The sequence below is a fragment of the Zea mays genome, chromosome 4 (assembly GCF_902167145.1).
Source record: "Zea mays cultivar B73 chromosome 4, Zm-B73-REFERENCE-NAM-5.0, whole genome shotgun sequence".
NCBI classification, from domain to species: Eukaryota; Viridiplantae; Streptophyta; class Magnoliopsida; order Poales; family Poaceae; genus Zea; species Zea mays.
Window position 1 is genome coordinate 76001429 of NC_050099.1, and position 71852 is coordinate 76073280.

A 71852-nucleotide genomic window follows, 5' to 3' on the forward strand; every position below is an offset into this window, starting at 1 on the left:
TCCAGCTCTGCGGAGGAGGCGTCCTCCAGCCATGCGAGGGAAGGCGAACTGCTGCTGCCTGGCTAGGGTGCAGCATTCCGTCCTTCGTCCGGGCGACGGTGGCCGGCTGCACCGGGGGGTCGCACAACACGTCGTACGCCGCGAGCGCGGTACTCGTGTTCTGGGATGGTCCCATTCTCGTTATGGCGGCGAGGATGGGAGTGAGGACCTGCCGGTGCACTTTGGGGCGGTCGCCGCTCGCGGGCGCGTGGTTGGTAGGCAGGTGGCTGTCGTCGTCGGTGCTGAGGTGGTGGTAGCCGGAGAAGGTTTCTCCGCCAACGACACCGTCAGCGTCACCTGCGCTCCGGGCCTCCGGCTCTTTGGCTTTAATGGTTGGTTCTCGTCCCCCACGAGGGGACACGAATGAGAGCCTTCCAGTGGTAGCGTTCACCCTGAGGCCATCGCTGTTGCTGTCTTGCCGTCCGAGACGGAGGTCGTTGTCGCTGCTGCTGCAGAGGTCGTCGGCGAGCCACCCGGAGTTTGTCGTCCCGTAGGCCCTCCGATGTGGAGGTTGTTCGTACCTGCGGGAGTGGAACCGGAGTTCTGTTTGTAATGGCACCTTGAGTGCTGGTGTATGTTCATTGTGGCTGTCGGGGCCCGAACATCTGTGTATTTGGGCGTGAAGCTGTGTTTCCCCCTCATTTCGAGCATTGGGACTCGCCTGTCGACTAGTTGAACCGCTTAACCGAGTGTGAGATGCTTTGCGCGGAAGGTGACGAGTGAGGTATCCGTATCCAGGAGGTGTAGGAGTCCCTCGGCTCGGTCGGCCTTGCCACTCAAGGCTTCTCTTGCTCAGTTACGGAACCCTCGGCTGCTCTGCGATGAGCCGGAGCCGGGGGCAGCGGTGTCAGCATGGACAGAGGCGGAGTCGGCTTGAAAAGGGGCTTCGTCGGCCCAGGAGTAGGTGGCTTCCCAGGCCGAGGAGGTGCAGCAGCGGCGGCCGGAGCCTGGTCGGGTCATTCGTGAGCGGGACCATCTTCGGAGTCACGCTGCCGAGGTCGTGAGCCGGGCTGATGTCCTCGGGGGACAGCTGGCTAAGGCTACGGAGCGGCCAGCCAAGGCGTCTGCTCGGGACGGGACCCTGGAGGAGACCCTGGCTGCGATGGCCCAAGCGCGGTGCTAACATCTTCCCTCGAGGTGGAGATCCTTCCGCCCGTGTCGCCGTCCGAGGCCGGGCCAAATCCCGCCGAAGGTGGAAACAACGCTGAGGGTGCTGCTGTTCGCTCTGTTGATGTCTGAACCTGTAGGAACAGTTTGTCTGTAGTATGCTTATGTTTTTTGCGGCTGCCGAGGCCAAAACATATTATCGTCGTGTTATAAAGCTGTGTTTCTTTTCCTCTTGTTTCGAGTATCAAGACTTGTTCGTCGGTAGCAGAATCACTTATCCGAGCGAGAGTTACTTATCGTGGAAGGTGATGAGTGAGGTATCCGTATCCCGGAGGCGTAGAAGTCCCTCGGCTCGGTTGGCCTTGCTGCTTACGTGTACTCTTACTCGTCCGCAGGATTCTGTTATCGATATAGTCGAGAAGGCATGAAAAATCGTTCTGCCAGAAAAGTTTTTGAGCGTTAAGACTTGTTCGGCAGCAGAATCGCTTATCCGAGCGAGAGTTACTTATCACAGAAGGTGATGAGTGAGGTATCCGTATTCCAGAGGCGTAGGAGTCCCTCGGCTCGGTCGGCCTCGCCGCTTACGTGTACTTCGTCATTTTCAGGACCCCGCTATCGAAGCAATCGAAAAGCGCGAAAGATGTTCTGGCAGAAAGACTTTTTCCGAGGAAAATTTTGACGGAGAGGGGGTTCCCCCCTTCTAGCCCCCGAGGGAGGGTCGAGCTTTGCCGAGGCAAGGCTGATCCTTCCTTGACGGTTAGACTTTACTTTTGAATGTAAAGAGAACGAGGTATATGAACGACTTGAAAACATCTTAAGGGTAAAAGCGATGTAGCTGTCGGATGTTCCAAGCGTTGCTGTAGACCTCGCCTTGACTGTTGGCCAGCTTGTATGTTCCGGGCTTCAAAATCTTGGCGATGATGAACGGCCCTTCTTAGGGAGGAGTGAGCTTGTGGCGCCCTCGGGCGTCTTGTCGTAGCCGAAGTACCAAGTCTCCCACCTGGAGGTCTCGGGGTCGAACTCCTCGGGCGTGGTAGCGTCACAGAGACTGCTGATACCGTGCCGAGTGTAGTAAGGCCACGTCCAGAGCCTCTTCCAGCTGGTCCAGTCAGTCTTCTTGGCTGGTATGGTTGCTTTGGTTGTCGTACGCCCTCGTCCTCGGGGAACCGTATTCTAAGTCTGTGGGCAAGATAGCCTCGGCCCCATAGACTAGAAAGAACAGCGAGAAGCCCGTGGATCGGCTTGGCGTCGTCCTCAGACTCCAGACCACCGAGGGTAGTTCCTTCATCCATCGCTTGCCGAACTTGTTGAAGTCGTTGTAGATCCTCGGTTTAAGTCCCTGTAGAAGCATACCGTTGGCACGCTCTACCTGCCCATTCGTTATGGGGTGAGCTACGGCGGCCCAGTCCACATGGATGTGGTGGTCCTTGCAGAAGTCCAGGAACTTCCTGCCCGTGAACTGGGTGCCATTGTTGGTGATGATGGAGTTCGGGACCCCAAAGCGATGGATGATGTTGGTGAAGAACACCACCTCCTGCTCGGACTGGATGCTGGTTAGGGGTCGGACCTCGATCCACTTGGAGAATTTGTCGATGGCGACCAGCAGGTGTGTGAAGCCCCCGGGTGCCTTCTGCAAGGGACCGACGAGGTCCAGACCCCACACAGCAAACGGCCAGGTGATGGGTATTGTTTGCAGGGCCTGAGCGGGCAGGTGTGTCTGTCTTGCGTAGAGTTGACATCCTTGGCAGGAGCGTACAATCCTAGTGGCGTCGGCCACCGCGGTCGGCCAGTAGAAGCCTTGTCGGAAGGCGTTCCCGACGAGGGCTCGAGGTGCTGCGTGGTGACCGCAAGCCCCCGAGTGTATTTCTTGCAATAGCTCCTGACCTTCGGCGATGGATATGCATCGTTGGAGGATGCCTGAGGGGCTGTGGTGGTAGAGCTCCTTTTCGTCACCCAGTAAGACGAACGACTTAGCGCGCCGCGCCAGTCGCCGAGCTTTGGCTTTGTCAAGGGGTAGCTCTCCTCGGTGGAGATATTGCAGGTACGGGGTCTGCCAGTTTCGATTAGGCGTGACCCCATTCCGCTCTTCCTTGACGCGCAGTGCCTCACCCTCGGCGGCCGAGGATGCCTCGGGCTGGGCCGAGGCCTCCTCGGGCTGGACCGAGGCTTCCTCGGGCTCGGGCGTGTCGTCGGTCTTGACGGAGGGTTGATGTATGTCTCGGGAGAAGACGTCCGGGGGAATCGTTGTCCGCCCCGAGGCTATTTTAGCTAGCTCATTCGCAGTCTCGTTGTACCGTCGAGCGACGTGGTTGAGCTCGAGCCCGTAGAACTTGTCTTCCAGGCACCAAACCTCGTCGCAGTAGGCCTCCATCTTCGGGTCGCGACAGTGGGAGTTCTTCATGACTTGGTCAATGACAAGCTGCGAGTCGCCACGAGCGTCGAGGCGCCGAACCCCTAGCTCAATGGCGATGCACAACCCGTTAACCAGAGCCTCGTACTCGGCCACGTTGTTCGACGCTGGGAAATGGAGGCGCAACACGTAGCGGAGGTGCTTCCCGAGGGGCAGATGAAGAGCAGGCCCGCACCTGCTCCTGTTTTCATCAGCGACCCATCGAAATACATGGTCTAGAGTTCCAGTTGGATCGAAGCTGTTGGTAGCTGGGTGTCGACCCATTCAGCCACGAAGTCCGCCAAGACTTGGGACTTGATGGCCTTCCGAGGAGCGAATGAGATTGTCTCGCCCATGATCTCCAATGCCCACTTTGCTATCCTGCCCGAGGCCTCTCGGCACTGGATGATCTCCCCCAGGGGGAAGGATGACACCACAGTCACCGAATGAGACTCGAAGTAGTGTCGCAACTTTCGCCGCGTCAGAATTACTACGTACAGTAGCTTCTAAATTTCGGGGTAGCGGATCTTGGTCTCGGATAGCACTTCACTGATGAAGTAGACCGGCCTCTGGACGAGCATCGCATGTCCTTCTTCTCATCTCTCGACTACGATCGCGGCGCTGACCACCTGAGTGGTTGCGGCTACGTAGATCAAGAGGGCTTCTCCCGCAGCGGGGGGCACCAAGATGGGCGCGCTTGTAAGGAGCGCCTTTAAGTTTCCGAGGGCTTCCTCGGCCTCGGGGGTCCAAGCGAAGCGCTCGGTCTTCCTTAAGAGGCGGTACAAGGGTAGGCCTCTTTCGCCGAGGCGCGAGATGAAACGGCTCAGGGCCGCAAGGCATCCCATGACCCTCTGTACTCCTTTCAAGTCTTTGATAGGCCCCATGTTGGTGATGGCCGCGATTTTCTCCAGGTTGGCCTCGATGCCCCGCTCGGAGACGATGAACCCCAGGAGCATGCCTCGGGGGACTCCGAAGACACACTTCTCGGGATTGAGTTTTACGCCCTTCGCCTTCAGACACTTGAATGTCGTTTCAAGGTTAGAGAGGAGGTCGGAGGCTTTCCTCGTCTTGACTACGATGTCATCAACGTAAGCCTCGACCGTTCGGCCGATGTGCTCTCCGAACACGTGGTTCATGCATCTCTGGTATGTCACACCTGCATTCCTCAAACCAAATGGCATAGTAATATAGCAGTACATGCCAAAAGGTGTGATGAAAGAAGTCGTGAGCTGGTCGGACTCTTTCATCTTGATTTGGTGATAACCTGAGTAGGCATCGAGGAATGACAGGGTTTCGCACCCAGCAGTGGAATCCACGATTTGATCGATGCGAGGCAGAGGGTAGGGAACCTTTGGACATGCTTTGTTTAGACCAGTGTAGTCTACACACATCCTCCATTTCCCACCTTTCTTTTTCACAAACACAGGGTTGGCTAGCCATTCGGGATGGAATACCTCTTTGATGAACCCTGCAGCCATCAGCTTGTGGATCTCCTCGCCCATGGCTCTACGCTTCTCTTCGTCGAAATGGCGCAGAGGCTGCTTCATGGGTCGGGCCCCAGCTCGGATATCCAGTGAGTGCTCGGCGACATCCCTCGGTATGCCGGGCATGTCCGAGGGACTCCATGCAAACACCTCGACGTTCGTGCGGAGAAAGTCGACGAGCACTGCTTCCTATTTGGGGTCGAGCTCGGAGCCGATCCGGACTTGCTTGCAGGCGTCGTTGCTGGGGTCGAGGGAGACGGACTTAACCGCCTCTGCTGGCTCGAAGTTGCCAGCGTGGTGCTTCGCATCAGGCACCTCCTTGGAGAGGCACTCTAGGTCAGCGATGAGGGCCTCGGACTCGGCGAGGGCCTCAGCGTACTCCACGCACTCCACGTCGCATTTGTACGCGTGTCGGTACGTGGATCCGACGGTGATGATCCCGTTGGGGCCCGACATCTTGAGCTTGAGGTAGGTGTAGTTGGGGACGGCCATGAACTTGGCGTAGCATGGTCTCCCCAGCACTGCATGGTAGGTTCCTTGGAACCCGACCACCTCGAACGTGAAGGTTTCCTTTCGGAAGTTGGAGGGAGTTCCGAAGCAGACGGGCAGATCGAGTTGTCCAAGGGGCTAGACGCGCTTCCCGGGGATGATCCCGTGAAAGGGCGCCGCACCGGCCCGGATCGTGGACAGATCGATTTGCAAGAGCCCGAGGGTCTCGGCGTAGATGATGTTGAGGCTACTGCCTCCGTCCATGAGGACCTTGGTGAGCTTGACGTTGCCGATGACGGGGTCGACGACGAGCGGGTACTTTCCTGGGCTCGGCACGCAGTCGGGGTGGTCGCCCTGGTCGAAGGTGATGGGCTTGTCGGACCAGTCTAGGTAGACTGGTGCCGCCACCTTTATCGAGCAGACTTCTTGGTGCTCCTGCTTGCGGTGCCGAGCCGAGGCGTTCGCCACTTGCCCACCGTAGATCATGAAACAACTGTGGACCTCGGGGAACTCCTCTGCCTTGTCGCCCTCCTTCTTGTCGTTGTCTTGGCCTTTGCCACCTTCCGCCGGGGGCCCAGCCTTATGGAAGTAGCGCCGAAGCATGACGCATTCCTCAAGGGTGTGCTTGACGGGACCCTGGTGATAGGGACACGACTCCTTGAGCATCTTGTCGAACAGGTTGACCCCTCCGGGAGGCTTCCAAGGGTTCCTGTGCTCGGCGGCAGCGACAAGATCTGCGTCGGCGGCGTTGCGTTTCGCTTACGACTTCTTCTTGGCCTTCTTCTTCGTGCTACGCTGGGCGGACGCCTCGGGGACGTCTTCCTGCTGGCGTCCCTGAGGCTGCTTGTCCTTACGGAAGATCGCTTCGACCGCCTCCTGACCAGAGGCAAACTTGGTGGCGATGTCCATTAACTCGCTCGCCTTGGTGGGAGTCTTGCGACCTAGCTTGCTCACCAGGTCGCGACAAGTGGTGCCGGCGAGGAACGCCCCGATGACATCCGAGTCAGTGATGTTGGGCAGCTCGGTGCGCTGCTTTGAAAATCACTGGATGTAGTTTCACAGGGATTCCCCTGGCTGCTGGCGGTAGCTTCGGAGATCCCAAGAGTTCCCAGGGCGCACGTATGTGCCCTGGAAGTTTCCAGCGAAGGCTTTGACCAGGTCGTCCCAGTTGGAGATCTGCGCAGGAGGCAGATGCTCCAGCCAGGCTCGGGCGGCGTCGGAGAGGAACAGGGGGAGGTTGCTGATGATGAGGTTGTCATCTTCCGTTCCACCCAGCTAGCAGGCCAACTGGTAGTCCACAAGCCACAATTCCGGCCTTGTTTCCCCCTAGTACTTAGTAATGGTAGTCGGGGCTCGGAACCGGGTCGGGAACGGCGCCCGTCATATGGCCCGGCTGAAAGCTTGCGGACCGGGTGGTTCAGGTGAGGGGCTCCGATCCTCCTCGCTGTCGTAGCATCCCCCACGCGTGGGGTGGTAGCCTCGGCGCACCTTCTCGTCAAGGCGGGCTCGACGGTCGCGGCGGTGGTGCTCGTTGCTGAGGCGACCCGGGGCCGCAGGCGTCGCGTCCCGCGTGCGCCCGGTGTGGACCGAGGCTTCCCACATGAATCGGAAAGTCGCTGCGCGATGCTCCGGGGGGCACCCTTGCCTTCGGGAGGCAGAGCTCTCGGCCCGTCGTACCGCGGCATCCTCCAGGAGATTCTTGAGTTCTCCCTGGATACGCCGCCCCTCGATGGTGGATGGCTCCGACATCGCTTGGAGTAGTATTGCCGCTGCAGCCAGATTCTGGCCGACCCCGCTGGAGGCCGGGGGCAGCCTTGCCCTGGCATCGTCAGCGATGTAGTGCTGGACATCCCGGGCCTGTTGACGCGCTTCTCTGGCAAGTGCTCGGTGTCGGTGTTTTGGGTCCGACCGCACACCCGGGGTTGCCCCTCAAGGTGTTTTTAGGAGTAGGACGGTGTCGACGACTGTAGCAAAATGGTTCGTGCCGATCGCACGAGGGACAATGGACAAGATTTACAGGTTCGGGCCGCTTAGAAACGCGTAACACCCTACGTCCTGGTGAGTATATGAGCGTGGTTACAAGAGGATTCTCTGGATAGAGGGCGCAGAGAGTTTTTGTGGGTGGCTAAGTGGAGCAGAGTCGATCGATCTGAAGGGGTGCCCCCTAGGCCTTATATACTCGGCCGTGGAGCATTACATGTGTTACGATAACAACAAGTAGCTGAAAGATAGTGAACCTCTTGAGTTTATCCTTACGTAACCTCCGCCGACTTATCCTCGCATGGCCCCGTTGCGTGGGGGCTCCAGCGCGGGAAAGTCGGGTCTCTGTTTGTGATTCACTCGTTCGACGTTGTGGGCCGCCTGTGCTTGCACTAATTAGTCCCACGTCTTCTTTATCTTATCGGCTGTCTTTCCCTAGGCCCACGAAAGAATGACCTTACGAATTATTGGGCCCTTGGGCCTTTCGTGAGGCCTTTTACTTCTTTAGTGGACCCAGGGGATATCTATCCCCCACAAGCCCCCGATCTTTGGGTTGATTTAGAGGTAATCAACTTAAAGATCCAAGGTCCAAAACTGACTCCCTGCTGTTTTCTCTTGCTCTGATCACTTGTTCGACCAAAGTTTAGTTTTGTGCCTGTGCCTTAGAAATCGGCATTTTGGATTATAAGATTCTGGACTTCCTTGGGTGCACCGAAGGTGCACCCAATGGGTGTAGCCCCCGACCTTTGAGTAGATTTTAGAAGATAATCTACTCGAAGGTCTTCTCCGAAGATTTTCTCCATTCGCGCTCCTGCATCTCAGTTGAGGATTGATCTTTCCAATCTTGTTCTACGCCTTAGAGGTCGGCACTATATTGATTTAGAATGATAATCCATGGGGTGCACCGAAGGTGCACCCAATGGGTGTAGCCCCCGACCTTCAAGTGGATTTTTGAGGATAATCCACTCGAAGGTCTTCCTTCTGTGTCCTTTTGCTGAAAATTATCCTTTCTGCTTGTAAAAAATTGGCATGATGTCATCCGCGCTATGTCATCAATTTTATGCTTCAGAGGTCAGCATGTATTTTGTCTTTTGCAGCCGAGTTCGCAATCCATCCATATCTCGCTAGGTAGTGTAATTTATTTGCTCTGTGACTGATTGGACATTTGATGGACGTTCTCTGTCTAGTCTTCAAGTCATTTCTGTCGACCATATTTTGCACTCTACTGGCTATATTTGGCTTTCCTCTGATCCTTACTGATATCTCATTTTTGTCTTGAGGTATTCACTGCGTGCTCTGCACAGATGTGACCGTTTGAAAAATATACTGATAATTCCTGGGCGTCCCCCCCCCAATGGGTGTGGTCAAGGGACGGCTTGGTACGCTGAGTGTTTTAGCCGGTTTCCTCTGAGTAGTAATGCGATGGGACGGCTAGTGTAATCATATCTTTTGCACTGTTGACTGGAGTCCCAATGGGTGTAGTGTTGCATGAAACGGCGTCCGCCGTCTGACGTGTCTTCGGGTGGGTGGAAGTGCTTATTGAATGCCTTGCGACTGTTCAGTGACCGCGGTTAGAAGTGAGCGGTTGCCTTTCCCTTCTATAAATGACCCATTTGCTTCTCTGGTTTCTTCACATCTCTTCGCTGCTCCTTACTGCCTCTTCCCTTTCTTCTCTCCCAAAGCTTCAACCATGGGCAAGAACAACAAGCGTAAGCGTGAGCCGACTCCTCCATCGGAGGAGTTTGGTGACTCGGAATACTCGGAGGAGGAGTTCTCCTCCGAGTCCGAGGGGTCTCCGGCTCCCGTCTCTCCCCCGGCGTCGTCCGATGACTCGGACGACTCCCAGGGGATAGCCGCGGAGGTCTGGACGTATATCCGGGCCGTCGAGCGTGCCGGGCTCGAAGGCTCGGATGAGTCGGAGTGCTCCTCGGATGAGGAGGACTCGGACGGCGGCGACGAGGGTGAAGACGACGACGACGACGACGACGACGACGGCGACGGTGGCGGCAGTGGCAGTGGCAGGGGCGGCGGCGACGGCAGCAGGGACAGCACCCAGGGCGACAGCAGGGGCAGCACCAAGGGCAGCAGCAGGGGCAGCACCAAGGGCGGCGGCGGCGGCAGCAGGGACAGCACCAAGGGCAGCAGCAGGGGCAGCACCAAAGGCGGCGGCGGCGGCAGGGGCAGGGGCAGGGCCAGTGGCTAGACGCCACTGGTCTTCTTAGATATTAGTATAGTTTAGTATAGCTAGAATAATGTAGTAGTAATTAGTGTAGTTTAGTAGTAGTGGTAATGTAGAGTAGTATATTGTAGTTTAGCAGTAGTAGTAATGTAAAGTAGAATTAGGGAAGTACCAACTCATAAAGAGTTGGTTTGTAAGTTCGTCAACTTCCCTTTAATGAAGTATATCGTTTTATCCCCTCTTTTTGATGACTTGCCACTGCTTTTGCTGAATGCTGAACTGGTTCTTTTGATATAGTAGAAACAGCGCCGAGCGATGTGAAGATTGACATCAGCGTTTTAGAAGTAGCACTGAGCAATCGAACACAAGACCAGCGTTTTAGAGGCAATGCCGAATGATAGAAGGTCGGCATCGGCATTTTAGAAGTAATGCCAAGCGACAAAATACGGGGCCAGCATTTTAGAAATAACACCGAGCGATAGAATATCGGCATCAGCATTTTAGAAGTAATGCTGAGCGTTTGAACACGTGGTCGGCGTTTTAGAGGCAGCGCCAAGTGATTGAAGGTCGGCGTCGGCATTTTAGAAGTAATGCCGAGCGATTGAACACGGGGTCGGCGTTTTAGAGGCAGCGCCGAGTGATTGAAGGTCGGTGTCGGCATTTTAGAAGTAATGCCGAGCGATTGAACACGTGGTCGGCGTTTTAGAGGCAGCGCCGAGTGATTGAAGGTCGGCGTCGGCATTTTAGAAGTAATGCCGAGCGATTGAACACGTGGTCGGCGTTTTAGAGGCAGCGCCGAGTGATTTGAAGGTCGGCGTCGGCATTTTAGAAGTAATGCCGAGCGATTGAACACGTGGTCGGCGTTTTAGAGGCAGCGCCGAGTGATAGCCAGCTTCTCAAGTTACTTTGAGGAAAATGGCCGAGTGATGAGGTGGCACATCGGCTTTCTTGGAAATAACTGTTAGATATCCACGTAGCATGCTGGGATTTCGGAGATGACCGCCGGGTGATGACTGGGCACTTTTGAAAAGGTATCTGGCTCAAGAATATCCCTTAAGAGTCGCGCTTTCAGCCGCCTTTGCTTTCCGTGCCCTAGTTCTTGCATTTCCGCATCTGAGTCTTCTCTGCCACTCGCCTCCTGCTCTGTTTCGCCAGCGAGAAGCAAGATGGCGCCCAAGAGGAAGACCGCGAACTCGTCTGCTGCAGTGATCCCCGCCATCGATCCCAACAGTCAGTTGCCCTTCGCAGGTAACCATATGTCTGTGATTTCTGAAGTTGAGCTTCTCCGCCTTGTTTCCATCGGGGTTCTCCCTCCACGGGAACTCTGTTCTTGGCGCTCTTGCCATGGGACTACTGTCCCAACCGAAGATACCCACGAGTCAGTGGTTTACACTCCTTTCCTTCTTCGCGGCCTCGGCCTTCCCATATCTCCTTTTTTCCGTGGCATCCTTGATTTTTATCACATCAACCTGACTCACTTGAACCCTAACTCCATTCTCCAAATCTCTATTTTCGTTCACCTTTGCGAAGCTTATCTTGGTGTGCTGCCGCATTTTGGCTTATGGAAGTATCTGTATCACTACCGTCCTGGGATGGCCGGGGGGCAACATCAATTGGTCGGAGGTGCCAGCTTAGAGATGCGTCGGGGGCGGAAGACCGAGTATCTCGAGATACCCCTTAAAGACAGCATTAAAGGTTGGCGTCTGGAGTGGTTTATAATGGATAATTATGGAAATTCTCTCCCTACCCGCTCGGGAAGACAGGCAGACGTTCGTACTTCGAGTTGGACTGAATCTCCCACGGACCAGGAAGTAGCCGAAGCGGGCGTGTTGCTTACTGAAGTTGGATTACTGAAAGAGAGAGGTCTGACTGCCGAAGCCGTGGTCACAGATTTTGTGTTCAAAAACATTCAGCCGCTGAAAGACAGGGCCTATCCGGCATATCTTTACCGAGGGCTGGCCGACTCAACCCGAGTTACTAATAGGAGAATTCCTTCTGTGGATTTGGTGAGCCGGCTTGAAATGATCCTCAGGGGTAAAGTTTCGAACGTTGGAGCTCCAGTGGCATACTCGGCTTGGAACCTACCTTCTTCTCAAGCCTTCACTCTTTTTGTGTCCAATCCACCCGTGACAGATAGCAATTTGGGTCTTAGAGTGCGACCCTCTGCTGAAGAGGTACGTTCTTTAGTTGCTTCGCTCGGGGAGATACCTGATGATGAACGGCAGATTTATTTTGAAGTGCCTCTGAACCCTAGTGATGCAGACATAAATGACATGCTCGATCTGCTAGCTGAGGATTCATCTGATACTGCTCCTGATGGTACATTGGCAGTGGTGCCCCTTCCAGAGGTTGATGCGACCTTGGACGCCTCGAAACCTGTCAGTACTCGCCCGAGGCGCCCTAGCCGAACCAGTCAGCCCGAGCCTTCTGCTGATGAGCAGAAGAAGAAAAGGAGACGCCTCCGGCGAGTGTCCAGTTTTGACGAGGATACCAGCACCTTAGCTCCTGCTATCGAAGAAATGTCTGCAACTGGCCTGGCTGACATTGATCCCAATGGGTGTGCTCCGCCTGCTGCTGACCCCAATGAGGGTGTTGTTTGTGCTGTTGCTGTGGAAGACGAGGAGGAAGAGAATGAAACTCCATTGACTCGGAAAAACAGTCGGCAGTTCGTCGCTAGCGGCGGTAGTAGTGGGGTTCCTTCTCCTGCCTTGTCTGCTCTTATTGGTCTGCAAGAACTGTCTATGGCCAATTTTGATCAAGCTCTAGAGGATATGGTCCCTGAGAACTTGTTGTTGGAACCTGCAGACGTTGATGCAACAGAAACTTGTGCGGGCGTGCCAGATGCTGGGTTGAGGTCGTCCCGTGCCTCGTCGACCTTAGAGCACGATCTCGAGGGCCGGAATGATGACTTGGATCGTCCTGATCCTGCGGAGGTAGCTGAAGGCCCGTCGACCTTAGAGGTGGTCACGGCAGAGAGCTTGGATCCTTTGAATAGTGCTGACATGTGCCCAGCCCCCGAGGGTGTCGCCGGGGAGGACTCAGCTCAGGTGAGGAGCGTAGGCCACTACCCAGCCCCCGAGGGTGTTGCCGGGGGTGACCCGGCTCAAGTGGGCAGTGCCAACCTTGACCCAGCCCCTGAGGGTGCCCGAGCAGGGTCTCCTTCCTGCACTTCTATGGACGTTCACGTGGGTTCACCTCCACACTCTGGCGGCATGGTGGTGGCTCAAACTCCAGATCAGGGGGTCGCTTTAGAGGGCAGCATCCCCACTGGTCTGGTGTTAGGCTCTGCTGAATGTACTGAGCTCGTTCCTGCTGGTCTACTGCAAGCTGCTTCGGGTGGTGGTCTGACACCTGATTATCAGCTGATTTCTCCTAACTTGGGGATCCCTTCGTTCTTTTCCAACCTCCAGGTGCTGTGTCGTGCTTTAATTTGGTCTCTATGTTGCATGAATTGCTGTCATTATGCTCATCTGTTCTTCTCGTCAGGCTTTGGTGAATGGATTGGCCAGTCAACTGAAATCACAGGGTGCTTCTACCCCAGAAGTGGCGTCATCTCTCGAGCGTTGGAATCCAGTGTTGCTTCATCGTCGTGTATCTGAGTTGGAGGCCACCAATGCTGGTCAGTGTCCTTTCTTCTTCTTCTTTATTCTTGCCTGTAGGTTGTTTTACCTTCTGACCTCATTTTGTTCGAATACTTCTTGATAGGGATGACTCGGCAGATCACAGTTCTTGAAGAAAAACATTCTCAAGATCAAGCTGAAATGACTCGACGATGCGCTGACTTCGAGGAGAAGTATTCTCAAAGTCAGATCGAGTTGAGTCAGGTCTCTGCGGCTTTGGATGATGCTAACGCTCTGAGTTCTTCTCTTCATGTCCAGCTTAACTCTGAGAAGGTAGCTTACGAACCTGTGCTTCGCCTTATCATGCTCTTGGATTCTGAATGAGTTTGATTTTTGCTTGTAGGAAGAAAAACGTATCCTTGCTGCTTCTCGCGACAACTTGGACAGATTGTACCGAGATTCCAGTAGCTCGCTGACCATCTTGGAGAGGAGCCACCGCTTTACGATGGAGGAGCTTGACAATCAGCGCCGTCAACTGCAAGAATCTTCGGACGAAGTGGCCCGCCTTACACAGTTGCTATCAGCAAAGGATGCCACCATCAAGGAACTCCGAGCTTCCAAGAAAATCATTGCCCGGGAGTTAGAAACTGCTCAGCAGGCTGTTAAAGTTGCTGAAGAAGCTGCTGTCACTTTCAAAGCTCAGCGCGATAAGGCCCTGGACAAGGCCATTCGGGCGGGACGAATCTTGATGAGAAGACCTGGCGTGGTTGTCCCCGAGGATATAAGAGCCGACGTGGTTGCTGCCCCTGATTCCTCGAATCGCCCTTCTTCGTCAGTCGTTCCTGAGAGAGACATTGGAAAATAAAGAAACAGTTCGCGTGCTCTGAGCGCGCAGTTAGCATGAGCAAGCATTCATTTAGAGGACATCAGCTTATCATTCGAATGTTATGATATCTTTCTTATCGTATCAGAATTTATTAGTTTGCAAATTTGTGGTAATGCTACATGATAATTATGAAGTTTGTTTGTGGGATATGGAAGTCATCCCCTGAACTTCATAAGCGCGAGTATGCTATACCGGTTTAAGCCGTCAATGACTTTTAGCCGGTAACTTCCGTTAGTAGGGTTTAGTGATCGCCCTAGGTAAAGTAAGCGTAAGCATGTTGCACCGCCTTAAGTCGTTGCCGACTTAAGTCGATTGTTCCGTTTGTAGGGCATAGTGGTCACCCCGAGTTAAGTAAGCGTGAGCATGTTGCACCGCCTTAAGTCGTTGCCGACTTAAGTCGATTGCTCCGTTTGTAGGGCATAGTGGTCACCCCGAGTTAAGTAAGCGTGAGCATGTTGCACCGCCTTAAGTCGTTGCCGACTTAAGTCGATTGCTCCGTTTGTAGGGCATAGTGGTCACCCCGAATTAAGTAAGCGTGAGCATGTTGCACCGCCTTAAGTCGTTGCCGACTTAAGTCGATTGCTCCGTTTGTAGGGCATAGTGGTCACCCCGAATTAAGTAAGCGTGAGCATGTTGCACCGCCTTAAGTCGTTGCCGACTTAAGTCGATTGCTCCGTTTGTAGGGCATAGTGGTCACCCCGAGTTAAGTAAGCGTGAGCATGTTGCACCGCCTTAAGTCGTTGCCGACTTAAGTCGATTGCTCCGTTTGTAGGGCATAGTGGTCACCCCGAATTAAGTAAGCGTGAGCATGTTGCACCGCCTTAAGTCGTTGCCGACTTAAGTCGATTGCTCCGTTTGTAGGGCATAGTGGTCACCCCGAGTTAAGTAAGCGTGAGCATGTTGCACCGCCTTAAGTCGTTGCCGACTTAAGTCGATTGCTCCGTTTGTAGGGCATAGTGGTCACCCCGAGTTAAGTAAGCGTGAGCATGTTGCACCGCCTTAAGTCGTTGCCGACTTAAGTCGATTGCTCCGTTTGTAGGGCATAGTGGTCACCCCGAGTTAAGTAAGAATGCAAGTCAATCATAAACGAACCGAGTATCCTTGAAATCTATCTTTATTGATGACATATTTCCACTTTACAGAGTACATGGCCGCCCCGGCTGTTTTGAAGTACAGCTAGGGGTAAAACTTTCTGAGGTGCTCTATGTTCCAAGAGTTCCCGACTTTTGTACCATCCGTCTGGGTGAGGCGATACGATCCGGGCCGAGTGACCTCTGCTACTATGAAGGGTCCTTCCCATAAGGGTGATAGCTTGTGCCGTCCCTCCCCCGTTAGAATTCGGCGGAGGACGAGGTCCCCTACTGAAAAGAACCTTTGCCGCACAGCCTTATCGTGATAGCGCCTTAGAGTCTGCTGGTATCGTGCTGATTGTATTACTGCATTCAGTCGTTCTTCCTCAAGTATATCAATATCCTCCAGCCTGGTGGCCTCAGCTTCCGCTATGCTTTCGAAGATCAATCTTGGTGCCCCAAACTTGAGGTCAGCAGGTATCACTGCCTCCGACCCATAGACCATGAAGAAAGGAGTGTTTCCATGCAGGGCTCGGCTAGGTTGGGTTCTCAAGCTCCAAACAACATAAGGCAATTCTCTTATCCATTTTCCTGCGAATTTTTCATTTTTATCAAAGACCCTTTTTCTAAGTGCCTCCAATATCATTCCGTTGGCTCGCTCAACCTGCCCGTTGGCTCTCGGATGGGCTACAGATGCATACTTGATCTGAATGCTTTTTTGCTCGCAGAAGTCAAAGAATTCTGAACTGGTAAAGTTGGATCCCAAGTCAGTGATGATACTGTTTGGTATCCCAAATCTGAATATTATGCTTTGTATGAATTCCACGGCTTTAGCAGAGGTCAAAGAGGCAATGGGCTGGAACTCTATCCACTTAGTGAATTTGTCAATTGCCACCAATACATGGGTGTATCCTCCTTGAGCCTTCTTGAAAGGTCCAATCATATCCAATCCCCAGCATGCGAAAGGCCAAGTTACTGGTATGGTTTGTAGCTGCTGCGCTGGCATGTGCTGTTGCTTCGACAGGTATTGGCAAGCTTCGCATCTCTGAACTAACTCGGCTGCATCATTCTTCGCCGTCGGCCAATAGAATCCTGACCTGAAAACCTTCCCGACTAATGTTCTGGATGCTGCGTGTATCCCACATTGCCCTGCATGGACTTCCTCCAGAAGTTGCTTCCCAGTGGACGGGAGAACGCACTTCATGAGGACGCCTGACGCGCCCCTCCGGTATAATACCTCCCCAATGAGTGTATAGTGAGCTGATTGTCTGGCAATGCGCTCTGCTGAGTTCTTGTCATCTGGCTCTTCTTCATTCTTTATATACTTAATAATCGGTTGCCTCCAGTCGTCAGAGTCTGACTCGGGTTGGTCTATGATGTTGCACTCTTCTATTTGATCCGTCGAGATGCTCGGCTGAAGGATTTCTTGCACGAAGACCCCGGGCGGGACTTGAGTCCGACCGGATCCGAGCTTGGATAATACATCAGCCGCCATGTTCCGATCTCTTTCTATATGATGGAACTCCAGGCCTTCGAATTTATCTTCTAGCTTTCGGACGGTGGCGCAGTATCTTCCCATTGAATCACTTGAACAATCCCATTCCTTGTTTATCTGACTGATGACTACCAGAGAATCCCCGTACACCATCAGCCTCTTGACACCCAGCGATATGGCGATGTTTAATCCGTGTATCAAAGCTTCATATTCGGCTGCGTTGTTAGAGGCCGGGAATAGCAATTGGAGAGCGTACTTAAGGTGTTCGCCTCCAGGTGCAGTGAAGAGAATTCCTGCTCCTGCTCCCTGCAGCTTCAGCGAGCCATCAAAATACATTCGCCATACTTCTGCGGTTTCTGGATTATCCGGCACTTGCTGTTCTGTCCACTCTGATACGAAGTCGACCAGTGCTTGAGTTTTGATGGCAGTGTGAGGTCGGAACTCGATATCATGGGACCCCAACTCGCAAGCCCACTTGGCTATTCGGCCAATGGCTTCCTTGTTGTGAAGAATGTCCCCTATTGGAAAACCAGTAACTACTATGACTTTGTGGTCATCAAAGTAGTGGCGCAGCTTGCGGGCAGTTAGAAGTACTGCATATAATAGCTTCTGAACTTGAGGATACTTTTTCTTCGATGGGCCTAGAACCTCACTGATGAAATAGACGGGATGTTGTACCGGGTAGGCATGCCCTTCTTCCACTCGCTCGACTACCAACGCAGTGCTTACCACGTGAGTCGTGCAAGAGATATATAACAGCAGATCTTCAGCCGGCTGAGTCGGCGTAGCTCGCCGGGGCGGTTTCAATACTGGCGGCGTTGTCAGGAATTTCTTCAGTGCGTCTAGAGCTTCCTGTGCCTCTGAAGTCCATTGAAACTTATCCACCTTCTTCAGCAGTTTATAAAATGGCAGACCTTTTTCTCCCAGCCTGGATATGAATCTGCTCAGGGCTGCCATACATCCAGTGAGTCGCTGAACCTTCTTTTGCGATCGAGGAGCTTCCATCTTCATGATAGCTTCAATCTTATCTGGATTAGCCTCAATTCCCCGGTGGCTGACGATAAATCCGAGCAACTTTCCTGCTGGTACCCCGAAAACGCATTTTTCAGGATTGAGCTTCCATCTATATCTTCTCAAGCTGTTGAAAACCAGCTGTAAATCTTCGATGAAGTTTTCTGGATTCTCAGTTTTGATCACCACGTCGTCTACGTAAGCCTCCACACGCTTGCCCCAGTGATCGGCTAAGCATGTTTGAATAGCCCTCTGATAAGTCGCTCCAGCGTTTTTGAGGCCGAACGGCATGGAGGTATAACAGAAAGCACCAAACGGGGTGATGAACGCCGTTTTTTCCTCGTCTTCTTTTGCCAAACTAATCTGATGATACCCGGAATAGCAATCTAAGAAAGACAGCATCGAACATCCAGCGGTGGAATCCACCACCTGATCTATCCTCGGGAGCCCGAAGGGATCCTTCGGACAGTGTTTGTTGAGATCAGTATAGTCGACGCACATGCGCCAATCCACTTTATTCTTTTTGAGTACAAGAACAGGGTTGGCTAACCACTCGGGGTGTAATACTTCTCTAATAAATCCGGCCGCGACCAAGCGAGCTAACTCGGCGCGAATGGCCTCTCTCTTGTCGGGCGTAAAACGATGCAGCTTTTGCCGGATCGGCCTCGCCTGAGGATAGACTTTCAATTTGTGCTCGGCCAATTCCCTCGGGACTCCCGGCATATCCGCAGGTTGCCATGCGAATACGTCTCGGTTATCTTGCAGGAACTGGACGAGCGCGCTTTCCTATTTGTCGCTCAAACTGGAGCTGATGATGGCCGCCTTGCGTTCATCAGCGAACCCCAGGTTGATCCGCTTGGTGTCCTCGGTCGGCCGCATAGAGGTCGCGGCCTGAGCTTCGTTTGCCGGCACGGCGAGGTCTTCTTCAGGCTTAGAGTTCGCCGGTGTAGAAGAAACCGTCGACGGTTTGGTGGTGAGGGCTGCTTGGATGGCCACTCGGAAACATTCTGCGGCGCCTTGGAAGTCGGCGCGCATAGTTATGATTCCTTGTGGTCCTGGCATCTTCAGTATCATGTACGTATAGTGTGGGATGGCCATGAACTTGGCCAGCCCTGGCCTCCCGATGATGGCGTTGTACCCGCAGTCGAAGTTCGCCACCTCGAACCTCAGGAACTCGGTTCTGTAGTTATCCGGAGTCCCGAAGGTGACCGGCATGTAGATGTGGCCCAGCGGGTATTCCCCTTCCGTCGGCACGATGCCGAAGAAAGGAGTGTCTGACTCGTGGAGCTCTTTGAGGTGAACTCCCAAGCCCTGGAGTGTACGGGGGAAGGTGACGTTGATGCTGCTCCCCCCGTCTACTAACACCTTCTTCACCCGGCTCTCTCGGATCACCGGATCGACAAGGAGCGGGTATTTGCCCGGGTGGTCGAAGTTGAGCCATTGATCCTCCCGAGTGAACGTGATTGGGTGCTCCGACCACCGGTACGGGGCGGGAGGGCCGGTGGTCGCCACCAGTATCTGGCGGTCGTTGAGCTTTTGTTGTCTCTTGTTCTCCTGCGACCCATGTCCGCCGAAGATGACGTTGACCTCCCTGTCAACGCGCGGGAAAGCTCCTCCTCCCCCCTCCTCCGGCTGATGGGGCTGTCGTGGTTCATCTGGTCCTCCTCTCGGCGGAGGAGGTGGTAGAGGTTGGAAGGGTCGGCCATGCCCGACGGAGTGCTTGAAGTCCCGGCAGTTGCGGAGAGTGTGGCGCATATCCTTGTGGTACGGGCACTGGGCGTCGAGGATGTCGTCCAGCGTGCGTTCGCCTCCACGAGGTCCTCCTCGGGCGCGAGAGGCGGGTGGTCCGGCGGCGTGTACCTCTTCGCGAGGCCTCTTCTCCCAGCGCTTGTCGGGCGGCTGGTTCGCGTCGCGTCGTGGTACCGCCGGTGCGGGCTTTGCTCCTCCGATGAGGTCCTGGGCCCGCTCGTCAGCGGTGATGTAGAGGTCGGCTTCCCGGAACAGCTCCTCGGAGGTAGTTGGCGCCTTTTGCAGTATGGCTCGGACGAAAACCGAGTCATTAGATCCTCTGTAGAAGTCCTCGATCACGGCCGCCTCCGTGACCTCGGGGATGCGGTTTCTCATGGTCTGGAACCTTTTAAGGTATGACCGGAGAGTCTCATCCCCCCGGCGCTTGATGGATTTGAGGTCCCATGGTTGCGCTGGCTTGTCGGAGAGAGACTGGAAGTTGGCGGTGAAACGTCGACTGAAGTCTCCCCAGTCGTCGATGCAGTGTCGGGGCAGATGTCGTAGCCACTGCAGCGCGTCTTGCCCGAGGACGATGGGCAGATACGCAGTCATGACGTCCTCGGATGCCCTGGCAGCCCTAGCAGCGGTGGTGTAGACGGCTAGCCAGCCCCCTGGATCCTGCTTAGGCTCATATTTATCGACATTGGATACCTTGAAGTTGGGAGGCCATTGGATGGCCCTAAGGCGCGGAGTAAGGGCGGATACTCCGCACGTGTCCTCCTGTCGTCGAGGATGTCGTCTGTCCCGGGGAGGGGAGTGGCGGTGGTGGCTCCTCGACCGTCCCCGGGTGGTTCCACCAGTTGAAGCTGTTGCCGACTCAGTTCGGGTGGCCTGGCTTTGGGTCGGGAAGCCATGATCTCGATCATACTCCTCTCGACGGCGAATTTCGTTCTCGTGCTGCCGTTCGCGCGAAGCATTGATAGAGCTTCGCGCGTCTCGGCGACTGTTGATGGCGTGTCGCAGATCGTTCGGCGGATGAGCGAGCGGTAGAAGATGGTTGGCTGCCTGAGTGAACAGGCGCCGGTATCCCTCGGCGTCGGGGGTCCGAGGAAGTCCGTCAGCTATCCGGGCCAGAACGCCTCCGACCTCGCTCGGCGTGTTCATCGCTCGGGCGAAGTCAGGGTTCAAGTTGCGCCCGAAGAGCGGATTCTCGCGTCGTTGCCTTGCGTCTTGCTCGGCTTGCTCCTGAGTCCGACGGCGATCACGTCGTCGGGAGTTCCTTCGTTCCCTGAAGACGCGTTCTTCCGGAGTTTCTCCTATCTCTGAGACCTCGTCTCGCGAGACAGGTTGCTCCGGATCCCGTTCTCCAGCTGCGTGATGTCGTCGAACGTTCCTGCGTCGGTTCCTTCGTCGGCGGGATTCTCGCTGGGGTGGTTCTTCTCCGGGTGCGGTCGGTTCATCGTCGGAGACGGCGGGCGACTCTGCCCTCCCGATGAAGAGGACGTCGGGGTAGAACGGTGTTTCTGCCGCGGCGACTTTCTTTCTGTTCTCCTTTGAGGTCGGAGGAACGGGAAGAACGACTGGCTTCTCCCTGATCTCCTTCCTTCTCATGACCTGTGTCCATTCTTTCGTCGGGGAAGTAGACAGCGGAGTCTTCCGGGTCAGCGAGCCTCTAGCTCCAGCCTCCCCGGAGACGATCTTGTTCCGAAGAACCGGAGGTAGCGTTTTTCCAGCATTTTCGGAGTTTGTTGGAGGAGACTTCTGTTCCGACAGATCCGCGAGGCGGTGTAGAATTCCTTCTTCGTCCGCCACGGATGAGATTGTCCCGAAGCAGAATATGGATCCAGGACGCATGGTGATCTTGCTGTGGAAAGTGACAGCCATTGAGCTAGCTTGGATCGTCGACACACCCCCTACCTGGCGTGCCAGCTGTCGGTGTTTTGGGTCCGACCGCACACCCGGGGTTGCCCCTCAAGGTGTTTTTAGGAGTAGGACGGTGTCGACGACTGTAGCAAAATGGTTCGTGCCGATCGCACGAGGGACAATGGACAAGATTTACAGGTTCGGGCCGCTTAGAAACGCGTAACACCCTACGTCCTGGTGAGTATATGAGCGTGGTTACAAGAGGATTCTCTGGATAGAGGGCGCAGAGAGTTTTTGTGGGTGGCTAAGTGGAGCAGAGTCGATCGATCTGAAGGGGTGCCCCCTAGGCCTTATATACTCGGCCGTGGAGCATTACATGTGTTACGATAACAACAAGTAGCTGAAAGATAGTGAACCTCTTGAGTTTATCCTTACGTAACCTCCGCCGACTTATCCTCGCATGGCCCCGTTGCGTGGGGGCTCCAGCGCGGGAAAGTCGGGTCTCTGTTTGTGATTCACTCGTTCGACGTTGTGGGCCGCCTGTGCTTGCACTAATTAGTCCCACGTCTTCTTTATCTTATCGGCTGTCTTTCCCTAGGCCCACGAAAGAATGACCTTACGAATTATTGGGCCCTTGGGCCTTTCGTGAGGCCTTTTACTTCTTTAGTGGACCCAGGGGATATCTATCCCCCACACTCGGCCTGCCCACTCCTGCTCGATGTTTTGCCGGAGCTGCACAAGTTGTCCTGCTTCCTCGTCGAGCTTGGCCTGCATCTCGCGGATTTGCTCGAGCTGTGTGTCCTGACCCCCCGCAGGAACTGGGACCACAGCTAGCTCCCGCAGGATGTCAACGCGAGGCGCAGGCCTAGGGGGATCGTCGTCCTCCGGCATACCAAGGTGGTTGCCTTCGTCTAGACCTCCTAGATCGACGTGGAAGCATTCGCGACTTGGGCCACAACCCTCGTTGTCAAGGCTATGGCCATCGTCGGAGCAATCAGAGAGGCAGTAGTCACATGCGGTCATGAAGTCCCGCATGGCACTAGGAGCACGGAGCCCGGAGAAATCCCAACCAGAGTTGGTCTCGTCTTCTTCCTCGGAACCCGGGGGCCCGTAGGTCGAGACGGCCGTCAGTCGGTCCCAGGTTGACCACATATGGTACCCCGGAAGGTTAGGATATGCCTTTATGAAAGCGCTCACCGAAGCGGGGTCGCTTGGTGGATCAAAGCTGAATCTAAAAGGCACTGGGTGGAAAACGGACGGTACCTCTTGATCGACGGACGGTGACGAAGTCGCGTAGGGGACGGACTGCACCGTTATCTTAGGTACGAGGCTAACGCCCAGCAAGTCCTCCGCGAGGGTGCTGGCGTCATCTGTCCGCTTGGGGTTGGCACGTTGCGGGGAAACGACACTCGCCATCGTCTCAGGCGCGAGGTCAACGCCTGACATGTCCCCCGCTGGGGTGCTAGCGCCATCGACTCGCTCGACGGCCGGCGAGGTGCCGCCTCCTGCTTGGCCACGGTTGCCCCGCCTCCTCCTCCTGTAGCGGGGAAGGTGGCGGGACAGACCCGGATGCTGCTCTTCCGCCACGGAGGGAAGACGTCGTCGAGTCCGCCGCCGCCGGGCGGGCTGACGGCCGCCGTTGTCGCTGTCGCGCTGTGGAGGAAGGAGTACCATGTCGTAGCTGCCGTCGAGGGACATGAACTCGAGACTCCCGAAACGGAGCAGCGTCCCGGGCTGAAGAGGTTGCTAGAGACTACCCATCTGGAGCTCGACGGGAAGTTGTTCGTCAACACGCAGCAGGCCCCTACCTGGCGCGCAACTGTCGGCGTTTCGACCCCGAGGGGTCCCTGGACCGACGAGTAAAATTATCGTTGCGTGTCCTAGCCCAGATGAGTTGGCGCGAGATGGAACACAAGGGGGAAGAACCGCGACTCGTGTTATCCTGCGCCTAGGGCGGATGCGCTTGCAGTAGGGGGCTACAAGCGTTCGCGAGGGAGAGAGAGAGCGTGCGAGCCTGTTCGTCGGCCCGTCCTCCCGCGCGACCACCCTCTCGTATGAGGGCCCTGGACCTTCCTTTTATAGATGCAAGGAGGGGGTCTAGGTGTACAATGGGGGTGTAGCTATATGCTAACGTGTCCGGCAGAGAGGAGCCAGAGCCCTATGTACATGCCAACGTGGCTGTCGGAGAGGTGCTAGAGCCCCGTGCATGCGATGTCGTGGCCGTCGGAGGAGTGCTTGAGCCCTGTAGAAGCACAACTGTCGGGGCTGCCGAGACCTTGCTGATGTCTCCTTGCTTCCGTAGGGGGCTTGAGAACCGCCGTCGTCATGGACACACGCGGGGTGCCATCATTACTTGTTTACCGAGGCAAGCCAAATGGGACGCCGGTCTTGTCCCCCATAGCCTGAGCTAGCTAGGGGTAGGGTAATGATGTACCCCCTGTGGCATGGTCGGTCTGAGCCCAAGGTCGGGCGAGGCGGAGACTCCTCCTGAGGCCGAGGCCGGGGTGGGGGTGAGGACGCGATTCCTTCTGAGGTCGGGGTGAGGCCGAGCCCTGGGGTCGGGCGAGGCGGAGACCATCCTCTGAGGCTGAGGTTGAGGCCGAGCCCTGGGGTCGGGCGAGGCGGAGACCACCTTCCGAGGCCGAGGCGGGGGCCGAGCCCTGGGGTCGGGCGAGGTGGAGACCACCTTTCGAGGCCGAGGCCCAAGGTCGGGCGAGGCGGAGCTTCCTGTTGCGCCTGAGGCTGGACTTAGCTGTTGTCAGCCTCACCCTGGCGGGTGGCACAACAGTCGAAGCGGGGCAGGCGACGCTGTTTTCCTGTCAGGTTAGTCAGTGAAGGGGCGAAGTGACTGCGGTCACTTCGGCCCTGCCGACTGAGGAACGTGCGTCAGGATAAGGTGTCAGGCGATCCTCGCATTGAATGCTCCTGCAATACGGTCGGTTGGCGAGGCGATCTGGCCAAGGTTGCTTCACTGCGAAGCCTGCCCGAGCTGGGCCTCGGGCGAGTCGAGGGTGCGCCCGTTGCTTGAGGAGGCCCTCGGGCGAGGCGTGAATTCGCCTGGGACTATTGTTCCTGCCCGAGGCTGGGCTCGGGCGAGGCAAGATCGCGTCCCTTGAGTAGACGGAGCCTTGACCTGAATTACGCCCATCAGTCTCTGCAGCTTGTGCTGATGGTGATTACCAGTCGAGTTTAGGAGTGTTGGGGGTACCCCTAATTATGGTACCCGACAACCCTACTCCACTGTAAGATGTATTGTTTGTAGGCTTGTATGAGCCAGCGAGTCTGAGATTGCGTCTGAGTCTCGTAACGTCGCATGCCTCCCCTTTTATAGCTGAAGGGGGGCATGCACAAAGGTACTAAGCCCGACACGTGGGCCTAGGGACATAGAGAATATAACATTTGGGACTATAAATATTTGCTGCCGGGGCAATCCTCTTGTGTCCTGTCGTCCGAGATCTGTGTATCTTCGGCGTGTAGGAGAGGCTTCTTGTAGAAGGGATAACACAGTGCACTACTTGGTACGGGCGCACTGTTCGCCAGCAGACCCAGCATGCACGCCGCCTGCTAGATGACCTTGACGCCGCATGCCAGCGGATGGGACGGGACATATTAAATGCTGAGAGGGCACATCGCCCGTCAGCGCAGTGGAAGGCGGCGCGTCCTCTCCTCAATAAATGCAGGGGCTACACGGCTTTACGTCAGGCTCGGCCCGATGGCTTATGTCATGGGCCACAAGCAGCGGGCCTTCGCCTGCGCGGGGAGCGGAGAGCAAGGCTTGCACACGTGTCAGCATCGGACCCCTGCATACCCTAAGGTCCTTCTCGTTCCGGAACCCTGCCGGGGTTCGGACCTACCCGGGGGCTCCGGACCTGTATGTATATAGGGGCCCGGTGACCCTCAGTGGGGGTCCGGTCTTACTGAGGCATGGTGCCTATCCTCGCCACGTGGCGCCCTTTGGCCCGCCCATCCGGTGGAGTTAGGCGCGGTCCTCCGCGCGGCCAGGAGACGTCGCATGGGTGCGACGCCTTTATGCTGTAGGAGAGGGTACCCCTGATTTAGGGTACCGACATAGCCGAAAACACTTACTTGTTATCTGATAACATTAAAAATATCTTCTAACATTTTGTGATACAAAGTCATCGCTTATATTATTGAGATCAATCTCATCCAACAACTTTTTTTCGATATATAGAATCGACAAGCCATTTAACCTCTATTGAGTTATTGTTAACCATAAATAGTTCACAAAAATATTTCAATTTTAAAAAGCTTCTCTCTGCCGATGCAACCATCACGTGTATAGTAAAAATACTCTCTCTATATCAAAATAGAATTTGTTTTGCTTCTTTAGTGGATTCATCATTATATAGTTGAATATAAACATAAAAATCAAGAGCTAAAACAAATACTATTTTGAAACGGCGCATTATATATAATTGATGTAGTAGTGTAGTGGTATAGGAGAGTATGCGCGAGAGAGATGTTGCGAGTTCGAATCTCACCATTCACAAAACATGTAAATTTGAAATTCATTTAGTGCCTAAGTAATTGAGACATTAGTTTAACAATCTAAACGAAATTGGTCGATAGCGTATCGCTCTTTACATATTTGTGTTTAGAATAGATATGTTTAACAGGAAAAAGTGCTAGCGTCCAGTGACTAAGAAGGGACCCTCTATTTTTGGGGGCCCGGTGCGGCCGCACCCTCCGCACCCCTCCGGTATGACCCTGGGCGTGGTTGTGGAGGGCGCGTGCGGGAGTGTCACAGCGGGCGACGTGGAGAGGAGAAACCCGATGGAGACGTGCGGTTAGTTAGGTTTAGCATGAGAGGTGAGGCCATTCATAAGACTGCAGATTCGATTTCAAAGAAGTACAAGGTGTTTTAATATAGTACATAGATAGATAACATATTAGAAATAGAGAAGAGATAGAGATAGAGATAGAGATAAAGATTTATTAAACATTATATCAATCTTTTATTTGTTTAAAACGAATTTTATTTTAGTACAGATGTGTACTGTTTATGTAGCAGATTTTGAATAAAATAAAAGATTACGAATTTCAACCCATATGGGCCCGTTTAACGGCGGCACGACAAGCAAGCGGTCACGTGAGAGCTGATTTTTCTCGCAGCGGGTAGCGGTAGCCCTGTCCCTGACCTGATCCTGACCCGTGCGGGCGTGCGGCTCCTCGCGGACAGCTCCAGACTCCAGAGCCGCCTCTTCGCCCTCTCGCCATCGGCAGGCTACGGTGGCTGCTTCCCCGAGCCTGCAGGTGCTGGCTACTATCTCCGATGTTCCCTTCCACCTCCTCTGGCTTCTACCTCAGCCGTCCCCCTTCCTCTTCCTCGTAGCTCTTCGCGTTCCTGTGGATCTGACATTTTCCTCGTGAATCCACGGCTCAGATCGGGTGGTAGATCTGGTTGGCCTAGTCGCTGTCGGATGCAGTTGCCGAGCTAGGTCGCGGCTGCGCGGCGGCGGTCGGGGTCTTGCGTCGCCAGATCTGGATAGGAAAACGCCGCGCACAAGCTGAGCTAAATTCTGTTCGATTCGAGTTCTTATAGGGGTTCTTGTGGCTGCGTGTTTTGAATTTTTTCCCACTGGTTCTGGGGTGCCGAGAAAGGGAATCGTGGCTGACTCTTGTTGCCGTCGTCGAGCCAGATCTGGTCATGCTGCTACCGTGGATGTCTTATTGCTTGATCTCCTTTGTTTTTTAATTCCTTCGGTTCAAGAATAGCATCATTACCATGAGCATACATACCAGAGAAACGGAGACAGATTCGGAAATTTTCATTTATTGCTAGCTTGTAGTTTTGGGGTCCTATAATATTTTTCTTGGTTCTCTTAATTAATTGAGCTAGTAAATCAACAAATCTGCCACTACAGCCGTCACGGGCAAACATAAAAAAACTGAACAACACCAAATTGAGGCGCCTAGTCCACAAACCTGAACTGCTGAACTTAAATGTCTGGAAGCCACAGTTTCTGATTTCTGATGGTTTGTTTTTATGCTCATTTACTCTTTCTTTCTTCCAGGTAGACCACCTTGTGTTGATTCCTCGAGTCTTCACCTGGTGCTTCCGTTTGCAGCTTCATTTTTAACTAAGGTACTTAGATCACATATTCACATCACTGCCAAGTATTATGGTATATAGGCTCCTCTGTCATATGTGGGTCTAGGCTAGGAAGTTTCCTGTTTGAAAATCTAACCTACTGGGGAGATGTCCAACAATCCCAAGAAACCCCACATTCTATGAAACGCTATGTTTACTTGTTGATATAGGCTTCAAAAGCTAGCTTCTCCTTGAACTCGATCATTACTTGGTTGATGTTTTGCATTGGTAAACACTAAACACTTGAGGTGGGGTCACCGGATCATGTATGTTCTGGCATATCATCATTTATTATTTAGTCTCGTTTTGCATTTCATTAGTCAGTGGATGCTTCAGGAGTACGGTGTATAATTAAACCATCATTTTTAAATAATTTATGGTTTGGTGCATGTGAGTATTACCATTGTTGTTAAGGTGTTCTTAAAGCGTCGCTTAGGCGATAAGGCGTGCAGCAGCGGCAAGGCGTCGCTCTCGCCTTAGAACAGAGACTAAGGCATCCGCCTTGACCAGTACAGCGTCGTCATGGCGCCTTGAAGCTTGCTAAGGCGTCACTTTGGAGACGCCTTGAAGGTCTGCAGCGTTGCTGACTTGCCCGTTAGTCTCCTGGCGGATCTGCACCGGCAGTGGTGTTGGTCTCCTGGCGGCTCTGCACCGGCCCCTCCCCTCCGTGAGCTCTCCAGGCAAGATAGAGGGAGGAGGGAAGAGGAGAGGGGGCACATACCCATAGCAGATTTGGCTGCAGCGAGCTGAGTGCTGGCGGCGGCAGTGAGATGAGTGTTGGCGGCTAGGGAGGGAAGGAGAAAAGAGGCTGGAGGTGTGGCAGTTTGGGAGTGTGGGCTATGTGGCTGAAGGGTAACCTAATTTTGATGGGCTATGTGGGCTGTTGGGCTGCCTGAGCTAATTGGACTCCTATTTGCTACTATAATAGTATTATGAGACTATATTCCTATATAGCGAAAGGGCCTCTAGCCTAGTGGTTAAGGACTTCTGAGTAGCACCTCCAAGTCTTGGGTTCGATTCCCCTCGGGAGCGAATTTTCAGGCTTGGTTAAAAAATCCCCTCGTTGTGCCCATCCGCTCTCGGGTTACGATGTCCTGTGCGCCACCCTCCGGTTGGGCCGTTGCAGAGTGGACAGTTGACGCCGGCCCGTTAGTGATGGGGGGCCAGGGTTCGGGGATTTTCTCGGCTGGGACCATTGTTTCGGTCTCTTCTTAATATAATACCGGGAGGGCGGTCTTTCCCTCCCCGGCCGAGTTTTTTTTGACTATATTCCTATATATATATTCTATTTTTATTGTATTTTTTATATATTACTAAGGCGTCGCCTTGCCTTACGCCTTATCGCTTAAAAGGTAAAAAGGGGTCGGTCGCCTTACCTCGCCTTACCGCTTTAACAACTATGGTAATTACAATGGAATTTGCTATATACACTAGTTCTGCTTGTATTTCTGCTTTGTGTTCTACAGTTACATTTTGTCAACTTCATAATGTGTGCCATCACTGCAGTTCCTCATATGAAGGTTTTTGGAACCACCCAACTAATTTTGCTATAATAATATGAATAGCTTGGTAAAACTAAACATGAAGTATTGGGCAGCTACACTTTGTTTCAGGTTATTAATGTATAATAATTACAAGCTGAAGATGGATTCTTATCATGCTTTATTTTCTATCTTGCCTCGTTTGATCTTTGAGCTGCCAATTTCTGTTACCTTTTATTACAATAGTGTATCTTTTCTTGTCACATTGCTTAAGTGTGTATACCGGTTAAAAGGCAAAAGATTTTATTTTGCTTCCTTCCTGATTTTCATCGACTGATAAGCTCTAATGTTGTTAAGATGTGTTTATATTTGGATTAATTGTGAAGTTACTTTTCTTCCTATGACAAGTATTTATATTGCAGTCTGTAATTTATTGGCTGTTTATCTGAGTGACACTACACTCTCTGTTTTTTCTTATTAGATGTCACAAGCCAAGGAAGTGAGGTTAGTATCCCTGCATGGTAGACTTGTTATAATTCTCTTATTCTCTCACTCGGACCAAATTCTCATAATCTGGTGTGTTCTGGGTTTTGAAATATTGCTTTTAGGTACACTGCACGGTCTATTACACCTCCTGCTGATAGAAATGGCACTTCAAGGTCGCCTCCTCCAAAGAGACGCAGCCCTTCAAGGTCACCTCCACCAAAGAGTGCTTCACGGTCCCCACGTCCAAGGAGTCCAAAGAGACGCAGCACTTCAAGGTCTCCTCCTAGGAGACGTGGTAGATCAAGGTCAAGGGATAGGAGTCGGTCCAGGCAAGTATATCACTTGTAATTGATAGTTTAATAGTTTACCAAATATTATTGGTTCCAGTGAGGCAAGTATTTGTTTTTAGCTCCAGTTCTGCAATTCTACACAAATATGGGACTGTTCCAGTACTGATGTTCAGTTCTTTATCATGCACAGGAGCCCAGATGATAGAAATCCAGGGAATAACCTTTATGTAACTGGATTGTCTACTCGTGTAACGGAAGATGATCTTGAGAAGTTCTTTAGTAAAGAAGGAAAGGTATGGTCTCAAATTATTAGTTCACACATTCTTATTATGATGCTATCTTGGGGTGTTCTTTGGTGCATGGCTGGAGCCCTGCTCTTAATGAGATGTTTCTTCAGCTAAGCACAGAGATATGAGTGCTGAGTTAGTGTATTGTGCTGTGGGTGTTGGGTTCGGGAGTCTGTCTCCCTTGTACTAGGAGTAGACTATTGCCTCCCCTACATATTATTTCTCTCCCTTAATGAAAATGACATGCTCTTGTCCTGCGTTGTTCGAGAAAATTATTATGGTCTCTATTTTATCTTTATCTGCTTATCTATTAATCTTGTCAAAACTTTTGGTATCCAATTAATAAGTTTCATTTTTCAATGCAGGTTAAGAACTGTCATGTTGTTCTTGATCCTAGGACAAAAGAATCCCGTGGCTTTGCCTTCGTGACTATGGATACTCTTGAAGGTGCAAGACGCTCCATCAAGTATCTGCACCGCACTGTACTTGAAGGTCGCCTGGTCACTGTAGAGAAGGTTAGATGCTGACTGTACTGATTCATTCCATTATGCATTTTTCTATTGTATTTTTTGTTGAATAGTGCTAGTTTTGTCATGTTATCGTTGTATAGTAATGTCAAGTAGTCTAATACTAGCAGTAGTACAGTTAAAAATTTAAAGCTACTATACGGTCATGCATGTTTTTTGTCTTATGCTTGTCCCTCCCCTTCCCACTTTAGCCTTGAAATCACTGATGTCTTAGTAACATAAATGCATTAATCTTGTGCACTGGAAATTATATTCCATTACATTAAGGGGGTGTTTGAATGCACTAGAGCTAATAGTTAGTTGGCTAAAAAATTGCTAGTGAAATTAGCTACCTAACTATTAGCTAATTTGCTAAAAATAGCTAATAGCTGAACTATTAGCTAGACTGTTTGAATGTCTTCAGCTAATTTTAGCAGCTAACTATTAGCTCTAGTGCATTCAAACACCCTCTAAAACTTCAATGATGCTATGCTCTGTTCAGTTTAAAACTCTGGTGAAGGTCCTTGAGGTGAGGTATGTTATGACTTATGAGTAGAAGATTACAAATATGCTCTTTCCCTATGATGGAAGAGTATATTCTGTAACAGACAAGCCTGGAAACCCCACTCAGGTGAAATGTGCCAGAGTAAATTGAAAGGGGATCATTTATGATGTGTTCTGATGCAATCCTAATGTGGTGAATGGGGAAAACCTCTTCTGTGGCTCTTCAACTGGGGTCTTAACTCTCATCTCGTGCTGACTTCCTGACCTTCCAGTTTAACATGGTGCTGGGCTGCCTCTACGTCAACCTGGTTGGTCCAGGCTGTGCAGTCTCCAACCATGGTTGTCTCCAAAGGATGTGCAGCTGACGTGATGGTGCTTATCACCACACCCTCAGAGCTCATCACCACTTGCCGTCTTCACCTCGCTCACCGACAATGCATACATGCTACATCAACACGACGGCTGTCGCCATAGAGCGATCTTGGAGTCTTGTTGTGCATCGCGTCACCACCATCGCCACCGCAACTTCTACCACAACCGCCATCGTCAACATCACGCTCGTGATCCAACAGGCTCTACGATTTGTCTGCTTCGACTAAGCTTACATGGTGCATGCTGCTGCCATGTCACGACACCAACCACCAAGTCTGATGCGAACTTCATCGACCAGTATCTTGATTTGATGGACATCACGAGAGGCATAATCTGGCGCTTCCTTGGACCATGGCTACACCGACCACGGAACAAGTGCACAAAAGTCATCTTTGGTTTAGTTGGCATGCAACGTAAAGTTTAATCTACCTATATCACAAGATTTTGATCAAGAGTTGACAAGCTTAATGGACCATGACTATTTTTCACCAAAAGGGCAAAGTTTAGTTTCATTATCAATTATATTAACCACTCTGTTCAAATTTAAGATCGAATTGGGTTCTTCCTTTATTTAGCATACTTGAAGTTCATTGCTTGTTTCATTCGTACCAACTAATACATTTGTTCACGATTTTATTCCAGGCTAAAAGAACTCGTGAAAGGACCCCTACTCCTGGAAAATACTGTGGTCGAAGAGGTATGAACCAAAGTTGGCCAATTTTGCACCTCCACATGATATGACCACAACGCTTTCTGTATTAAGCATCGTTTGACTTGCTTCTTTATGTGTTGTTCAGCTTGCATACATTGTTGTTGAATGGATATCACTTTATTTGTTTGCAGTTGTCAGATGTGCTATGCTGTTTTTTTAATACATAAACATGAACTTAGTCTAAATATTCTGTGCCACTCATAGGGTATTTGTGTGCTTATTTGTTTTATATATTGATCTTTAATATTCTAATGATTGACCTCGATGGGGGTGTTATGTTTAGTTGTTTATTACAACACATAAACATGAACTCGGTCTCTAAATATTTTGTGCCACTCATAGGTTTGCTTATTTGTTGTTTTAGTGATCTTAATATTCTAATTATCGGCCTTAATGGGGTGTTTTGTTTCTACAACCTGTGATTATAATTGTAGCTTTTATGGTGTTCTCTATTTTTAGCTGGCATAATTCCACACTATTGAAGCCCTGGTAGACATCTATGGTCTAGGTGGTGTTCTATATTTTTAGCCGGCATAATTCCACACTATCAAAGATTTGAGCACACATCTATGGTCTAGGTCATTGTTTTCCTTGATTGAAATCACACTTTCGAAGTAGATCACACGCGTAGCCATGGGAAAATTGTGACAGTTATTATGTGCAAATTTGGTTGCATATATCTTTTTATAGGCTTGTGATCCACGTGTGCTTTAAAACATTTGTAAGAAAAAACATGGGTTTGTGACCGTTCCTTTGTTTTCCTTTTGCATTACAGCTATATCTTTAATATTTTTTCTTAAAAAACGCAGGAGGATCTCAAAGGAGCCCATCACCTTACCGCCCTCGCAGAAGGGAGCGTTCGCGCTCAAGGGAACGCAGAAGGGAGCGTTCGCGTTCAAGGGATCGAAGGGAGCGGTCTCGCTCAAGGGATCGAAGGGAGCGGTCTCGCTCAAGGGAACGCCGAAGGGAGCGGTCTCGTTCAAGGGACCGCAGGGAGAGGTCTCGCTCAAGGGACCGCCGGAGGGAGCGCTCACGCTCAAGGGACCGCAGAAGGGAGCGCTCACGCTCAAGGGACCGGAGGGGCAGTTCACCCCATGGCAGAAGGCATAGAGATCGGTCCAGGTCACCCACCAGCAATGGGAACCATAAGGCAGACTAGGAAGCGCTTTTATGGACTTGTCGTTGATTGCGTGAACAAAGGAACTTGTAACACTACCTATAAACTGGTCAGACTGAGACGGTTAGCATGGATTTTTAGTAGTGTTGCTGTATTTTGTTGTTTCATACAAGTACTCTATTCTGTTAGCTTTCGGATCGAAATGTCGGATGATGATGGTTGTTATTGTTCTGGAAATCGTAGACATGTCCTCCAGAATACCTATGAAACTATGGCATACTCGTGTGTTTGCTTAAGGTTGCTGTGGTATGTTCTGATCTTAAGATTGACACGTTGCACGGTAGATGGATGCCTCTGTTCAATCTAAGGTAGTGTCGGGACTATTTTTAGTCCCTCCATTTTATTTCACTATAGTCTATAAATTGCAAAATATGGAAACTATAACTCTATTTTATTTTTCATATTTGACAATTTAGTGACTAAAGTGGAATAAATTGGAGGGACTAAAAATTAGTCTCTAAAACCAAACACCCCTAAGTTGCCTAAGTTTTCAATGTTTCATTAGCCATCAGTAGGCTCGAGTCATGCGGCAGAGGCGATCCGTAGTACTACTTGCATACTTATTGGACCAGGAAGGAAATGTTACGTGCGTTACGGTTGAATTTCCAGTCAAACTCGGACCAACTTTCCAGGGTCAGAATCAAACGGGCGTACTGTTTGTACTCGAGGATTCCATTATACAATGGCACACTCATGCCGTGAAAACCATGGAAACTGCCCACAAGCGATATGTCAAACACATGGACGCCATACCGTGTCCGTTGCTTTCTTTCTACACCAATGTTCAGAACATACCGTGTCCGGTTGCATCTGCATCTGCATTGCAAAGTCAGTGCATGCACATGCCCACCTGCTTGCTACGGGGAGAACCGGAGAAGGGAAATCGGCCATGTCCTTCTCGCCGTTCCTGACTTTTCGGAGACCCATATATATATATATATATATATATATATATATATATATATATATATATATATATATATATATATATATATATATATTATATATATATATATATATATATAGTATTAAATATTTGATGTATAAAAAATATTATGCACTATTTTAAAGTTTATAAGATAACAAATATAAAATATAGCCGAAAACACTTACTTATTATCTGATATCATTTAAAATATCTTCTAACATTTTGTGATACAAAGTCATCGCTTATATTATTGAGATCAATCTCATCCAACAACTTTTTTCGATATATAAAATCGGCAAGCCATTTAACCTCTATTGAGTTATTGTTGACCATAAATAGTTAAAAAAATATTTCAATTTTAAAAAGCTTCTCTCTGTCGATGCAACCATCATGTGTATAGTAAATAATACTCTCTCTATATCAAAATAGAATTTGTTTTGCTTCTTTAGTGGATTCATCATTATATAATTGAATATAAACATAAAAATCAAGAGCTAAAACAAATACTATTTTGAAACGGATGGAGTAATCGATAAGTAATTGAGACATTAGTTTAACAATCGAAACGAAACTGGTGGATAGCGCATCGCTCTTTGCGTATTTGTGATTAGAATAGATATGTTTAACAGGAAAAAGTGCTAGCGTCCAGTGACTAAGGGCCCCTCTATTTTTGGGGGCCCGGTGCGGCTGCACCCTCCGCATCACCTCCGGTACGGTCCTGTCCTTCTCCACTTCCTAAGAAACATTTGTGTTTCTTATGAAAAAAACACCTAACTCTGTACTGTGTTGTTACAACCAAGAATGATAGTGTCTTGTTATTAAGGGACTAAGGGAGTATTAAATCTATGGTTATGAACGGCTTACATATAAAATATACTCGAAACTTTTCACTAGAGCCCCAATCTTTCCAGCAAGAACACTACAGCCTTTTATTCTGTAGCAACTGATGGCAATGGTTTAAGAGAAATTAAACCCCACATATATATAATACAACATAACATAGCATAACATAGTACAATACAATACAATACAATACAATACAATACAATACAATACAATACAATACAATACAATACAATACAATACAATACAATACAATACAATACAATACAATACAATACAATACAATACAATATGTAAAGGATATATATCAGAGGTATCCACATACAACACCGTAAAGAAGACCATGACATGTGAGTCCATGAGCTCGGCCAAGTGCTCAGGGACTTGGCTCACATAAACAGTTATGTTTCTTATGAAAAAAACACCTAACTCTGTACTGTGTTGTTACAACCAAGAATGGTAGTGTCTTCTGTCTTGTTATTAAGGGACTAAGGGAGTATTAAATCTATGGTTATGAACGGCTTACATATAAAATATACTCGGAACTTTTGAAAGGGAAATGTGCCCTTGTGCCATTTCTATTATATTTTGGTGATTAAGTGACCAACACATAGTGAGTGAGTTATTATGTGCCAAATGAAGAGAGAAGTGCAAATCATGTAACAAGGTATGTTTCTAGACTTAGTACATTGGTTTGAGTACTAACATATTTTGTCTAAGTGCTAGAAACAGAGAAAAGAGAAGGAGAAAAGAACTTGGCTCTGAGCAGCCAATACTCAGCTCAGTCTGGCACACCGGACTGTCCGGTGGTGCACCGGACAGTGTCCGGTGCGCCAGGCTGGCTTCCGGCGAACTGGCCACTCTCGGGAATGTTTGGCGGCGTACAACTATAATTCACCGGACTGTCCGGTAGTGCACCGGACTGTCCGGTGAGCCAACGGCCGCCAGCGCAACGGTCGGCCGCGCAATCCGCGGGCGACGCGTGGCCCGCGCCAACGGGCGGCAGGGGGCACCAGACTGTCCGGTGTGCACCAGACAGAGTCCGGTGCGCCAACTGCCACGACGCTGCAACGGTCATCTGCGCCAAATTAGGAAGGAGATCCGCACTGGACATGCTACAGTGACTGTCTGGTGGTGCACCGGACTGTCCGGTGCACCACCCGACAGAAGGAAACTTTGGCCTTCCTTGTTGGCCTCCAACGGCTCCTAGCTGTCTTGGGGCTATAAAAGGGACCCCTAGGCGCATGGAGGAGTTACCCAAGCACACTCTAAGCATTCCAAGACTTCTAGTCCTCACTTTCACGCAATCGTTCATCGTTCTTGAGATTGGAGCACTTTTTGAGTTGTAAACTCCCCGCGCATGTTTTGTGTGCTCATCTTCTCACTTGTGTGCGTGTTTGCGGTGTGGATTTAATTCTAGTGTGCGTTGCTCTTCCCAACCTTACTCCGTGCTTTCATTGTGATCTTTGTTGTAAGGGCGAGGGACTCCAACTTGTGGAGATTCCTCGCAAACGGGAAAAAGAGATAAGCATAAAAAAGTCGTGGTATTCAAGTTGATCATTGGATCACTTGAAAGGGGTTGAGTGCAACCCTCGTCCATTGGGACGCCACAACGTGGAAGTAGGCAAGTGTTACTTGGCCGAACCACGGGATAAAATCGCGTGTCTCTTGTGTTGATCTATTTGTGATTGTCTTGCCCACCAGAACTCGCTTCGCAACTACTTAGTCGCACTAACATTGCTATAACCAAGTTTTGTGGCTATTAGTTGTTGAATTTTTACAGGATCACCTATTCACCCCCTCTAGATGCTCTCAATCGGTATCCGAGCCGTTCTCTTCGCATAAGGGACTAATCGCCCGAAGAGATGGATCCTAAGGGAAAGGGGATGGTGGTAAACGATAAGGAGAAGGAGTCCATCTTCAACGAGCCAAGGGACGACAAGCCCACTAACTCTGGCTCAAGTCACAAGAAGAAGGACAGGAAGAAGAAGAGACGTATCAAGAAGATCGTCTACTACGACAACGATGAATCTTCTTCTTCACCAAGAGACGACGACGAGAAAAAGAAACCGGTTAATTCAAATTATTCATTTGATTATTCTCGTATTCCTTTTAATTCCAATGCTCATTTGCTTTCAATTCCTCTTGGTAAACCTCCACACTTTGATGGAGAGGACTACGCTTTTTGGAGTCACAAAATGTGTAGTCACCTATTTTCTCTTCATCCTAGTATATGGGAGATAGTTGAAAATGGAATGCAATTTGATAGTACGGATAACCCTGTGTTTATTAACGAACAAATTCATAAAAATGCACAAGCTACCACTGTTTTGCTAGCATCTTTGTGCAGTGATGAGTACAACAAGGTGAGCGGCTTGGACAACGCCAAGCAAATCTGGGACACCCTCAAAATATCACATGAGGGAAACGACGCCACCATGATCACCAAAATGGAGTTGGTGGAAGGCGAGCTGGGAAGGTTCGCTATGGTCAGGGGAGAGGAGCCAACACAGACGTACAACAGGCTCAAGACCCTGGTCAACAAGATTAGGAGCTATGGGAGCACGAGATGGATGGACCACGACATCGTCCGACTTATGCTCAGGTCCTTTACTGTTATTGACCCTCATCTTGTGAACCTCATCCATGAAAATCCTAGGTACACAAAGATGACGCCCGAGGAGATACTCGGAAAATTTGTGAGCGGGCGCATGATGGTCAAGGAGGCAAGGTATGTTGATGATGCATTAAACGACCCCATGCCCATCTACGAGCCGCAGCCCATTGCGCTCAAGGCAACAAGCAGCAGGGAGGCGCTACCAAGCAAGGTGGCACAAGTTGAGGCTGCCGGGCTAAACGAAGATGAGATGGCTCTAATCAGCAAGCGTTTTTCAAGACCGCGCTAAAAGGACGCAAGGAGTATCCCAACAAGAGCAAAGCAAAGGGAAAGCGCTTCCGCTTCAAATGCGGTAAGACTGGTCACTTTATTGCAAACTATCCTGATAATGATAGTGACCAGGGACAAGAAAATAGCGGGAAGAGGGAGAAGAAGAAGGCCTACAAGAAGGCGAAGGGCGAGGCGCATCTTGGCAAAGAATGGGATTCGGACGGCTCTTCCTCCGACTCCGACGATGAAGGACTTGCTGCCTCAGCCTTCAACAAGTACTCTCTCTTCCCCAACGAACGCCATACTTGCCTCATGGCAAAAGAGAAAAAGGTAAGCGTTCAAGAAACCCCTTAGTATACTACTTCAAGCGATGATGATTCTAGTGATGATGAAGTAGATTATACCGATTTATTTAAGGGTTTAGATAGAGCAAAAGTAGATAAAATTAATGAGTTAATTGATGCTTTAAATGAAAAGGATAGACTTTTAGAAAAGCAAGAGGATATTTTGTATGAAGAGCATGATAAGTTTGTTAGTGTGCAAAAATCTCTTGCTTTAGAGGTTAAAAGGAATGAAATGCTATCTTCTGAATTATCTGCTTGTCATGAAACTGTGTCTAGCTTAAAGAGTGTTAATGATGATTTAAATGCTAAGCTAGAAGTAGCTAATAAATCTAGTTCATGTGTGGATCATGTTGTAATTTGCAATAGATGCAAGGATTTTGATATTAATGCTTGTAAAGAACATCTTGCATCCATTACTAAATTAAATGATGAAGTGACAAGTCTTAATGCTCAACTTAAGACTTGCAAGATAGACTTTGATAAATTAAAGTTTGCTAGGGATGCCTACACAATTGGTAGACACCCCTCAATTAAGGATGGACTTGGCTTTCGAAAGGAAGCCAAGAACTTAACAAGCCAAAGGGCTCCCATTCCCAACAAGGAGAAAGGGAAGGCTCCTATGGCTAGTAGTAATCAAAAGAATCATGCTTTCATGTATAATAGGAAAATTGCTAGTCACAATAGGAGATATGATCATGATGCTTGTGATTCACATGCTATGTTTGCTTCAAGTTCTAATTAGAATGATAGGCCTAGGAGAAATTTTGTGTCTCATGCTCCTAAGAAAATGTGTAATAAACCTACCACTGTCTTTCATGCTTGCAACACTACGTTTGTACTTTCATGTAAAAATGAAAAAGTGGTTGCTAGAAAATTGGGATCCAAATGCAAAGGAGACAAGACTTGCATTTGGGTACCAAAAGCTATTGTGACTAACCTTATAGGACCCAACAAGAGTTGGGTACCTAAAACCCAAGCCTAATTTGCCTTGCAGGTTTATGCATCCGGGGGCTCAAGCTGGATTATCGACAGCGGATGCACAAACCACATGACGGGGGAGAAGAAGATGTTCACCTCCTACGTCAAGAACAAGGATTCCCAGGATACAATCATATTTGGAGATGGGAATCAAGGCAAGGTCAAAGGTTTGGGAAAAATAGCCATCACAAGCGAGCACTCTATTTCCAATGTATTTTTAGTAGAGTCGCTAGGCTATAATCTCTTGTCTGTAAGTCAATTGTGCCACATGGGCTACAATTGTTTGTTTACAAATGTGGATGTATCTGTCTTTAGAAGGAGTGATGGTTCATTAGCGTTTAAGGGTGTACTAGATGGCAAACTTTACTTAGTTGATTTTTTGAAAGAGGAGGCCGATCTAGATGCATGCTTAATCGCTAAGACTAGTATGGGCTGGCTGTGGCATCGCTGTCTAGCACATGTTGGGATGAAGAACCTTTATAAACTTCTAAAGGGAGAACATGTGTTAGGACTAACTAATGTCTGCTTTGAAAAAGATAGACCTTGTGCAGCTTGTCAGGCAGGGAAACAGGTGGGAAGCACTCATCACAACAAGAATGTGATGACATCATCAAGACCACTAGAGCTACTACATATGGACCTCTTCGGACCCGTCGCCTACCTTAGCATCGAGGGAAGTAAGTATGGTCTAGTAATTGTTGATGATTTTTCCCGCTTCACTTGGGTGTTCTTTTTGCAGGACAAATCAGAAACCCAAGGGACCCTTAAGCGCTTTCTAAGACGGGCTCAAAACGAATTTGAGCTCAAAGTGAAAAAGATAAGAAGCGATAACGGGTCCGAATTCAAGAATCTGCAAGTGGAAGAGTACCTTGAGGAGGAAGGAATCAAGCACGAGTTCTTCGCTCCCTACACACCACAACAAAATGGTGTGGTAGAGAGGAAGAACAGGACGCTCATCGACATGGCGAGGACAATGCTTGGAGAGTTTAAGACGTCTGAGCGGTTTTGGTCAGAAGCTGTGAACACAGCTTGCCACGCCATAAACTGGCTCTACCTTCATCGCCTCCTCAAGAAGACCTCGTATGAACTTCTTACCGGTAACAAACCCAATGTCTCTTACTTTCGTGTATTTTGGAGCAAATGCTACATTTTGGTGAAGAAAGGTAGACATTCCAAATTTGCTCCCAAAGCTGTAGAAGGGTTTTGCTAGGGTATGACTCAAATACAAGGGCGTATAGAGTCTTCAACAAATCATCGGGTTTGGTTGAAGTCTCTAGCGACGTTGTATTTGATGAGACTAATGGCTCTCCAAGAGAGCAAGTTGATCTTGATGATATAGATGAAGATGATGTTCCGATGGCCGCAATGCGCACCATGGCGATTGGAGATGTGCACCACAGGAACAACAAAAGCAAGATCAACCTTCTTCCTCAACGATGGTGCATCCCCCAACTCAAGATGATGAACAGGTTCCTCAAGAAGAGGCATGTGATCAAGGGGAGCACAAGAAGAACAAAATGTGGAGGAAGAAGCACCACTGGCCCCTCCAACTCAAGCCCGAGCGACAATTCAAAGGAATCACCCCGTCGATCAGATTCTGGGTGACATAAGTAAGGGAGTAACTACTCGCTCAAGATTAGCTATTTTTTGTGAGCATTACTCGTTTGTCTCTTCTATTGAGCCTTTCAGGGTAGAAGAGGCCTTGCAAGATCCGGACTAGGTGTTGGCCATGCAGGAAGAGCTCAACAACTTCAAGAGGAATGGAGTTTGGAGCCTGGTGCCACGTCCAAAGCAAAACATTGTGGGAACCAAGTGGGTGTTCCACAACAAGCAAGACGAGCACGGGGTGGTGACAAGAAACAAGGCTCGACTTGTGGCAAAAGGTTATGCCCAAGTTGCAGGTTTGGATTGCGAGGAGACTTTTGCTCCTGTGGCTAGGCTAGAGTCCATTAGAATATTATTAGCCTATGCCGCTCACCACTCTTTCAGGTTGTTTCAAATGGATGTGAAGAGCGCTTTCCTCAACGGGCCAATCAAGGAGGAGGTGTACGTGGAACAACCCCCTGGCTTTGAGGATGACAGGTATCCCGACCACGTTTTTAAGCTCTCTAAGGCACTCTATGGACTTAAGCAAGCCCCAAGAGCATGGTATGAATGCCTTAGAGATTTCTTAATTGCTAATGCTTTCAAGGTTGGGAAAGCCGATCCCACTCTTTTCACTAAGACTTGTGACGGTGATCTTTTTGTGTACCAAATTTATGTCGATGATGTGACGGAACCTCCCAAGTAATTAGGCCCACCTACAGTTGTCCTTGTCTAACAGACATCAGACACCCGGTAGATGTTCCTAAATCACTTGACAAGCTCGGTATCTTTCCTTACCTCACCAGGAACGTTTCACCCGTCTTGCAGACATTACAGAACATCGGAGATAAAGAAATGCGGAAGCGATTACATAACTTACATTTATTAAAAAGTAAGATCAAGTTGTTTATTACAGACCAGAAATATAAAACGAGTGCTGAGTAGTATTATTACACATACCAAGGGAGGCACAAACTCCTCCCGATAAGTTTTTCACAAAAGTTTTCTATGTGGAGGACCAAGTCCTCCCGCATCTTCACTCTTGTTTCTCCTCCTTAGGAACCACCTTGGTACAGAAGCAACAGAAATCTGCTACTTCCTCATCTAAAAACAACGAAGGGATAAACCCTGAGTATGGCATTACTCAGCAAGTCTTACCCGACTAAAGAAAAGACTCTCAAGGGTATTCTGGTTATATGGGAGTCAAGGTAAGGCTTTTCAATAATCAAAGACTCTGTTTTGCAGAAATGCTTACTAAAGTGGATCCTTAAAAATCCAATTTTATTTGTCAAGTTAAGTTCAATTACCTGCAACTAGAGTTCTTTCTACCCTAGTTCAATCACTGGTCCTGCACTAGCCAATTTCTTAACAAAAACCCATCATCTTTAGTGGAATGCTACGTGTAGGTCAGTGACCAAGTCTTCATAACTGCGAAGGTACGGCGATCCGAATCGATTATACTCAGCTGAGGATCTCCAATCACACGACATATGTAGCACTTAACCCTTGCATATGTCAACCCGCCACCGGGGTTCTTAAGACCAGATCAGGTTCACGCAAACCGAGAGCACAGATACACCACCGTCCAGCCTCTTGCCACGGAGGGTACACGCTACTCTTGCCACCGCTCCACGCCCATTTCGTGTTATCTTATTCTGGCCTTAGTCTGCCCGAGGCAAGGCTTACCCATGACGAGGCATGTGACCAGTTAAAGGGTCCACGATCATCAAGCCTACATCGAGACGGTCCTTAATCGACTCAGACGGAGACACTACACCGAGACTCTCTTCTCGTGCAAGTCACCCGCCCGGTCTCAGCTTAATCATTTAAACCCAAATCTTGGTACCTAGCAGAGGTACATCTTTTCCGATGTTGAACCCATCATGGCCATGATGGATCCACCATCAAATTTTATTTTTGAAAACAACCCTCCCACTTTGCCAAACATCTTTTGTAAAACAAATCCTTTTGTTTTTCTAAAGCAATACTAAGCATAGAAAAACCTTTTTGTAAAAACAGGGTTTCAAGGAAGGTAATCAAATTCAAGGAAGGTAATGCAGGAATTGTTTAATCAAGCAACTCCTATCACCTAATGCAGCAAGCAAGTGAGAAAGTTTTTAAAACATCAAGGGAGGTGGCAAATGCACCGGAGCTTGCCTTTGTTCACAGGTGAGTCTGGCTCGGATCCACAAATATCAAAGTAGAAGCAGTTGCCTGCTTGAGAATCCGAGGGTGGTGGTGTCCTTTCTTCAGTGACTTCCACTTCTTCTTCGCGTTCTAACATAACCATATATATACATATATAAGAATGAATGCCATGTAATGCTCATGAGAGTGCGAAGATAATAAAGATTTATTATCTAAGTCTTGAATATAACTTTCCTTCACGGAACTCCGAGAACTTACGGTTTCCGGAGTCGGTAAAGGAGTTCACAGGGCAGGGGGGTGTTTTGGGGTTTGGTGATCAAACAAGGTCCAAATCAACTCAAACTCTACCCAAGGCTTCTAAACAATGTAAGGAGCTCATATAAAAATTTTGAGCATTTTTGGACTTACCAATTATTTTCTAAAAATCCATAACTAATACTTTTAACTACTTTAAATGCCCTAAAATTTCTTATTTCCACTAAAAATCACAAAACTATTTTTATTAAATTCTAGGGAAAATAACAAGCCTAGGAAAATTGATTTCACAATTTTAGGATTTTTCTACAATTTTTAACATATTTCCAAAGCTCTGCTGAAAAAGAAAAAGGAAAAGGCTTCAACAGTAATGGGCTGGTTTTAGCCCAGTCGGCCTAGTCCAGAGGGGAAAGCGCGCGCGTGCGCCCGCACCCTGGCGGCTTTGCAAAAAGGGCCTCGGGGTTTTATCTATCTGGAGACAGGTTCTTCTACTGTTTCAGTGAGTCGCTGACGGTTTACACTAAGGCCCTTAAGCTTCTAATCCTTCAGAGGGGAAGGTCCCCGACGACAGATGGGGAAGAACCTGGCTCCCGAGCGCTGAGGAGCTCCGGCGAGCCACTGCACCGGCCGATTGAGGCGATGACCGGCGCTCCCGAGCGACAGACACCAAATCGGATCTATCCTAAGCTTTTCCCCCAACTCAATTGCATCTAATACCAACTGAGGAGCCCTGGCCACGGTGACCGAGAGCATGGCGGCTAAGGTGTTATGTTCCCGGCGATCCCAGGCGGTTCAGTTTGATTAAAGGGGTCGGGGAGCATCACTAACATGTAAGGGTGCTAGAACAAAAACGAGAAGGGAATGAGCAGAACTGGGGAAGGCTGGCCGCGGTGAGGTGAGTTCACGGTGGCAGAGAGTTGATTTGGGGGGAATTGGAAATTCGCGCGTGCTGGTGGATGATCGAGGGTGGGAGCGGGTGCTACAGCTTCACGACGACATGGCGCAGCTACGGGCGAGGTCAATTTATAGAGCCCTCAAGCGGTGGTGGCCAATTTGGTCGAGCAACGCTGGCAGTCGGAGATGGGGAAGAACCTGGCTCGGTGAGTTCGTGGCTAACGGCGTGGCAAGCTCACCGGCGATGATTTGACGGCTGTAAGAAGCCACGACGACGCGGTGGAAAGCAAAGCCACGCGGCGCAAGGCCGGGAGGCGGTGGTCACCGGCAAAGCAATCCGCTCCAGCCGCAAAGCGGGAGGGGCAGCCACGGTGAGTCACCGGAGTTATCCCTAGGGGGTGGCTTTTACCTGGCGACCTTATCGGGTTATTGGCGACGCGAACTCAACAACGGTGGCGCGAATCACGGCGAGGGGCAATCAACGGCGACGGGCCACCGGCGACGAGCAAGGGATGGGATCTTTTTCAGTTTAACACTTACTGTACCATGGCGTCCCATTTCAGTTAACCTGACAGAGCAAATTGGAGCAGGATTTACTCTTAATTTCCAATGACAACTCCACCCAAGCTCTGCAGCAAACTTGTAGAGCTATATACCACCTATATTTCGACTATAGTGACTGAGCTCATTTGATCACCAGATCATGGTTGAATTCAACCCCAAACATGTCTCTGTTACACTAAGAATCTGAATTTCAGAATAAACCAGCCTGACAGCCAAGCTTTGAGCTTAATTATCTCTAGATTTTTCTTAACAACTGAGCTCACATTCTTAAGCAAAGTTGTTCTCCTTAGTTTGGTCTACAATTTTGATGTGGTGACCTAGGGAAAAAACCCTAGAATTTGCAAGATACAATGCTCCAAAGTTGAGCCCTCAACACTGAATTTCAGACTTAGAATAGAACCTAATTGAGGTCTATTTTGCATTTAAGTCCAAAATCCAATATTTGGCTTACAAGTCCACACATTTGGGAACCAAAGGACTTGAGATACTTATTTGACTTGGTTTTTGCACTTTAGTCCAAAAGTGGACTAATTTTGCACATAGGCCCCTAGGGTTTGGTTTTAGGGTTTTCCAGGGTTCCAATTAGGGTTTCTGGTATCCCAGGGGTATAAATGTGATTCAAGTTTATGTTTGGGAACATTTTATGACTATTTCCCTAAAGTCTTTAGGTTTTCTCAATTTGGGTTAGGTTTTACCCCTTTAATCCCTATTTAGGGTAAAGCTTCCTATCCAGGGTCCTATTTGCAAAACACTAAAACAATACAACTTGTTTGAAATTTTTGCCTAGTGAATGCACTCTAGGTGTGTCAAACATATGCAATGCCAATGCTTATGATGTCATGCTCAAGTTTTAGTTACAGTAACACCAGGGGTGTTGCAGATGACATAATATTTGGTTCTACTAATCAAAAGTCTTGTGAGGAGTTTAGCAGGGCGACGACACAGAAATTTGAGATGTCGATGATGGGCGAGTTGACATACTTTCTTGGGTTCCAAGTGAGACAACTCAAGGACGGCACCTTCCTCTCCCAAACGAAGTACACTCAAGATCTTCTCAAGAGGTTTGGGACGAAGGATGCCAAGCCCGCGAAGACGCCGATGGGAACTGACGGGCATGTTGACCTCAACAAAGGAGGTAAGTCCGTTGATCAAAAGGCATACCGGTCTATGATAGGTTCCTTGCTTTATTTATGTGCTAGTAGACCAGATATTATGCTTAGTGTATGCATGTGTGCTAGATTTCAATCTGACCCAAGGGAATGTCACCTTGTGGCCGTTAAGCGGATTCTTAGATATTTAGTTGCTACGCCTTATTTCGGGATCTGGTATCCAAAGGGGTCTACCTTTGACTTGATTGGATATTCAGACTCCGATTATGCTGGATGCAAGGTTGATAGGAAGAGTACATCAGGGACGTGCCAATTTCTAGGAAGGTCCCTGGTGTCTTGGAGTTCTAAGAAACAAACCTCCATTGCCCTATCCACCGCTGAGGCTGAGTATGTTGCCGCAAGATAGTGTTGCGCGCAACTACATTGGATGAGGCAAACCCTCCGGGACTTTGGCTACAATCTGAGCAAAGTCCCACTCCTATGTGACAATGAGAGTGCAATCCGCGTGGCGGATAATCCTGTTGAACATAGCCGCACTAAGCACATCGACATCCAGCATCACTTTTTGAGAGACCACCAGCAAAAGGGAGATATCGAAGTGTTCTATATTAGCACCGAGAACCAGCTAGCCGATATCTTTACCAAGCCTTTAGATGAGAAAACCTTTTGCAGGCTGTGTAGTGAGCTAAATGTCTTGGATTCGCGTAACTTGGATTGATTTATAGCATACATGTGTTTTATGCCTTTTGATCATGTTACTTTATGCATTTATGAGATTTGTTGTTTATTTATGGTGCTCAAGTTGTGCAAGGGATCCCCGGACCTCACAAGTCCATGTGTGAGTGATGCACATATTTAGGGGGAGAAGTGCTACAACTTGACCCTTTGAGACTAACATTTGTGTTGAGTTTACTTAATGTAGTCTCAAAGGTGAATTGAAAGGGAAAGGTGAACTTGGACCATGCAAAGACTTCCACTGCACTCCGGTATTAATGTACTAACCTCCAAGTTCATTCTTATACTCTTATTGCCTTTTTGCTCTTAATTGACATTTTTTGGTGAGGCAATGGGGTTAAAGGGCCACTAATGATCCCGTTTTGGTGCTTAATGCCAAAGGGGGAGAAATTAAGGCCAAAGCAAATGGATCAGCTACTGTTGGGTCTATGCTTCGTCGCCGAAGGTCTAAAAGGGAGAAGCGGCTTTCGGCTGAAGCTGTTTGCATGAGATGGCCGAAGGTTCCTTTCCATGAAGCTTCGACAGTATAAACCGACTTAAAGATAGAATGAATTTTTAGTCCATGAAGGTCTGAGTCAATGTTGTAAGCTTTTATAAGGGACATACTTGTAATTCCTCACAGGCTGCGTCCTGTGCCTATAAATAGTGAACAGTATTCCGTTACTGTTCACGCATTCTAGTATTTTGCAATCGCATCTGTCGGAATTCAACCTTTTGCCAAGGCAAAGGTATTTCTGTATCCAATAATCCAATATATTAAGTAATTATAATGTGATTTGTACATGTTTTATTTGTCCTTCTCATACCTTTTATTTTATGTTATCTTATAATTTCCGCTGAAATTTTATTACGAAGGTTTAAGCTTCGTAACTATGCTCTTGTCAGCCTTCGTTCGAAAACATTATTCTCAAGAGAATAATGTTTCATGGACGAAGGATGTTAACATTTAACATTTTATGTTGCCTTGTTCTTAATTCATAGCATTTAAGTACAAGTCTCCAACATTGGCGCCCACCTCCGGTGAACTCACTTCCACTTTTTGAGCTGATGGCTTCGTTCAATGATCGAGCTGGGGCTGCTTCGGACCCGAAGCTGGTGCTCCCGATTACAGGCGGTTCGTCCTCAGAGCCAGCCAATAAGAAGCAGAAAAAAGACGCACAGAGAAGGGTACAGCACGTTGGGGTGCAAGGACCCTTCATCAAGTCAAGATGGTCTCACATTCCTATTACCTTCTCCCAAGAGGACCTTCAGCTCAAAGATTACCCACACAACGATGCCATGGTTATCTCTTGTGTTATCAAAGGATTTCTGGTTCACAATGTCTTGGTTGACACAGGCAGTGCAGCTGACATCATATTTGCTAAAGCCTTTAGGCAAATGCAAGAGCCAGAAGATAAGATTCATGATGCTACACATCCTCTTTGTGGCTTCGGAGGGAGACAGATTGTAGCACTGGGAAAGATCACCATGTCAGTGACCTTCGGATTCATCAATAACACTAGAACTGAGCAAATTGTGTTTGACATTGTTGACATGGAATACCCTTATAATGCAATTATTGGTCGTGGTACCCTCAATGCCTTCGAAGCAATCCTTCACCCTGCTTATCTTTGCATGAAGATACCTTCGGATCAGGGACCCATCGCTATTCATGGAAGCCAGGAAGCTGCCAGAAGGGCCGAAGGAAACTGGACTGATTCAAAAGCAATCCATAACATAGATGGAGCTGAAGCTTGCGAACAATACAAATTCAGAAGGGAGAAAGCAGCTTCAGCAGATCAGCCGAAGCCCATGCTCTTATGTGAGGATGTAGCAGAACAGAAGGTGCTGTTGGGCTCTCAGTTATCCGAAGCACAAGAGAAAACCTTGCTAAGGTTCTTGTTCAACAACAAAGATGTTTTTGCATGGTCAGCCAATGATCTCTGTGGAGTTAATAGAGATGTTATTGAGCACTCGCTCAATGTCGATCCATCCTTTAGACCTAGAAAGCAAAGGCTTCGGAAAATGTCAGATGATAAAGCTGAAGGTGCTCGCAACGAAGTCAAAAGACTCCTCAGTGCAGGAGTTATCAGAGAAGTGAAGTACCCAGAATGGCTAGCTAACACTGTTATGGTAAAAAAGGCCAATGGCAAGTGGCGAATGTGCATCGATTTTACAGATCTTAACAAGGCTTGTCCGAAGGATGAATTCCCATTACCAAGGATAGACTCTTTAGTTGATGCAGCAGCTTCTTCAGAGCTCATGAGTCTGTTAGACTGTTATTCAGGCTATCACCAAATTTGGATGAAGAAGGAAGATGAGCCGAAGACTAGCTTCATAACTCCAAGTGGCACATATTGCTATCTTCGGATGCCTGAAGGGCTCAAAAACGCTGGAGGAAGTTTCAGCCGAATGACTGCGAAGGTTCTCCAATCTCAAATAGGCAGAAATGTGCTAACTTATGTTGATGACATCATTGTAAAAAGCACGAAGCAGGAAAATCATATTGCTGATCTGCAGGAGACCTTCGCCAGTTTCAGGCAAGCTGGCTTAAAGTTAAATCCAGAAAAATGTGTCTTCGGAGTGAAGAAGGGGAAATTTCTTGGATGCTTGGTTTCAACAAAGGGAATTGAAGCTAATCCAAGTAAAATTGAGGCTATACTTCGGATGGAGCCACCAACTACAAAGAAGGGGGCTCAAAGATTGACAGGGAGATTGGCATCTCTCAATAGATTCATATCTAGATGAGCAGAGAGAAACTTACCATTCTTCGAAGTGCTGAAGTCAGCCGAAGTCTTTCAATGGGGACCAATCCAGCAGAAGGCTTTCGAAGAACTGAAACAGTATTTGATAGACCTAACAACATTGACTCCACCAATGCCAGGGGCTCCTTTATTATTATATGTGGCAGCTTCGCACTCAACGGTAAGTGCAGCACTTGTCCAGGAAAAGATCGATGGTCAAGACAAGAGGCAGGCCCCGATATATTTTGTTTCCGAGGTTCTTAGTTTATCAAAGAAAAATTATACAGAGTTGGAGAAGGTACTGTATGCTGTCTTGATGGCTTCCAGGAAGCTTCGGCACTATTTCCAAGCTTACAACATAATTGTTCCTTCTTCACAACCTCTGAAGGATATCATGAGGAACCGAGAAGCTACTGGAAGGATTGGAAAATGGGCTGCAGAACTCAACGAATTCTGTATTGAATATGTTCATAGATCTTCGATTCAGTCTCAGGCATTAGCAGATTTCATTGCTGACTGGACGCCAGGGGCTCAGGAGGAAGAAACAAATAAAGATGCCGAAGCATGGACAGTGTTTTGCGATGGATCTTGGGGAACCTTCGGAGCAGGAGCGGCTGCTGTGTTGGTTTCACCTTCCAAGGTTAAAACTTGTTATGCGGCAAAGCTTGACTTTAGTTGCACAAATAACATTGCCGAGTACGAAGCCTTGCTTTTAGGTCTTCGGAAGTTAAAAGCAATGGGAATAAGAAGGGCCATACTTAAAACTGATTCCCAGATTGTTTCGGGTCATGTTGACAAGAGTTGCAAGGCTAAGGATCCGAAGCTTGAAAAATATCTGGATATGGTTCGAAGAGTTGAAGCTTCCTTCGAAGGGTTTTCTGTCAAAAATATCCCTAGAGGACAAAATGAACATGCTGATTTGCTAGCTAAGTCAGCAGCACAGGGGCTGCCCTTACCTTCGGATGTATTCTTTGAAACAATAAAAGCTCCTTCGGTAGAACTTCTTGAAAGAGCAGTCCTCAACATATCTCCTGTTTATAGCGAGGATTGGAGAACTGAGATCATCTCCTACCTTCAGGGAAAATTCCTTTCAGATGACGAAGCTTATAACAGGAGGATAGAGGCAAGGGCTCGTCCATATGTCATGATAGAAGGAGAATTGTACAAGCATGGAGTTTGTGCTTCGCTACTCAAATGTTTATCCAGAACCGAAGGTATTGAGTTGATGAAAGAAATACATGCAGGCCTCTGCGGATCTCACATTGGATCCAGGCCATTGCTTGGAAAAATTTTCCGCCAAGGATTTTATTGGTCGAAGGCGCGGCTTCGGATGCAGCGGAGTTAGTTCAAAAGTGTGAAGGTTGTCAGAAATGTGCACGAGATCAAAAACAACCTTCGTCCTTAACACAACTCATACAACCCATTTGGCCATTGCAAAGGTGGGGCCTTGACTTGTTAGGTCCGTTACCACCGGCCCAAGGGAACCTAAGATACGTTGTAGTGGCGGTGGAATATTTTTCTAAGTGGATTGAGGCAAAACCTTTAGCTACAATAACTTCGGCCACCGTCCAAAAGTTTTTCTGGAAGAATATTGTTTGTCGTTTCGGGGTACCAAAGGCTATCACTGTGGATAATGGAACACAGTTTGACTCCGAAGCTTTTAGGGATTTCTGTGATCAAATTGGTACGAAGATCCATTTTGCATCAGTCAGACATCCGGAGTCAAATGGACTTGTTGAAAGAGCCAATGGTATTATAATGACAGGAATAATGAAGTCAATTTTCAATCAACCAAGGGGAAAGTGGCCAGATCAGTTAACCAAAGTGGTGTGGAGCCATAATACAACAGCATCAAGGTCTACCGGCTTTACCCCATTCAAGTTATTATTTGGTGACGAAGCAATAACTCCAGAAGAAGCTAAAACCGGATCAATAAGGGTAATAGCTTCGGCAGCATCAGGTTCCAAAGCTGATTACTCTGTGGAAAAAGATGCTTTAGAAGGGATCAGGTTGCAAGCCGTGGAAAACATCAACAAATATCAAGCCGAAACAATTAAATGGCGAGATAGAAAGGTTCGACTAAAGAATATTGAGCCAGGACACTTGGTGCTTCGGAGAGTGGCCAATCCAGAAACAGTGGGCAAGTTACAATTGAAATGGGATGGACCTTTCTTAGTAGCATCTTCGTCAAGACCCGGTTCATACAGATTGAAGGATATGGACGGCAACGACATTCCTAGATCTTGGAATGCGGATGAGCTTCGGCGATATTATGTATAATTCGATGTAATTTTTCATATTTTTTATTTTTTATTTTTTCTTTCATGGCACCCTTTTCCTTTCCGAAGGGGGAGAAAGGTTTTTAATGGGGCCATCACGTGTAATTTTCTTTTTTAGTTCTATAAGAGCAAAATCCCCCAAAGAATGTAAATGTAAAAGCTGAGAACGCACCATCGAGTGCCAAAAGTAAAGGCGAAGAAGCTCCAAAGTCGTTCCTAAGGGAATGCAGAGCTTACAGCGAAAAGTCAACGCTGATTCCGCCAAAAGTAAAGGCGAAGAAGCTCCAAAGTCGTTCCTAAGGGAATGCAGAGCTTACAGCGAAAAGTCAACGCTGATTCCGCCAAAAGTAAAGGCGAAGAAGCTCCAAAGTCGTTCCTAAGGGAATGCAGAGCTGAGGTGTGATTGTTCTTAAAATGGTCATGAATATGACTTCGGATACGTGTTTGGCCATGCATTTGCACATCACATTACATCATAACATTTGCATTCATAAACATTCATCTAGGCATAAGTAGGATAGTCATCTTCATGGCATAAATGGTTGCTTCAGCAAAAAGAGGAAAAAGAAGGGGAAGAAAGAGCTTCGTGCACAAAAAAGAGAGCTTCGGAAAAAAGGGAAAATGTTGTTCTCTATGCTTTGCTGCGTACGAAAAGAAGGGAAGGTGTTTTTTCGCCGACGGCTCAAAAAAGAAAAATTTCGTCCACATCAAAGCATTTCCTATACAGCAATGGGAGGGTAAGGATATATAATAAGGTATGAACAGAATTCATTAAAGACCTTCGGCATTGTTTACATTTACAAAAGTTACGTTTACAAAAGCTCTCAAAAGTTTCTCAAGCATTGTTTACAGTCTACTATCTAATCCCCAAGGAGCTTCGGCTTCGGCGGCTTCGGCATCATTTTTGACCTTCGACTTCAGCTTCGTCATCCTACATGAATAAGATCGTTGTAAGTCAAAATCGAGCTTACAAGAAAAGGTAAGCACAAGGTATGGTTTCTTACTGGTTCAAGGTGGCTACGAGCTTCGTCTCCTGCCTTTTCTCGCCCACCTTTTGTCCATATCATTTTTATAAATCTATTCGAGATACTTCGGGCAAGATCAGGAATGTCGTCCAGGATTGATGGCGACAAAGTGAAATTTGGCCTATTCACAATCCTTCCATGCTCGCAGCCAGCCTTCAGGAAAGCCGCAGCAGTGCCTCGAGAAGCCACCCAGGCACAGAAGTCACCATGCCCAGCTATGACTTCGTCGAGCTCGTCAATCTCCCCCTCAATATGTTCGAAGGTTTTTGGTAGATCTTCAGCTGAGGGGGTAAATTTTCCACTGCTGGCTCCAACTGAGTAAAAAATCTTTTTTAACCGATGAATGCATCTGTGGCTGAATTCCAAGCAGTTTTCTTGAAGACTTGCCAGTAGTTTTTTCAAATCTGAATTCTTTTGAGCTTCGGCTTTAAGTTTTGCATTAAGATCTTGTTTTTCTTGTTCGAACTGCTCAGACTGGCGGAGAAGCTTCGTGTTCAGTTCTGTTATTTTTGCTTCAGCTTCCGCCAATAGTCCTTCGGTTGCCTGGAGCTCAAAGTTCTTTTTCTCGAAGGCATCTGATTGTTCCTTTATTTTGCTTTCCAAATTTTCAATCATGACTTCGTGCTTTTTATCTTCAAAATCTTGTTGCATCTGCAAGGCTTTGCTCAGAAGCATACTCTGCACGAAAACAACCTTCGTCAGACATGTTTTCGTTCTTAGAAACAATAAAGGTTAAGGGAAAAGCAGTTCACCTTGAAGTTGGAATAAAATAAGCTGCCAACGACATGTTGTCGTCGGTAGCGGCTGATGTCCGTTTCTAGCTTCGGAAATCCGATATTCTTGGACAGAGTACTGATAATTTTGGCTCCAGTTTGATCTCGGATACAGCCCAATTTTTCATCATCAACGCCTCCGAAGAGGAGCGCTCCAGGCTTGTATCCGCAGGATTTGGCGTATTCTTTAAGCTCTTTTATTTCTGCTTTTGATAATTGTTCTCCGATTAAATTCCGGAACATGAAAGTTTCGTTCTCCGAAGCTTCATCAGCAATTTCTTTCCCTTTCGCCGACGCTACGGTCGCGGCCTCTTCGGCGGTGGTGGTAACTTCTTCTGTAGTCATGCCTAGCAGTATTTGGTCAATATGTTCAAATGTGCTCTCTAGGTTCAGATCTTCAACTGAGGCAGCTTCGGCGGCTGTGACCTCCGAAGGTGCAATTTCAATATTTGTCTCTTCCGCGGCCGCTGGTATTTTTCGAGCTGAAGCTCTTGGCGGTGTCTTGTCGATAACTTCTGTCACACCGATCATCCTCTGTCTTTTTACTTTAGTTGTTTTCTTCATTCTTTCGGGCTCCTTTTCCTTCGGAAAAAATTTTGTCAGTCGAGGCCCTAGTGGACTTAGCTTCGCAGGCATGGATTCAGTCATTACCTGCAGAATGGCCTCTACATCAGTGGTAGAGGGTGATGCGGGGGATTTTTCTTCATCAGATATTTTTTGTTTCGGAGAAGATGCTTTCTTCTTCTTTGGAATCTTCTTCTTCGGTGTCTCTTCTTCATCTTTGTTTGAAGCTTCGGTCATCCTCTTCCTTTTTTGGCCTCCGGCATTTTTGTTTAAATTTTCATAGTCTGGGTATTCAAACTCCAGAGCGTCCAACACTCGGTTTAGCCTTCGCTTCGGACGGGTGCCGAAGGCCGCAGTCATCAATTGATCTTCTTTTTTAGAGTAATTGCCAAGTATTTCATTGCACATTGCTTCAATCGTATCTAGCCACTCTTGGCAAGGTGCTTTAAAGTACTTTTTAAACTTGAAATAGTAAGGTAAACGTACGAGTTCACCTTCTTTCTTTTCCCCCTGTAGCTTCGGCATTTCCCATTCTTTCAAACTGGGAAAAACTTTGAATGCTAAAAACTCTTGAACCAGGTCCCTTGTGCTGATATGCTCTGCAATAATTCTGAATTCACTCATTGCTTGTTGTGTTGGACCTTCGGGTGTCATGTTGCAGCGAGGTCGGGTTTCTCCGAAGATTAATTCCAGCGGGCTTTGTACAAGCTTTTCCTTGTCGTCATCAACCTTGACATAGAACCACTCTGATTTCCAGCCTGCTGCCCACTTGCTTCGGTAGCTAATTACAGGGAACTTTGTAGTCTTCCGATAGGCAAAGTTATAGCAACCAAAATTATCGTGCAATCCATCTTTTCTAGCCTTTGTTTGATAATGCAGCTCGTGAACCCGGCAGAAGCTGTCCGCAAATGGTTCCACTGCTTGGCTTCGGAGTGCCCAGATATAAACAATAAGCCTAACGATAGCGTTAGGGGTCAGCTAATGAAAATAGATACCGAACCTCTTCAGCACCTCTCCAATGATCCCATGTAGGGGGAATCTTAATCCAGCCTTTAAAAAGCTCTTGAAAATAACAATTTCATCTTTCTCCGGTTTTGGGGTAGTCTCTTCTCCCCCGAAGCGCAAAAGCTTCTTCTGATTTTCAGTAAAAAAGCCCGATTTTACCATCTTGGACAGATCAGCCTTCGAAACAGTAGATTTTCCGAAGTCCAAGTGGCTCGGCTTGCTTGGCATGGCAATGCGATAATCATCTTCGGAATCAGTTTCCTCAATATCTTCTTCCTCTGCTTCAGCGATTGCTTGTTCTGCTTGTTCTGCATCATCATGAGGGATCTTTTCCGAAGTCACTAGACCCGATCGTTGCATGGCTTCGGAGATGGGGAGAGTCTCCGAAGCTTCAGTTTCCTCCCCCTCGCGCTCAACCCTGGCGGTAGAGCGGACTCTGGCCATTCAATTATGAACTTGTGAAACTTTAATATTTTCTTCCTCCGAAGCAGGTTTCAAACTGGAGCTTCGTTCGATTCTAACAGACAAGCTTCGGTGATGGTTAAAAATTTTGGCAGGAAAACAGTGCAAATAGCAATGAATGCTGTGGTAACTTCACACCTACTCGTCTGTTTATATAGTGCTGCAGGTAAGAAGGCGAAGCGCCAGAGTTTTTACACCAGGCGCACACCCGCTTGCGCTCGCTGCGCGGTGGACCGCAGGGACAAACAGTAAACTCTGCAAAGTGGGACCGCTACGTGCTGGGAAATTAAATCGTTTCTCGGCAACGAGCTCAGGGAAGGTGTTTTTTGGACCTTCGGCTCCCCGAAGCTTAAGATACTTTTTTCACGGATCAAGCTCGTTACGAAAAACGATCTAGCACCGCGAAAGGGGCTACTGTTGGGTCTATGCTTCGTCGCCGAAGGTCTTCAAGGGAGAAGCGGCTTTCGGCTGAAGCTGTTTGCATGAGATGGCCGAAGGTTCCTTTCCATGAAGCTTCGACAGTATAAACCGACTTAAAGATAGAATGACTTTTTAGTCCATGAAGGTCTGAGTCAATGTTGTAAGCTTTTATAAGGGGCATACTTGTAATTCCTCACAGGCTGCGTCCTGTGCCTATAAATAGTGAACAGTATTCCGTTACTGTTCACGCATTCTAGTATTTTGCAATCGCATCTGTCGGAATTCAACCTTTTGCCAAGGCAAAGGTATTTCTGTATCCAATAATCCAATATATTAAGTAATTATAATGTGATTTGTACATGTTTTATTTGTCCTTCTCATACCTTTTATTTTATGTTATCTTATAATTTCCGCTGAAATTTTATTACGAAGGTTTAAGCTTCGTAACTATGCTCTTGTCAGCCTTCGTTCGAAAACATTATTCTCAAGAGAATAATGTTTCATGGACGAAGGATGTTAACATTTAACATTTTATGTTGCCTTGTTCTTAATTCATAGCATTTAAGTACAAGTCTCCAACAGCTACCACTTGAGAATTTTTTGAAAACAATAGAGTTAGAACTTTTGATTTGTCAAAATACTCCTATTACAAAATTTGGTCTCTTGTGGGGAGATTTTATGACTATGGGAAAAGGGGGAGTTTTTGGCACTTGATCAATTTTTCCATTAGAATATCTCTCCTGTGCCTAAACAAGTGTGTTTGACTTAGAGATAGGAAAATGAATTTGATTTGCAAAAACAAACCAAGTGGTGGCAAAGAAGGATCCAAATATGCCAAATTAGAACAAAAAACAATTTGGTCTTCAATTTGAATCGATGTTGCATGTTTTGCATTGTTTTTTTGATGTGTTGGCATAAATCACCAAAAAGGGGGAGATTGAAAGGGAAATGTGCCCTTGGGCCATTTCTATTATATTTTGGTGATTAAGTGACCAACACATAGTGAGTGAGTTATTATGTGCCAAATGAAGAGAGAAGTGCAAATCATGTAACAAGGTATGTTTCTAGACTTAGTACATTGGTTTGAGTACTAACATATTTTGTCTAAGTGCTAGAAACAGAGAAAAGAGAAGGAGAAAAGAACTTGGCTCTAAGCAGCCAATACTCAGCTCAGTCTAGCACACCGGACTGTCCGGTGGTGCACCGGACAGTGTCTGGTGCGCCAGGCTGGCTTCCGACGAACTGGCCACTCTCGGGAATGTTTGGCGGCGTACGGCTATATTTCACCGGACTGTCCGGTGGTGCACCGGACTGTCCGGTGAGCCAACGGCCACCAGCGCAACGGTCAGCCGCGCAATCCGCGGGCGACACGTGGCCCGCGCCAACGGTCGGCACGGGGCACCGGACTGTCCGGTGTGCACCGGACAGTGTCCGGTGCGCCAACTGCCACGGCGCTGCAACGGTCATCTGCGCCAAATTAGGAAGGAGATCCGCACCGGACATGCTACAACGACTATCCGGTGGTGCACCGGACTGTCCGGTGCACCACCCGACAGAAGGAAACTTTGGCCTTCCTTATTGGCTTCCAATAGCTCCTAGCTGCCTTGGGGCTATAAAAGGGACCCCTAGGCGCATGGAGGAGTTACTCAAGCACACTCTAAGCATTCCAAGACTTCTAGTCCTCACTTTCACACAATCGTTCATCGTTCTTGAGATTGGAGCACTTTTCGAGTTGTAAACTCCCCACGCGTGTTTTGTGTGCTCATCTTCTCACTTGTGTGCGTGTTTGCGGTGTGGATTTAATTCTAGTGTGCATTGCTCTTCCCAACCTTACTCCGTGCTTTCATTGTGATATTTGTTGTAAGGGCGAGAGACTCCAACTTATGGAGATTCCTCGCAAACGGGAAAAAGAGATAAGCATAGAAAAGCCGTGGTATTCAAGTTGATCATTGGATCACTTGAAAGGGGTTGAGTGCAACCCTCGTCCATTGGGATGCCACAACGTGGAAGTAGACAAATGTTACTTGGCCGAACCACGAGATAAAATCGCGTGTCTCTTGTGTTGATCTATTTGTGATTGTCTTGCCCACAAGAACTCGCTTCGCAACTACTTAGTCGCACTAACATTGCTATAACCAAGTTTTGTGGCTATTAGTTGTTGAATTTTTACAGGATCACCTATTCACCCCCCTCTAGGTGCTCTCAAGTTTTCACTAGAGCCCCAATCTTTCCAGCAAGAACACTGCAACCTTTTATTCTGTAGCAACTGATGGCAATGGTTTAAGAGAAATTAAACCCCACGTATATATAATACAACATAACATAGCATAGCATAGTACAATACAATACAGTACAATACAATACAATACAATACAATACAATACAATACAATACAATACAATACAATACAATACAATACAATACAATACAATACAATACAATACAATACAATACAATACAATACAATACAATACAATACAATACAATACAATACAATACAATACAATACAATACAATACAATACAATACAATACAATACAATACAATATGTAAATGATATATATCAGAGGTATCCACATACAACACCGCAAAGAAGACCATGACATGTGAGTCCATGAGCTCGGCCAAGTGCTCAGGGACTTGGCTCACATAAATAGGGATAGATTCCATCCGCAAGGAAGTTCCAGGAAGATGAAGATGATAGATTCTACCGAATCATGAGATAAGAGGGATATCCATGTAGATATGGTCTTAGTATGATAATGAAAAAACATGTAAAAGTAAATAGTACAGTTGGTATAGGGTTCAAGACTAACTCGTTTACGAATCCTATTTAGTAACTGACTCAATATTGAGCTTGTAACCAACCGGATACAAACATTGTAAACATCATCCCTCCTTAGACTATAAAAGGAGGCCTAAGGATCCCCAAGAAGACAAATCATCAGATCATGTTGCATATGCAATAGACACCGCCACAAATAGGACATAGAGTGTTATCTCGCACTAAGAGCCCAAACCTGTCTAAATCTTCGAGTCTCCTATGAACTTACTTTCAGTTCTTGATCTCACGACTTACCCCATAAAATCATTCCCGAAAATTTCTCGATAGTTGATGCACTAGGTAGGGAAAGTCACACTGGTCATTAGAGATCTAATGGCAACCATGGGTTTCTCACAAGTAGACAAAATTTTCTTTGAGACCCTCAGATTCATCGCCAACTCACTCGGGGATCTCAAACTTGTGCTAGACTTTCCAACGACTTTGGCATTCCCCGTTCAAGCTCCAACAAATGTAGTCCGCACCTCTTCGAATCTAGGCTAGTCTAATCTTATGGCACCAACTCGAACTCCACCTCACCACCAACTTGGACTTAGATTCAGGTCCGACTCGAACATAGACTCTGTGTCGAACTACTATGGTTTTGGAGATTGTTTCCTGCTCATGGTGGACTCTAGAAATCAAGATGGTCATATCCTAGACCACAATGATGACGACGCTGACTCAACGACCAAAAAATGGAGGAACTAAGAAGAGTTACAAAAACATGGCCAAGATGCCCATATGATTAGATTTAGATGGTCGATGTTAGGCACTGTTAAGATTCCTATGGAGAACCAAAACAAGGCAACACAATTGAAGTAACATGGTTCCTCCCCTTAGATCTACTCATGATGAAGGAATAGATTAAGGGGAGAAGGATAGAGAGAATGTGAATGTTTAACAAAATGAAACATAAGGATATGAAAGCACATGAATCATGCAACATAAGCTTCACCTTTTATTTCCGTTCCTTCCATTACATGCAATTACAAGGCTACCTTCAGAATGCTCGAAGGTGGCTTGGAGACACTTGCACCTTACAACTTTGGATGTTGAGCGATCCGAGAGTGGGCGCATATGTGAACAGCGAAAAATCCCCCTATGCATGTGCACTTTACCTCTCTTTATAGGGGCAACATGACATACAACTTCGTATAAAATTACATTTATGTCCTTAACTCATATACATATGATCTATAGAGCCCATTGATGGTGTTGTCGTCTTTTCCACTTAGAGACGTGTTACACATGCCACTTGAACCTTCCTTCATCTCCTTATTATTGACTCCGGTTACTTCACTCTAATGAAGCTATCGCCTTGTTCTTTACACCATGAAGGTATCCCCATCCAAAGCTTGTATTGTTGGTCCCATAACAAACTTAGAAATAACTAAATCTTGTTAGCATAAGGACCTTTGGCCAAAGGCACTCCCCCAACAGTAGCGCCTCATGGGATTAGTTTGTTTTCTATAATGGGTTCGGATCACGCTTTAAATGAAGGAGGTCTTGTGCTTAAGGTTTGAAAATACCTTCCTTGAGCGCATTATCAAAAACATACATTCTCAAATACACTTTGTAGCATGAGTGGCAAAAATCAGCATGGTGGTCCACCGACAACGAGTGATCACCGTTTGACTCCTCGACTCATGTGCCTTTTATCTATATAACAGAATCGACCTGCATGGATCGGTCGCCACATTTGCTGCTGCCGCCACCAGTTTCTCTACCTCCGTAGCAAATTAGCTTTATTGTTTTTGTGATTTTCGAAAGTTTGACATTCATGCACTTGCAAATGGTGGAAATCAAAATAACTTCTGAACTGGCCGCCCTGACATCCTCGGAGGCCACTAAGCAGAAGGGAAAAACACTAGTCACCGAGACAGTACCTCAGTTAACAAGTGACACCCTAGCTATTGGAGCCAAAGCGACAACCCAGACCGAAGAAGAAAATGTTGAAGATACTTTAGCTGATATTAACGAAGAGAAGTCAGATGTAGAAAGTGGCAAATAATTTGAAGTTGAAGAGGATGACAACAACATTCACCCAATGAAGCCGAGCCATGTGAGCTTTGGAATGTCGATGATAAAAGAAGGAGCACGCAGAAGTGATGAGGAAACTAGGGTACGTCAGAGATAGTGAAATCATTAGGCATGGCAAAAAGGACATTGTTCCTCAGCCATATAAAAATGAGGTTGTGGCCTTCCGAAGCTTTTTCAAGGTCGGCCTCCAGTTCCCTCTGCATAATATGGTTGTCGAACTGCTAAAAATTCGAGATATACCTTCATCAATTAATGCCTAATGCTATAATGAGACTCGAGGTATTTATCAGGGCAATCTAAAGCTAAGGAGTTGAATGCTTTTGCCAAGTACACGATCTGCCTTATCAGACATATGCAATATGAAAGGAAAGACTGCATAACAACTTCAGATGCTATATTTTTTAATACCAAAAAGTGAGGGCACGTAGAGGGGGTGAATAGGTGATCCTGCGAAATTAACTCTAAACAACACAAACTTGGTTTATACAAAGTGTTAGTGAGAACTAAAACCAAGTTAGGATGAGAAGAGAGAATAAAGGAGAACTCTTTACTTAATTGCTCCTTTAAGATGAGTATTAAACTTAGGAGCAATAATGCAAGTGAGTAGAGAACTCAAGAGGACAATAATCACAATAAGTAAAATGGACAAGAGACACGGTGATTTTTACCATGGTTTGGTGTTGGCCAATGCCTACTCCATGTTGTGGTGACCTCCTTTAGTCAAGGGTTGCACTCAACCCTTCTCAAGTGATCCAAAGATCAAACTTGAGTGCCACAATTGTCTTCCTTATATCAATATCCCATTGTGAGGAATCTCCACAAATTAGAGTCTCTCACGCCTTACACAAATGATCACAATCAAATCCAGAGTAAGGAGGGGAGTAGAACCGCACACAAGAGCACAATCGCAGCGACACAACACACAAGTAAAGAAGAGAGCGCACGAATCAAAACAAGAGAGTCACAGCTCAATAACGCGCTCAAATCTCTCTCTAACAAATCAAAAGCGTGGTCATAGAGTTTCGGAGTTGTACTATGCTCAAAGCACGCTTGGGGTTCTTCTCCATGGCGCTTAGGGGGTCCTTTTATAGCCCCAAGGGATCAAGGAGCTGTTGCTCCTTCATTTGAAAGGCTTTGGTTACCTTCTGTCCGGTGCACACCAGACACTACACAATGTGCGATTTATATCCTCAACCAGCCAAGCCGACCGTTGCTCACCTTTGGTCGCTTAGCACACCGGATTGTCCGGGGACACACCAAACTGTCTCGTGGGTCCTGTCGACCGACGATTTTCCCGACGATTTTCCCGAGAATGGCCTGTTTAGCCGCTGACTAGCTCGGGCACCGGACATTGTCCGGTGAGGCCCAATCTGGATCAGGTTTGGCCAAACTTAGCCAAACTTCTTTGCTCCTTTTTGGCTCGTCTTCATATGGTCCCTAGCACTTAGATAAACATGATTAGCACTTAAAACAATTTACTAAGTGCAAGAAACATACCTTCATCATTTTGAACCATAAAAGATTGTAGTATGCCCACTTCCAAGCCTGAGGTTGCTTTTTCTTATATTCTTCTATTTGCTTTACAAACACATGTGCTCATGCTCATATAAGGAGTTGTAAGTACATAGTAATGTGTTGAGCATCTAATCACCAAAACAATTAGAAATGGCCCAAGGGCACATTTCTCTTTAAACCCCCCCCCCTTTTGGTGATTTATGCCAACACACCAAAAGCAACTTACAATGTACTAACCTAACCAAATATGAGCCAACTTTTGCAAATTGAAGTCAAATCAAATATTGATAGAATTAGTATAGAATTTGGCACATTTGGATTATTTTGCCACAACTTGGTTTATTTTCGCAAAACAAATTCATTTTCTTACTTCTAGGACACAAACACTTTATTTTTGCAAATCAAAACATTTTTCAAGACTAGTTTTGATCAAAAACCAAAAGCCATCCCTTTTTTCCATAATAAAGATTTCTCCCACATAAGAGAGTAGTTTTGCATTAAGAGGGTTTTGATCAAAAGACAAGTATTAAACACATTAATTTTTGAAATTTACAAGTGATGATTGATCCAGTTGCTTTGGCCTTAATTTCTCCCCCTTTGGCATTAAACACCAAAACAGAAAAACTAGTGGTCTTAAAACCTCATTGCCTCACCAAAAAATTGTGAATCAAGAGTAAGAAGGCAATGAACACTAAGGGCAACTTGAATATGGTACAATGATACAGTTATGTAGTGGAATCATGTTTCTTTGTCCAAGTTCACCATTTCCCTTTCAATTCATCTTTGAGACTGCATCAAAGTTACTTAAGAAAACACATTAGTCTCAAAGGGTCAAGTTGTAGCATATCCCCCTAAACATATGCATTTTTTTGCACAAGGACTTGTGAGGTCTGGGGATGATGTTTTACATCTTGAACACCAAAATATACAATTAAGCTCAAAATAAAATGATTAAAACATAGAAAGACATATATGCTATGGATCAATCCAAGTTCCACGAATCTAAGACATTTAGCTCACTACACAACTTATAGAACATTTTCTCATCTAAATGCTTGGTGAAGATATCGGCTAGCTGGTGATCGGTGCTAATACGGCAAACATCGATAACTCCCCTTTGCTAGTGATCTCTTAGAAAGTGATGCCATATGTCTATGTGCTTAGAGTGGGTGTGTTCAACGGGATTATCCGCCAAGTGGATTGCACTCTCATTATCACATAGGAGTGAGACTTTGCTTAGATTGCAGCCAAAGTTCGGAGGGTTTTCCTCATCCAAAGTAGTTGCGCACAACACTAACATGTGGCAACATACTCGACCTAGGTGGTGGATAGGGCAACTGATGTTTGTTTCTTTGAACTCCAAGACACCAGGGACCTTCCCAGAAACTGACAAGTCCCTAATGTGCTCTTTCTATCAACCTTGCAACCGACATAGTCGGAGTCTGAGTATCCAATCAAGTCAAAGTTAGACCCCTTAGGATACCTGAGCCCGATGTAAGGCGTATGAACTAAATATCGAAGGATACGCTTCATAGCCGCAAGGTGACATGTAGCACATATGCAAACAGAAAGCATAATATCTGGTCTACTTGCACAAAGATAAAGCAAGGAACCTATCATAGATCAGCATATCTTTTGATCTACGAACTTACCTCCTACATTGAGGTCCAAATGTATGTCAGTTCCCATTGGTGTCTTAGCAGGCTTTGCGTCCTTCATCCCAAACTTCTTTAGGATATCTCGTGTATACTTCGTTTCAAAGAGGAACCTTCCTTGAGTTGCTTCACTTGAAATCTGAGGAAGTAAGTCAACTCTCCCATCATGGACATCTCGAATTTCTGCGTCATCGTCCTGCTAAACTTCTCACATGACTTTTGATTAGTAGAACCAAATATTATGTCCTTAACATATATTTGGCATATAAACAAATCACCATCGCAAGTCTTAGTGAAAAGAGTAGGATCGACTTTCCCAACCTTGAAAGCATTAGAAATAAGTAAATCTCTAAGGCATTCATACCATGCTCTTGGAGATTGCTTGAGTCCATAAAGCTCCTTAGAGAGCTTATACACATGGTTGGGATACCTGTCATCCACGAAGCCAGGGGGTTGTTCCACGTACACCTCTTTCTTGATTGGCCCATTGAGGAAAGCATTCTTCACGTCCATTTGATAGAGCTTAAAAGAATGGTGAGCAGCATAGGCTAATAGTATGCAAATAGACTTAAGCCTAGCTATAAGAGCAAAAGTCTTCTCAAAATTCAAACCTACAATTTGAGCATAACCTTTTTCCACAAGTCTCGCCTTGTTTCTTGTCACCACCCTGTACTCTTCTTGTTTGTTGCGAAATACCCACTTGGTTACTGAAAGGGAAATGGGCTTAGACATTTCCTATAATCGATTTTGGTGTTTGACGTCCATCACAAACCACGTGAACTAACTAGTTTGCGTAGTTTTCATTTATCTCAGGTGCATAAAGTTCAACATAAACCAACAAAGAAAATAAGTTGGAGACTCTACAAAGTTTGGAGCAAAGACAAGTAGAGGTGCTGCCAGTGGCGCACCAGACACTGTCCGGTGCCTAGGCCAAGGCACCCACAAACTGGTCGCTCTTGGGGTTTTCAGGGAGTCGCTCCGCTATAATTCACTGGACTGTCCGGTGAGCCAACGGAGCAACGATCAACTGCGCCCAACGGTCGACTACGGTGAACAGTGAAAGTGCACAGTGCAGAAGTCAGAAGTCAGAGCTGCGAAGTCAGAACACACTGGACTGTCCGGTGCCACAAGAGGACAAGGAACTTCAACGGTCAACCGCTCCAAACCCCAACAGACAATGAACAACGGCTAGAATAGTGGTTGGGGCTATAAATACCCCCCAACCACCTCCATTCAAGCCATCCAAGTTTTCTGAACTCCACATTCAATACAAGAGCAAAAGCATTCACTCCAAGATACATCCAAAAGATCAAATCCTCTCCAAGCCTCAAAATCAACTCAATTGCTTAGTGACTTGAGAGAGAGTGTTTTGTGTTTCTTTTGTTGTTCTTGTTGCTTGGATTGCTTTCTCCTTCTCATTCTAATTCCTCTAAGTGATTTATAAAGCTAGCAAGAGACACCTAAGTGTGTGGTGATACTTGCGAGGTCTTAGTGACCCAAGTGATTAAGGAGAAGCACTCGACCGGTCTGTGTGACCGATTGAGAGAGGGAAAGGGTTCAAATAGACCTGGCCTTTGTGGTCTCCTCAACGGGGACTAGGTTCTTTGGAACCGAACCTCGGTAAACAAATCATCGTGTTTATTTGTGTTGATCTCCACTTGATTTGTTTTCCCTTTCCCTTCACTCTAAAAGGTTCCCTTGCTCTTATTGATTTGAGTTGGCTCCTAAAGTCATCCGCATTAATTGAGCAACTCTTAGCAAGGAGAACTATCTTCCGCACTCCGAATTATTTCTAACGCTAATCTCGGGTATGATGCGTGTTCAAAGTTTATAATTTTTAGGTTTCGCCTATTCACCCCCCTCTAGGCGACTTACAATTGGTATCAGAGCCCGGTGCTTCATTAGAATCTAACAACTCAAAGTGATGTTGGGAGAACACGCCAAGAGGGAGATGGTCATCGATGAAAAGTCTGAAGGCTTGGGAAGGAAGAACGATGAACAGACTCCATCAAGGGAGGCCAGCGACAAGCACAAGGAGGAATCTACTTCCTCCATCAAGTCACATAGGAAGGGTGACAAGAAGAAAAAGAAAATGAAGAACGTGGTCTACTTTGAGACTGACTCTTCATCACCTTCCACATCCGGCGCCGAGTCTACTACTTCGAAATGCCAAGAGCGTAAGAAGTATAGTAAGATGTCTCTACGCTATCCTCACATTCCAAAACACGCTCCTCTACTTTCCGTACCCCTAGGCAAACCACCATATTTTGATGGTGAAGATTATTGTATGTGGAGTGATAAAATGAGGCACCATCTAACCTCACTCCACGAAAGCATATGGGATATTGTTGAGTTTGGAGCGCAGACATCACAGGTGGGCGACGAGGACTACGACTCCGATGAGGCCGCCCAAATAAGACATTTTAATTCCCAAGAAACTTCTATACTCCTCGCCTCCTTGTATCGAGAGGAGTATAATAAGGTGCAAAGGCGGAAGAATGCCAAAGAAATTTGGGATGTCCTCAAGACGGCACATGAAGGGGACGAGGTGACCAAAATCACCTTGCGTGAGATGATCGAGGGAGAGCTCGATCGATTCATCCTCAACAAAGGAGAGGAGCCACAAGCAATGTACAACCGGCTCAAGACAATGGTCAATCAAGTGTGCAACCTCGGGAGCACCAAATGGGATGACCATGAAATGGTCAAGGTTATTCTAAGATCTCTTATTTTCCGTAATCCTACTCAAGTTCAATTAATTCGTGGAGATCCTAGATACAAACAGATGTCCCCCGAGGAGGTCATTGTCAAGTTTGTGAGCTTTGAACATATGATCAAAGACTCCAAACACATTGTCAACTTGGAGCAAGGTTCCACCTTGAAAGTTGCCTAGAGGGGGGTGAATAGGTGAAACCTGAAATTTATAAACTTAAACTTGCACTAAGGTCGGGGTTAGCGTTAGAATTAAATTCAAGTGCGGAAGATTGTTTCTCTTGCTAAGAGTTGCTCAATTGATGCGGATGTCGTTTGGGAGCAAACTCAAAACAATATTAGCAAGGAAACTTTAGAGAGAGGAAAGAGGGCAAACAAATCAAATGGAAATCAACACGAGTGAACACGGTGATTTGTTTTACTGAGGTTCGGTTCCAAAGAACCTAGTCCCCGTTGAGGAGGCCACAAAGGCCGGGCCTATTCCAACCCTTTCCCTCTCTCAAACGGCCACTTAGCCGGATGAGCCTTCTCCTTAATCAATCGGGTCACTAAGACCCCACAAGGACCACCACACACTTAGGTGTCTCTTGCTAGCTTTACAAAGCACTTAAGAATAAGAATGGGGAAGGAGAAAGGCAATCCAAGCAACAAGAGCACAAATAAACACAAAAACTCTCTCTCTCTCTCTCTCAAGTCACCAAGTGGTTGAGTTAATTTTGGGACTTGGAGATGATTTGGTCTTTGGAATGTGTCTTTGGAGTGAATGCTATAGCTCTTGTATTGAATGGGAACTTCAGAAAACTTGGATGCCATTGAAGGAGGTGGTTGGGGGGTATTTATAGCCTCCAACCACTTCCTAGCCGTTGGCTGAGTTTGCTGGCGATGGGCACACCGGACAGTCCGGTGGCGCACCAGACAGTCATTGTCCATTGCCCAGTGCGCGCCACGTCAGCACACCAGTTGGGGTTTGGAGAGAGTTGACCGTTGGAGCCTTTGTCCTGTAGTTGCACCGGACAGTCCGGTGCCACACCGGACATGTCCGGTGACCTCTGACTTCTGCCACGCACTGTTCACTTTTGCAGTCACTATTGGCACTAGTTAGCCGTTGCTCCTCTGACTCACCGGACATGTCCAGTGCACACCAGACAGTCCAGTGAATTATAGCGAAGCGCGCCTAGAGGAATCCCGAAAGTGGCCTATTCGTTTGGTCGAGGGCCTGGTGCACCAGATAGTGTCCTGTGTGCCACTTGGCAGCACAGTCTTATGTCTTGCTCCAAATTTGATTGTGTCCCCAACTGAATTTCTTTCTTGGTTTGTGTTGAACCTTATGCACCTGAGATAAATGATATCTTGGCAAACTAGTTAGTCCACGTGGTTTGTGATGGACGTCAACCACCAAAATCGATTATGGGAAAATGGTTAAGCCCATTTCCCTTTCAATCTCCCCCTTTTGGTGATTGATGCCAACACAAACCAAAGCAAATATGAAGTGTAAATATGTAACTTGTTTGCAATGTTAGATGTGCATAGGTTACCTAGAATTAAACCATTGAAAGACTTTATACATATGTCTAAGAGTGAATGTGATTGCTTTTCTCCTATTTAACATTTTGGACCACATTTGCACCATTTGTATGTTTTTGCAAATCTTTTGGAAAAAAGGCTTTTCAAATTCTTTTGCAAATAGTCAAGGTATAAGAATATGATTGCAAGAAGCATTTTTAAGATTTGAAATTCCTCCCCCTATTTCAAATGCTTTTCCTTTGACTAAATAAAAGCTCCACCTGAATGAATTCTCCACTTAGCTTTCAAGAGGGTTTTTTATATAGATATTAAGAGAAATTTTACCACTTGAACTTTTTCATACTATTTGAAGTATTGAAATCAAACAATATATCAATTGAAAGATCTTGAGATACTAAATGAGATACCAGTTGAAAATTTTTGGGATATCAAATGAAAATCTTGAGATAAACTCAAATACCAATTTGAAATAAACACTTCCTTTAGTTTTTGAAAATATGGTGGTGCGGTCCTTTTGCTTTGGGCTTAATACTTTCTCCTCCTTTGACATTAATCGCCAAAAACGAAGAACTTTGAGAGCCCTTTACATTTCTCCCCCTTTGGGGCCTAATACTTTCTCCCAAATGGTAAAATAAATATAAGTGAAGGGTCATACTAAATGATAGTTACATGAGTAACGACAAAGGGTAAATGATACCGTCAGGGTTGGAGTGGAAGCCTTATCTTTGCTGAAAGCTCCATTTCCCTTTCAATTTTAAGACTAAACATGGAAGTATACTTGAAAGCACATTAGTCTTAATCTTGGCACAAGAAGAATAAGAAATATGCATTTGTACCAAATGAAAGATACATGATCAAAGGTATATATACTAGCTATGTGTGCAATGTTTCAATCAAAGTTTCGAGAATCAAGTATATTTAGCTCATTCCTAAGTTTGCAAAAGGTCTTTTCATCTAGTGGCTTGGTAAAGATATCAGCTAATTGGTTGTGGGTGCTCACATAAGCAATTTTGATATCCCCTTTTGTTGGTGATCTCTCAGAAAGTGATACTGGATGTCTATGTGCTTAGTGCGGCTGTGTTCAATGAGATTATCCACCATGCGGATTGCACTCTCATTATCACATAGGAGAGGGACTTTGCTCAATTTGTAGCCATAGTCCCTAAGGGTTTACCTCATCCAAAGTAATTGTGCATAGCAGTGGCCTGCATCAATGTACTTGGCTTCGGCGGTGGAAAGAGGTACTGAATTTTGTTTCTTTGAAGCTTAAGACACTAGGGATCTTCCCAAAATCTGACAAGTCCTTGATGTGCTCTTCCTGTCAATTTTACACCCGACATAATTGTGGCAGAACTGCCCGAATTATTCCAGCTTAAGTGCTCAAGTCACGCCTTAAAGGCCACAACACACTTAAATTGGAATAACCCGTTAGTCCCTCAGATCTAGTCTGATAAAGCCACTTATCCAGGATCAAATACTACTAACTCACTCGATGGTGAGTCACAGAGAGAATACAATAAAACAGGAAACCTCGAATTAAAGTACTGGAGTTATTACATGAATCAGAGTTTTTCAAGTAAACTAAAGTAAGTTCATAAGATAAATTGCAGCGGATAGTCGATATCGTCGAAAGATGAGGAATAGGGCAAGGCGCCAAGGCCTAGCCCATTACTCCTACTCCTCTCCTGCTGGAGCAGCATCCCACTCGACCGTCCAACCCGGTGGCAGGGTGGTAGGCCAAGTCACACCATCAACCATATCCTGAAGCGTACCTACAAAAACTATGCCACAAGCAAGGCTGAGTATAATAATACTCAACTAGACTTACCCGGTGTGAGGAATCTACTCCTCTACCTCTAGACCATGCAGTTGTTTGGCTGAGGGGTTTGGTTTGCCAAAAGCACTAGCTGAGTCTAAAATCAATTTTAGATTCGAATCGAGTTTTAAACCTTGTAAGATAAACCTAAACACATGACATATAGGGGCACTCCGTCCCCACACACGTCAACCGTCCCCATCGATTCCCCGTTCGCGGCTAGGGCTCACCGCCTTGGCATACAATGCTCCACTGACCTCGGCTGCCGCCGTGCAGTGACCGCACTTGTACCTACCATAGCTAGCATGGGAGACCCAGTCTCAGGACAAGTGAGGAGAAAAGTCCGCGCCCGGCTTCACTCAGGTACTAGGTTTACCGGTTACCATATTTCCCGACATGTGTCTAGTACGTTCAAACGCTTGACTCAGGTATCCACACATTAATCCTTAATTCCTTTTCCCGTCTCATGGACAAGGCATCCACCCTGGATCCAAATCCATAGACCTGCATAGATCACGTTATCAAGATGAATACACTCAATTCATGACCTCGCGCGAGTGCTAGGAAAATCACTCGACTTCTACCGAGATCCTAGTTAGCAAGCAGCTACTCGACCTAGCATACTAGTATCTATCTCAAAAAGGAATCCTGAATTCATGCAACTAAGGGTTTCAAGCAACTCCTACACTTAAGTGTACATTGCAAGCCTACAAACATTAAGTGAAGTAAAGTAGCATATATATCACTGGTTATGCATAAAACCGGGGCTTGCCTTCGATTGCTGGGGCCGCGGGGAGATCCTCGATGGCTGGCTCCTGATCTTCCTCTTTGACAGCTCCTTGCTCAGGAATGAGCACGTACTCTCCGTTAGCGAGGTTGCAATCTAATGAATGCAATGAATAAGATATATGTATGGCATGATATGCAATTTTAGCAATTAAAATTGTATGGTGAATGATTAAATAAATAAGGTGGAGCTTAATCTTGCTACTTGAGGTTTCTATGTTATACTTAGTAAATTAGGGTCAAGTTTGATTACTGAATGGTTAGACTATTTTTAGTGTTCCACTGATTTTTCTTTTTATGTTTTAGTGATATTTTAACAAGATTCCTAGTTGCATTTATTGGGGTGAGATTCATTAATCTTTCTAATTTATCTCTTCCTTTTCTTTTTCTTTTATGCCCTTAAGGTGGGTTTAAACTACAAGCTAGTTTTATAAATTTCTAAGAATTCTGCAACAATTACAGTGGCTCCTCACTGGTGTATAACTCTCTGTCTCAAAAATTGGGGCTTAGAAAGTGAAGGGTTCTCTCTGTACAAAATTATCAAGTTTTAGGGCAGAGGGGGTGCTTTGAACTACAACAGATTTCTAAATTTTCCTATCTTCTTCTTTGTGCAAGAGCAATCATTCTAGAATTTGGCAACTTTTTGCTTAAGGGAAAGGGTGGTAGAAATTCTTGGATTATATGGCCTTTTTCATGGGGTAGGGGGAATGGGTGTTATTTTGTAGTTTTGAATAGGTTTTGCATTTTTCTCTGGTGGTCTACTTCATCAGTAATTTGGTAAAAATTCATTTGCCCGTTGTTGCATAATTTTTGGCTTTCTTATGATTTAATTGGAAAATGGCTAAAAATCAAGTTTTAATTGTTCAACCCACTTATGATGATGGGCTGGGGTGTTTATTATTTTTGTAGGGGTGTTCTAGTAGTTAGGAGTCTACTGAATTTTTCTTACCCTTATTGATGGTCTTTATTTTTTTAATTGTGGCTTTTCTGGATTTATTAGTGCCTAATAAATAATTAACCTTGGATTTGTTCTGGACTAGGGTTCTTTGTATTTTTCCTAGGTTCCTCATTATTTAAGTAGACTAGGAAAAATATGTTCATCCTCTGTTCATTAATTTCTATTACTTTTCTTAATTTCCTATGTTTGGATAGATATAGTCTTTAATAGCAAAACTTAAGTTAATCTTGTATACTAGGGTGCTCAGTATTTTTAAATAGTGCCTAAGATGGGTTTGTATTTCTACAAATTTTCT

The 71852-nt window shown here is 47.1% G+C and overlaps 1 protein-coding gene across 6 annotated transcripts; it reads left to right on the top strand.

The window, feature by feature from the left end:
- Window positions 1-26348: 26348 nt before the first annotated feature.
- On the top strand, window positions 26349-33443 carry LOC100282309 (uncharacterized). 6 transcript variants are annotated; one of them, XM_035966924.1, is made up of 9 exons: window positions 26377-26554; window positions 26685-26945; window positions 27316-27386; window positions 29296-29377; window positions 29482-29688; window positions 29840-29942; window positions 30302-30451; window positions 31961-32015; window positions 32840-33443. In XM_035966924.1, exons 4-9 carry the CDS (start codon window positions 29355-29357, stop codon window positions 33187-33189), a joined length of 888 nt encoding a protein of 295 aa, XP_035822817.1. In that variant the 5' UTR covers window positions 26377-26554; window positions 26685-26945; window positions 27316-27386; window positions 29296-29354; the 3' UTR covers window positions 33190-33443. The 6 variants fall into 6 exon arrangements, with proteins under 6 accessions (XP_020407139.1, XP_035822817.1, XP_035822816.1 ...); XM_035966923.1 differs by having other exon boundaries at window positions 29355-29377; XM_020551550.2 differs by lacking the exon at window positions 26685-26945 and having other exon boundaries at window positions 26349-26554.
- The last annotated feature ends 38409 nt before the right edge of the window (window positions 33444-71852 follow it).

Coding starts and splice junctions, on each gene's coding strand:
- LOC100282309 (XM_020551550.2), top strand. CDS start 29,355: ATGTCACAAGCCAAGGAAGTGAG. Junction 29,378..29,481: donor TCACAAGCCAAGGAAGTGAG/GTTAGTATCCCT, acceptor TATTGCTTTTAG/GTACACTGCACGGTCTATTA. Junction 32,016..32,839: donor AAAATACTGTGGTCGAAGAG/GTATGAACCAAA, acceptor TAAAAAACGCAG/GAGGATCTCAAAGGAGCCCA.